The sequence below is a fragment of the Paramisgurnus dabryanus genome, chromosome 13 (assembly GCF_030506205.2).
Source record: "Paramisgurnus dabryanus chromosome 13, PD_genome_1.1, whole genome shotgun sequence".
NCBI lineage: Eukaryota > Metazoa > Chordata > Actinopteri > Cypriniformes > Cobitidae > Paramisgurnus > Paramisgurnus dabryanus.
This window is the reverse complement of record NC_133349.1, coordinates 21,545,800-21,613,206: the sequence shown is the minus strand read 5'-3', so window position 1 is coordinate 21,613,206 and position 67,407 is coordinate 21,545,800. Positions and strand designations below refer to the sequence as shown.

General features: G+C 37.0%; 5 protein-coding genes and 2 long non-coding RNA genes across 9 annotated transcripts in view; 2 read left to right on the top strand and 5 right to left on the bottom strand.

Annotated features, from left to right (window-relative positions):
• The window catches only part of rusc1 (RUN and SH3 domain containing 1), a 17,862-nt gene extending 17,529 nt beyond the window's left edge, over positions 1-333 (bottom strand). For all 3 annotated transcript variants that reach the window (XM_065261242.1, XM_065261243.1, XM_065261244.1), the window contains exon 1: positions 198-333. The gene's annotated coding sequence lies outside the window, so the exon portion shown is untranslated. The remainder of the gene's footprint in view (positions 1-197) is intronic.
• Positions 334-1,021: 688 nt separating this feature from the next.
• On the bottom strand, positions 1,022-5,335 carry fdps (farnesyl diphosphate synthase (farnesyl pyrophosphate synthetase, dimethylallyltranstransferase, geranyltranstransferase)). The gene is made up of 10 exons (XM_065261241.2): positions 5,197-5,335; positions 4,521-4,676; positions 3,879-4,019; positions 3,659-3,739; positions 2,887-3,009; positions 2,622-2,710; positions 2,321-2,393; positions 2,161-2,238; positions 1,807-1,941; positions 1,022-1,706 (listed from the first exon to the last, which is right to left on the bottom strand). The coding sequence occupies exons 2-10, from the start codon at positions 4,629-4,631 to the stop codon at positions 1,506-1,508; spliced, it is 1,032 nt and encodes a 343-aa protein (XP_065117313.1). The 5' UTR covers positions 4,632-4,676; positions 5,197-5,335; the 3' UTR covers positions 1,022-1,505.
• A 2,198-nt stretch (positions 5,336-7,533) lies between these two features.
• Positions 7,534-24,211, bottom strand: LOC135743193 (uncharacterized). Its single transcript, XM_065260775.2, has 2 exons — positions 24,085-24,211; positions 7,534-10,307 (listed from the first exon to the last, which is right to left on the bottom strand). Exon 2 carries the CDS (start codon positions 10,291-10,293, stop codon positions 8,212-8,214), a length of 2,082 nt encoding a protein of 693 aa, XP_065116847.1. The 5' UTR covers positions 10,294-10,307; positions 24,085-24,211; the 3' UTR covers positions 7,534-8,211.
• On the top strand, positions 15,070-16,585 carry LOC135743200 (uncharacterized). Its single transcript, XR_010530497.2, has 3 exons — positions 15,070-15,556; positions 15,983-16,040; positions 16,438-16,585. It is a non-coding gene; the product is annotated as an uncharacterized lncRNA (long non-coding RNA).
• Positions 24,212-38,345: 14,134 nt separating the features above from the next.
• LOC135743581 (uncharacterized) lies at positions 38,346-39,980 on the top strand. Its single transcript, XM_065261364.2, has 3 exons — positions 38,346-38,368; positions 38,512-38,996; positions 39,094-39,980. The coding sequence occupies exons 1-3, from the start codon at positions 38,346-38,348 to the stop codon at positions 39,576-39,578; spliced, it is 993 nt and encodes a 330-aa protein (XP_065117436.1). The 3' UTR covers positions 39,579-39,980.
• Positions 39,981-42,585: 2,605 nt separating this feature from the next.
• On the bottom strand, positions 42,586-53,487 carry LOC135728032 (cell adhesion molecule CEACAM20-like). The gene is made up of 9 exons (XM_073811712.1): positions 53,442-53,487; positions 50,492-50,821; positions 48,202-48,477; positions 47,191-47,457; positions 43,811-43,904; positions 43,580-43,617; positions 43,369-43,473; positions 43,224-43,269; positions 42,586-43,139 (listed from the first exon to the last, which is right to left on the bottom strand). The coding sequence occupies exons 1-9, from the start codon at positions 53,485-53,487 to the stop codon at positions 43,115-43,117; spliced, it is 1,227 nt and encodes a 408-aa protein (XP_073667813.1). The 3' UTR covers positions 42,586-43,114.
• On the bottom strand, positions 44,622-46,862 carry LOC135778344 (uncharacterized). Its single transcript, XR_012334788.1, has 3 exons — positions 46,100-46,862; positions 45,656-45,704; positions 44,622-44,794 (listed from the first exon to the last, which is right to left on the bottom strand). It is a non-coding gene; the product is annotated as an uncharacterized lncRNA (long non-coding RNA).
• Positions 53,488-67,407: the final 13,920 nt, after the last annotated feature.

The following is a 67,407-nucleotide window of genomic DNA, read 5'->3' as shown; positions in this document are numbered from 1 at the left end:
ATACATTAATAAAATAGCACTGCCGTGTTACCTCTTCACAGACTTTGAGGGACTGTATAAATAAGAGCTGGACACTATAATCATTTCATCGTAACGTATCGTTTTGTTATTAACATTCGATAACGTTACTGTGATTGATAAAATAACCGATACACCAGCAAATCCGACAATAACACAAAACTAACAGAAAAAATTACCTCATTTTCGAATGCAGAGAAGGGTTGTTTTCTTCTGGCTCTTGATCTTTATTTCAGCTCATAAACCATAGCTCCGATATTATTTCACACCGTAATTCTCTTTCCACTGTCTATCGCTCCGTCATCTAGCCCTCCCCTCTCTTATCCCATCTATGTGACCCCACCCCTCAACAGCATCTTTCGAGGCGTGTTCGACGGCATGCGGCGCTGCGCAGCTTGTGACATCAAAGTACCGCGAGAACGACTCGAAAGCGAATCAAAACACGGTACTTCGATGTCATGCGCCGATCGGTCTGCGCAGCGCCGCGTGAACTGTGGCCGTGTTTGAGGGGAGAATCTGTAAACTTTGCAAATGTTCAATCCAAAGCAAACATACCTAGCCAACATGCCTTCATTTTTTACATTTTTATCTTTACTGAAAGTTAACACGATTTTATAGATTTGCTATTCACCAACATGCATGATATACAGACATATACACTGCAGATAAATTTGGCTTTGATATAAAAAAGAATGTTATCTGCCGTGTAATATTTTAACAGCAACATTATTTAATAATTCACTTGAACGCATAAAACCTACCTTATCAAATTTCTTATTTGTATCTTCTAATCAGGTATAGTAGTGCGGCCTTTGCATATTAGGATCATATTAGAACAACACAAATGACAAATGTTTCCTAGATTAAGGGACCAAGTGACACATCTTACCACACTTTTCCCTATGGCTTCCCAAATGTCTCTGTAGATCAGGGAGTCTTCTTAAAACCTATTATCTTACACAAAACATTGATTTAAATAGCTCTGAATGCATAGATATTTGAAAATGTTTGAGCAAGTTTTTTATTTATTAAAAGCACATTGCTGCCTTTCTATATTCCAACATTGACCGTTACAGTAATGACGAAGAAAGAGATCACTGGACCAGACAGACAAGTTGTAAAATTGTTATACCCCCAAAAAATACAGACTTGTGGCTCTGGTAAAGTCTTAAAATGTAAAAAACGTATATTAAGGTTTAAGAAAACCAACATAGCAGACTCAGAATAGTTGAGTAACATGCAAACCAATCATATCACACAGCTGACACTGCATGCACATGTTCACCTGGAATACAGGTTACAATATACTGAATGTTTTAAGAGTCCCTAAACCATGTGAACAGTTTTAAAGTGCAGATAAAATCTACAAATTTAGATAACAACTAAAATACCCCACATAGCATTTCACTCGATTTTGTGTGCCAAAAACTCAAAAATACTAATCTCAGTATCCATTTTCAAGTCCTTTCAGTTTACAGATCCATAAATCATTTGTTCCTCCTATATATTTTCTTTGCAAAATTAAGAAAAACAGCATGAGGCAAATTCTTGGCGTGAAGCTGGATGAGTTTTTGAAGGCGTTGATAACTCTCCTCCTCATGTTGATGGTATCGGATGGGCATTTCCAAGGTATCATACAAAGCCTTGACCCTTTCAACACTTTCAGCATCGGTACGCCCATAACAAGCCTGAGAGATAAGGTTATTAAGATTACTTTAATAGTGAACTGACACGGATTGCAAGGCTAAGATATGCAAGGAGGAGTGGGAGTTTATCACACTTTCTCACCTGTAGTTCTGCCCTCTGTTCAGCGGTCATGATGCCCAGCGCGCTTACCACCAGCCAGCTGCATTTGTTGTCCTGGATATCTGTGCCAATCTTTCCAGTCACTGCGGGATCACCATAGCAATCAAGGTAGTCATCCTGTTAATGTGTGAGATAAGGGTGAAAACAACCTTTTTTGCAAAATGGCTGCACACTCACTTTTTTGTGAGTGTGCAGCCATATCTTTCATATACGTTTTGAGTAATCCGATTAATGACATCAAGCTTCAAAACCTTTACTATATAACAACCAGGAAATGTGAAATACTATATATCTGAAGATGCAAAGCATTTAAAATATTTCACTTTGAACTCATACCTGTATCTGAAAGAACTCTCCCATCTCAAGCAAAATTGTTTTAGCATTATTGTGTTCAGTCTCATTCTCAATTCCTGCCTGTATTCAATTAAATAAATACCACAGAATTATTTAGAGAAACATACACAAACACACATATGCCAAACACATCCAAACTCACCATGTACATGGCTGCAGCCACAGGGAGATAAAAAGAGTAGAATGCGGTCTTATATCTCACAATGGCTTTGTACCTGAGGCAAAAACGCTGTAAATTAGTCAACGACAATAAACCAGCAAATAATAAAATTTTGTTCAATAATTTTTTTTTTAGGTCAATGTTAAAGTCTAGTGTTGGGGTCTTCAGCTCCAACCATTGCACCAGCCTGTAATTTTACATTACTGGACACCCCTGCTCTAAAACCCCTTTTCTTTCCTTTGTCCAGTTCTATTCACATAAATGAACACCGTCATCCTCTCACCTCTCCATGGTGAAGCGGTCAAGGTCCACTTTGTGTGGTGGTGCAGTCATTAGATCTAGTGCTTGACCCAACTCTGTCTGAAAAGATACCTTGAAAGAAGAAGTTTTAAGATTAAAACAATGCCTCTAATAGGCAATATCCAATATACAGGGGAGACTAATCATATTTTATTATGGATATGGTATGGTTGTAGTGTGCAATGATTAGTTGTGTATAAATGTGCACATGCTACAGCATTGTAATTAATTAAATGTGGGTGGTTTACCTCAGTAAAAAGCTCCAGCAGGTGAATGTAGTAGGGTTGTTTTCTACAATGTCTGCGAAGAAGGCGATAGATGGCCCCCTCCAAAAGAAATGCATCATTGATGGCATCCAGACCAATACCATCCTGATTGAAACAGATCAGAAGTAAGCAAAGAAAGGATAAACTTCACACAAAAGATATACACTAATAAATACATCATCCATAACATAAATCCATAATACAAAAATGTGGCAGTACTGAAGTTTCTGTTAAATGTAGCATTCTCTGTCCATCTTAGTATGTGAATTAGACAGATTAACTTATAAGGGGACCTGTGTACACATTTAAATGCCAACTTTGGGCACGTGTCAGCACGGGTCTGTTTATCAATCGTTAAAAGATGCAGCAGTTGGATATTGTGATATTTTTCCTATCACTCCTCCACTGTGATTGGACGGCAGAGAAAAAAGTGACATTGATGAGCTGAGCGTTTTACCCAAAGTTAAACATTCTGGGGCGAAAAAAAAAAATGGCAAGCACCGACGCTCAACGCAGACAAAACCCACCAGCTGCTGGTGTTTTTGAACAGTGTGGTGCTTAAAACATACACCGGTGTACACCCCCCCTAAGATTAGACACTTCTCAGCTATTTAAAAAATAAGATGCTACATTATAGAGAAGCATTGTATCTTTAAAATGATGAGATGCAGTCAGTTTGAACATATTTTTACACTCTTTCTAATTCAACTTTCAGCACCATCAACATTTTCACTAAAAAACACAAGTCAATCACCTTCTTATACCAACAGGGTTGACCCCTTCGTGTCACAGATGCATCCATGATGTCATCAGCAATTAAGAAGAATGCCTGAAGCTGAGGAGACACAAAAAGAAGAAAGGAAAGAATTTAAACCTTCGACTTTTTAATGCTACAGTATTACACTCCAGTCTTCATACTGTTTACACAACTGTATAGCAACTAAAAGACAAATCAATGTTGTGTCTTTACACACCAGTTCAATGCACCATCCAACCAAGAGTGCACGGTGAACTTCATCAGGTGACAGCTCAGATGGCGAGACCAGTTCCCGTAAAGAGCCAATTACAGACAAGCCTCGGTTTCTCTTGCCTCCAGGAGCATTGTATCGAAGCACCTAAAAAAAAATAAACACAAGGCTAAACACTTAACAACAACAGCAGCAACAAAAACTAACGAACTAACTTAATTTCTTAAACCAAAAGGATAAAGGATAAAGAGTAGATTTTCCTAAAAATGGTAAAATAAATCAAGACTGAATCAGCTTGTGTCTCTTCTCCAAAATAATCTGTTATTTCAACATTTAATATTAATGTGCTATTCAGACATTTGGTGGCTAAAATTACAATTAGTGATTTTCTATTATTTTAAATAATGCTGCTGCAGTCGTCATTTAATTTTCAGTCATAATCTATGCTTCTCTACTGAAAATTCTTCTCTACTTAAAAACTTTACTTTTATATACTGTACGTGCCGTAATGTCTCTTTTTTTTTTAAATACTGTATATAATTTTTGTATTATTTCTAATTTTATAAAACTTGTTTTTGTGTAATGTTGTTGTTGCGGGAATGCAACAATAAAGTTGACTTTGACTTTGAAAAGTGAAGTTTACTGCACCTCTCTGAGTCTGTGTAGGGCATCAGATAGAACTGGATCTGTGAAATCTTGCTCTGTTAGTTCAGACACCAGATTGTGAAACTCCTTGTCAAAGAGCTGAGCATCACCCATTTTTTTCCCCTGCTGTTGGACACTTTTACTGCCCCTGCTGTCTCCCTGAAGTGAAAAAGAACAGAAAATGACAGAGATGTGTGTGTAATCATAAATTAAGGAGGCTATATTACAGTACCCTAAACTGACCCACTGGTTTTATGTAAACATGACCTTTGTGTTTTTGCCTGACCAGATTACAGTATTACATTATTTTATAAAAAGTCCAAGTGATGGGTCATAACTAACATAGCTATTGTAACCTTAAATATAATCTAAATCTATAAACTATAATATAACAATAATCGAATAGTACCGTAGTTCACTTGCTATTTACAGTGACAGCCTTAAACAGTGGAAAATAATTTGTCAGATTAACAGTTAATAAATTCACTATGTGCAGTCTTTAAACAGAAAACTGCTAACTTACACATTTTAGTGACGCGATACACTTTCAAAAAACATTGTTATTGTGGTTGTATGAAGTTTGCTAGCTTAGCTTAGAAAGAAACGTAGTGTAAACCATTATTTTAATAATACTTTATATGTTCTTGTACATTTTACCAAGACGTTTATTTTGACTTACCGTTACCAGCGGGTCCTTGCCTTGCACTACCTTCCGTGACACATATCTGGGTGCTTTTATTTCACCTGTCGTATGCTAAAGTCAAGACGGCCCATAACACAGAAGGCGTATCTCATATTGTAGTTTTTCAGTTCATTTGTGGCTGTTGCAAGTATAACAATCAAACTACAACTACCATAATTCCTTGCGCATGATCTGTTTCGACGTTTATGGAAGGGCTCATATGACATCTCGGGCGTCCATTGGTTAAAGCCATCGAACGAGGATGGGCTCCAGAGATATAAACCAATGAGATGAGAATTTGCCGAGCCGAGGGTGGAGTCAATATCATTGGACCTATCAGACTTTACAAAGGAGTGAGCTTAAACACATGACACTTTGCTGTTATTTTTCCTACACTTGCAAGGTTACATTGCTTTTTATGTAATACATGTTGTACTAAAATGTTTTTCTGCTGTCCTGTTCACATGATTATATGTGCGTATTTATATTTAGCTTGTGACAACATGCCCCACTACTGTATATTCTGTTTTGCAAATTCTGTTAACATCACTACACTTGTCCAACGTTTTTTCTGTATGTAATGCTTAAGTGTATTCCATGGTGTCACAGCAAATTCTTAATGCAGATACATTTCTGTTCTTGCTATTATTGCAAAAAAACTTTTATAATTTTCTCTTATTTTCAATGTAAGCTGGAAAAGGGCATGTTCAGTTCAATATGAAACCTGTTATCTATCATATTATCTGACGAAATGTCACATACCCTGAGAAAACTTTATACTGTTTTAATAGATTACAGGTTTAATAAAAATGTGCAAGAATGATGTTTATTCTATTCTGTATATGCTACACACTTAATTATTAATTTGTGAACCAAACCAATTCCAGAATTATGTAAAGAGAATGTAAAAAAATTCATTTGCTTTTGACAATAAATATTGCAGTTAATAAATTGCATACATTTTTAACAAATGCAACAGTTTGTCCCCTTAAAAACAACAAAATCTTGCATCAGCCAGACATATTCTTGACACAGACAACCGTTTACTTAAAAGATAAGTTTACCTTCAATATTTAGTTGAATTTGCACAAATTTATGCCTGTATGTTTAATTGTTTACACAACATCTTAGCATTAATATATGGATAATATTCACAAATATGTTTCTAATTTAAGAGGCTTTAAATGAGGTGTTTGAAACCAACATACAACACAATATTGGTAAAAACTCCTTTAAATAAGTGGGTTTTTATTCAAAACCTTATAATTAGCAATATAAAAATTTATAAAATAAAAAAAATACTTTTTGTATCATGGGACTTGTTGTTTTTCTCTAGGGGGAGGTCTAAAGGAAATTTCTTCAGGTACTTAAAGGGATAGTTCACCCAAAAATGTAAATTCTCCCTCTCACTTTGTATACAAAACTGTAGAAATTTCTTTATTCTGATAAACACAAAGTAAGATATTTTGAGGAATGTTTTACCAAATCGGTCATGAGCCCCATTCACTCCCATATAGGACAAGAGAATACTATGGAAGTGAATGGGACTCATGAACGGTTTGGTTACAAACATTCCTCAACATATCTTCCTTCGTGTTCATCAGAACAAAGAAATGTATACAGGTTTGTAACAACATGTAAGTGAGTGAATGATGACATCATTTTGGATGAACTATCCTATAATGTTTTGTGGTTATAATTGTAAATATGTTTAGATTACTTGAGTTAATGTTTCTCAGGGAGGTATAGACCCTTTTACAGCCCACGTGATCAAATAGCCTGCCCGCGCATTTCGGCAATAGAAGTGGTGTTATTCCCCATTGGTTACGTGGTAGCAACTCAGAAAGTTTATTAAAAGGGTTTCCCAGCATCAAAATGTCTGGTTGATGCGTTTGGTTGCACTAATATAATATACTAATATACATATGTATCTGGGACCTTTATTTTTGGCCATCTGCTAACGTCTTCTATCCACTCCACTTTAGTACACAGATCTGGTAGCTGTGTCGAAAAAGTTGATAAGTCAACTTTTTAAAATAACTTTCTCTGTCTGTGTTGCTTCACTGCTAATTCTTACCATTCTTCCGTTGCCTAAATGCGCGCGCATACGCTGCCACGTCATCATTGTGTACAAACAGTAAGGGTCTATATTAAGTAATTAAGTATTAAGTAAGTTATATATAAGTAAGTAAGTATTCTGAAAACTTAATGGCTAATTTAAGAAAACATATTCATATTTTCTCACACTACTCTCTCTTTGGTTCCCAACTGAGCAAAACTAGGTTGCCATTGTTGCTCAATAAGCAGAAATGGGAAAGCAAAACTTAGAAGTAATCAGTTACAGCATTCTGCATTTATTGTTTTTAACAGGTTTCACAGAAATTAGTGAACAACCAAACATAAAACCTGCAAAACTCCAGCTTTACCATGGTTTCAAGTATCCATCAAGTATCCTTTCCATTACGTGACATTAAAGTCACAAATAAGTAAGCATGCATATGTATATATTTTAAACAATTCATGTGGTTATACTGTATGTGATATGTATGTCACATGAAGTATCCTTTCCATTAGGTGACAATGGAGTCAGAAATTGACAAGCATGCGGTAAGATATTTTATACGGTTCATGTACTGTATGTGATTTGTCACATCGTGTTTTTTTCCATTAAGTGACAAGAGTCAGAAATAAGCAAGCGTGCATATGGTATATTATTTTAAACATTTCATAATGTTATATGTGATATGTGTCACTATATATTCAAAATATACAAGACATTATGACATATTGTTTTGCTATTCAGTGACATGTGTTACTTGAGGTGTTTGAGAAAACTACTGTGTCCCACATTGTTTATATCCTCAGACAGACATTTACTTAAAAGCTTGATAATATTACCAGCCCAGATTAATACAGTATGTTGCTGGTAAGCAAGCCTAAGTTTGAACTACAATATATTGTCTGATGCACCGAGCGATTATTTATACTCATAGATTACTTCAGCATATGCCATTAGTAGTATGATGCTTCTTCTTTCTCAGTGAATCCAGCATGAACAGCTTCTTGAATTCTCTTGGTTTCCTCTGGAGTAGCAGCGGGAAGAATGGCCAGCAACTCTTGATCAATCTGTTGTTGTCTTGCAATGCTTTTCCTTTCAAATTCCTCTTTATTCTGCAAAACAAGACTTATGATGCATTTTTGTGCTGAATCACAGGACTCCTGCAACATCTGTCGTTCATGCTCAAATTCTGGCTTACTCTTATCCATGGCCATTAACTTGCCCAGTGAACTCACACGGTCCATCAGGTACTTGTTAGACACATCTGTGTATGTTCCAGAGATCATATTGACAAGACTTGCAATGTTACAGGCTTGGGAGGCTTGAGTGTAGAGCAAATCTTTTGAAAAGAGCTTTGCATTGTAGGAGAGGGCTTGGGTTTTCTCAGATGTTGTGACAAAGTTTGTTAAAGTTTTGCTTAGGCTAGTTTTGACAATGTTTGAAACCATCTGAAAAAAGTGAACCATCTTCTCCCATTGTTCCTTCACTCTCCCCATGGCATCCATACCTTTGACCAGCATCTCTGTGGTGGTTTTGAAGTCAATCTCCTTCAGTTCACAATTTCTCATAGTGACCAGAATATCAGTTAGCTCCTTTTGGTTCTTTTCTAGGTTCTCCAAACACTTATCATAGGTCTCCCTTGTCTTGTCCAGCTGAGCTCGGCTCTGCTCTATGGTGAATCTTGCATTCTCTGTTGCTCTCTGTGAAGAACTTGCGCTCTCTGGTCCGTTTTCAGTTTTAAACATAATTGGAGGTTTTGGAGAGATGGCTAGAGATTTTGTGGTGTCTTTGCTTTTGGTGTCAAAAACACGGGCTGAGTTAATTAATTCCAAGACCTCCTCTACTATCTTCATGTTTACGTCTTTGTAACATTTGCCTTTTGGTGCATATTTTGCTAGTTGATTGCATATGTTAAGGCCCTTCAGGCATAACATCTGGGCTTCTGACTTTGCTTTGCAGTCATTCATTTTCCCCAAATCACCGTTGATTCTTTCAATCTGATATGCAAAGAAATCAGACTTTGTAGTTTTCTCCTTCTGATCATACAGTTTTGTCCAGTCAATATCATCATCCTTATTATTCACATTCATGAGTTCTTTGATACTCTCTGCACATATTAAAATTTCAGCAGACTTACTATATGAGGTTATTTCATCAACCACATCTCCTACAGGTTCCTCACTTCTAAGGTTGCTTGCAGTATCAGCAATCTTTGTTACTGCACCACATGCACTTCTCACTGGGTGAGATATAATAGATGTCACTCCAATAAGAAGGCCTGATAAACTATGTGTTAACCCACCAACCATATCCATAGCCATCATATTCCATCCAGTAGGAAGAGAAGCTATAGCTTTATGGTAATTCTCTTGAGCGCTCTCCAGTTCTTTCTCCAAGGCGTTTACTGCCTTCTTCGTCCTTTCCTCGGCTTCTTCTGCTGACTGCTTTCTCAGTTTGCTCTCCTCTATTTTTTTCTTGATTGCTTCCATCTCCTCCCCATAAAAGTGCTCTGCGTTTACACATGCTTCTAGTAGCTCTTGGATAATTTCGATGACATGCATGAAACGCTCTTTAGTATTGGTAGACAATGTGAGACATTCATCTGCAATGTGTCGGATATTGTTCAGTTGATCAGGAAGATGTGCTTGAACGACCTCATCATTACCTTGAAATAGAATCTTCACAGCTGTCTTCATGTAATCTGGAACTTGGGCAGTATGGAGACGAATTTGGTCCATGCTTGTATGAGCTTCATTGAATGCCCACCATCCAGAGTTACACACTTGCATAAGGCAAGCTCGAAAGGATTCTGGGTATCTGATGTGTTTGTAACCACCTGCGGGGGGATTTTTATTGATAGAGAAATCTGTTGCAGAAGAGATGAATACCAGTTCTCCCAGGATTGCTATGGATAGCGGTGCTGGAGTCAAATACTCTTCCCAGTTGGCATATGGCTGCATTATAAGTTTGGTTTGGTTCCTCATGTCCTCAGCAGAACTTAGTGTTTGAATAGCCTTTGAAACTGTGGAATCCATGACTTTTTCTGTTCCTGTTCAAAACAAACAGGATATTGTGATACATGAGTGCAACAGATTGACAAAACTTGTTAAGGGACCCAACTTTTCCCATTGCTTAAGAGAGCCAAGTTAGCCAGTCTAACTTGAAATTGTTTTACAAATTGCAACTTTAATGGACATGGAAAGCTGCAAGTAGAAGAAAGGGATGTGGGAGAGCCAAACAACTGTCATCTGTTTGTGGACACCAACTAATTATCAGATGTTATGTTTATTGCAGGCAAAGTTTAAGCCTTTACCTTAAAGGGATACTCCAAAGGATATTTTCCAGCTCCTCTAGAGATAAACAATTGAGTTTTACCGTTTTGGAATCCATTCAGCCGATCTCCGGGTCTGCTTATTTAGCATAGATAATTCATAGAATCTGATTAGACCAAAGCATTGCACTAAAAATAACCAAAAAGTGTCAATATTTTTCCTATTTTAAACTCTTCTGTAGTTACATCGAGTACTTAGACCGACAGAAAATTAAAAGTTGGAATTTTCTAGGCCGCTAGGGCTAGGAACTATACTTTTATTCTGGCGTAATTATCAAGGACTTTGCTGCTGTATAATGGGTGTAGCGGGCACAATGATATTACAGTGTCCTTAAAAAGTCGGCAAATTTACAGGTCATTTTAACTTACTATTATTTATTTTGACAAGATATGAGTTGTTATAACTACAGATGAGTTGTTATAACTTATAAAATGTAGTTGAAAAAAGTCAACTTCATTTTATAAGTTGTAGCAACTCATCTCTTGTCAAGATAAATAATAGTTAGTTGACATGACTTGAAATCTGTCAGCGGACAAAAGACAACGGAGACAGATGTTAGTAAAACTGAACAGAGTTTATTGTAAATTGAGATGAATGGTAAAAGGTGATGGTGATGGCGAGGGAGTCCAGGGGAGAGCCACAGACACACAGAGGGGAGATATTCCAACGACGAGGATGATGATGATGATGATGAACAGGGAACTCTGAAAGATACAGAAGAGTAGTGAGTCAGGTATCAGTAGCGTAATACTAGGTTAGCGGTTGACAAGACCGGACGGTGTCTGTAGCTGAATCCCAAACCGCCTACTTCCATACTATATAGTATGTAAAAAGCGCTACTTTGCGTACTATAAAGTATGGAAGTAGGCGGTTTGGGATTCAGCCTGTGTGTTTGTGGCTGGTATAAGTAGTGCAGGCTTGATGAGGGGTAACAGGTGCAGCAAATCAAAACTCAGGTGACTGTGATCGGTGAAATTGAGGGGTGTGAGTGGAAGGTCCTGGCAAATCCGTGACAAAATCTGAGTTAAATTCAACCAAAAAAATAATAATAATATTAAGGCAGCAAAGATTTTTACACTGCATGAGCAAGGTTGAAGACCTCTAGGGTGTCCCCCGTATGAACCCCTGAGGTGAAGTCAAGTCAAAAATACCTTAAGAAGATTATATAATTTAAATCTTAACGACTTGAAGAAGATCATTAAATCTTTATGGAAAAGTATGAAATTGGGAGGGTTTTTAAAGAATCTGCATTTGTGTATGAAGTAATTGGCCAACAGCACAACATTTTTCACCATGAATTCATGATCGTAATCCAAAGAAAAAGACTAATATTTTAGAGTTTTAAAGTTAAAGTCAGGTATTACATATTTCAAACTTAACCAAATATAAAAGTCATTCAAGAATTTCTTTGAAAATTTGCATAAATAAAATAAATGTTCCAAAGACTCTGTCTGCTTCACAAAAAGTGCACTCATTACACTCCATATTAAATCTGTGTCGGAGGAACTCATTACAAGGATAAATATCATTAATAATTTTAAATTGAACCTCTTTTACCTTTGGAAAAAGTGGAAAAGTGAGAAATATGGAAGTAAATCTGTGCCGTTGGGTTTTGAATTCTAATTCTTAGCACTGAATTTTTTTACATCAAATTTTTAACACTGAATTTTATTTTGCATCTAAATCAGACTTTGAATTTTAAAAGCCATCGAATTTCTAGCACAGTTTTTGTGCTTATGACATTTTTTTCAATGTTTTAAAAAATTCAGTGTAAAAAATAATTCAATGTCCAAAAAAAATTCAGTGAAAAAAAATTCAATGTGTTTTAAAAGATTCAGTGTAAAAACATTCAATGTTTCAAAAGATTTTGTGTAAAAAATTCAATGTCTCAAAAAATTCAGTGCAAAATAATTCAACGTCTCAAAAAATTCAGTGTAAAAATATTCAGAGTCAACATCCGGGGAAGCAAGGAGAAGCAATCGATCCCTGTATCAAATCATTCAACATCCAGCCAATCATTTACGCTCCATTGGTCACGTGACACCGAAACGGGAAGTCGGTGAAGTTCAGGCAAAGGGTTTATTTGCATTACATACGAACACATTTTTCATATCTGGCAGATCGTATCATCAGTATATCAGGACACAGTCCGTTTACATTTATCAACATCAAAGTGACTACTGTATCTGGATGTGTGATCGATCCCGTGCGGGGAGACGCGCTGGATGAATAGCTGTCAATCACAATGGCTACAATTGGCTTTATATGATTTAGGGTTGTCGCGATAACTGCACTCCCGTATTGTACAGTTCTACTGAGAAGCAAACAGCAGAGAATAAATAGCAACCCTAATAACCGTGATTCACCTTTTAAGCCTTATATTTTAAGCTTTAAAGGTTTTATCTTTGCAGCGTCCGCACCGCGGACTTTACCTGAACTCGACTTTCACCCACATGCTTTTTACCAACAAAATTAATGTGAAACATGAGGATGACAATCCCGACTCCACTGTTTTAGTCTGCCTTAATAACGTGCTTTAGGCTCTGTCTGAACTTATACGTTTTTGTTCTGTAGCCTACTTTGTTCACTCACATATTTCTATATCAACCATAAACTGTTGTTACCTATGTCTCCTGATAAGTTTAATATGATTTATATAAAAGAGCCAACAATTTCCTAAATTTCCTGTTCATGTCTCTCTCTAGTCTAGTGTGTAAGAAGTGAAGTAATGTAATTTACAAACACATTTAGGTATAAGAAACTTACTTTGCATAAAACCAACACTGAGCAAATGTATTTGGTCAATGTTATTATGGTTTGTACGTGTTTAACCTAAAACGTGTTAAATGAGATAGAAACTGCTGACTGAGCAGCGCAACATTCACGCAATGACCCTTGATATGTCGCCATGGAAACTCAAACATTAAAACGATCCATTAAATTCTGCTACTAAATATTAAATCTCTACATGAATAGTTGGAACGTATTAAACATATGCCTGAATAACTTAAAAATACGAGCAGAAGTGTTAAAATGCGCTCCATTACCTAACCTCCTTTATTTTTGACAGCTGTCAGGGAGAAGATTAATGATAGTTAGCGGTGTTTTGTGTGACTTTGACCTGTAAATGCAGATTCCATGGCTGGATTGAGTGAGATCCGTCCTCGGCTGCGTTTGTGATCGGAATGTTATCCGTTCTTGCGCCACACATCAAGATGGATAAATAAAACACAACGAAAATTCTTCTGTGTATTTTGTTTAATGATTTGCCTAAAGCGCCATCACATTTAAAGTCCTGTGTTCTTAGTTTCTTAATTATATGTATGAGATTTTTAATGTTTGAATTAAAAGAAATTCCAAAACATTTTCCCGCAATCTTTTTAATACTTTAGGGTCAGTAAAATGTTTTATGATTTGTTGTTAAAAATCTGTTCAATGATTGGTTAAAGCCTACGCGACTGCTGCTCACGAAAAGATAAAGGGCGTATTCCAATAGCATATTATCCCTATGCCATATTCCCTTCGAAGATCAGAACACTTAATGTATAAACTCTAGAGAAAGTTGCACAATTGTCTCATGGTGTGGTCAATTCAAATAGACTTGGCGAATAGAGCAATGAAAAACGCACATCAGTTTCTCTTTATTTGGATCGACTGTGTGACATCCCCTTCCTGAAGTGCCCTTCAAGGGCGCTAAAACGCCATTTGGAATTCACCCCGCTTTCAGCATGAACTTGACTGCCGCGTCCCATCTTAAAGGCCGATAAAACAGCTGGAGTACTAATAAAAACATCAGTAAATTAATAGGTTTCAGCAATTCTTCTGAAGAAATGTTACCATATCTTTCTCTGGAAGATCGTTCAAGTGTAATTGCGGATTCACGCGCTTCTAATCTAATTTTCCAAATTGTTCTTTTAAGTCATAATACGGAGACTTACGTTCTTACATAGATGTGTTGTATTTTTATTATTAGGGAAATACAGGTAAGGATTTTTTCACCTTCCGAACTAAACAAACCGCATATTTGGAAATAGCCTATATTTGGTAAAGACGTTCATCTGTAGATTACTTTTGCTTTTAAAGTCAGATTATTAAATATTTCCATTTCTTGAATTAAAATAGTTTTTTAAAATGTTTCTTTATTATTATTATGAACGAAAAACTTAAAACCAATAAAATAGTACAACGACAAACTCGCTAAAACAGCTTGTTTATTAATAAAACAAATTCGATAGATGGTATGCGTTCTAACACAAATAAATGAAAGACATAATTTTCCATTACTACGACTGCTTAGTGTTTGTTTATTATTATTTTATTATAACAGAACAACAATAAATTACTAAAATGACTCACTTATATAAAGGAGAAGGTTTAACAAAAACGAATAAATGGAAAATATTTTACCTGCCTTAATACATAAATACATCTAAAGATCCTTAGATTTATTTAAAGAGCACCAATTATGCTAATAAATTGGCACGTTAGCACGTTATTGCAATATCCCATAGTACATACATGTTATTAAAACTTGAACTAATGCATTGTGAGTCTTATAAATTGCTTACATACCTCACCGATTTCCCACTGTCTGGAAAACGCTCGGTTTAGTTCCTGTCTCCGCCTCCCAAAATGTCTAGTGTAATCGGATTGGTCAGATGACTACTCAACTGTTATTGGTCAGCTGGGTTCGGCGTGTGTTTGAAAGGTTACGCCCCTGACTACGCGTGGATTTTCCGGTTCTGACTGAGAGTCACAGGCAACGTAAACAAGCGCTATATTTCTCTATAAACGATGGTGTCTGTACTGCCTTACCACTTCGAGCTCGATCCAGAGAGTTCAGAAGGCCGTTACGATATAAACGATCTCCGTCAATGAATGCGATTGGATTTAACTTTTTTAGGTGTCCTTAGCTCTGCCAGAATGCTAAACGAAGACGAAAATGTGTTGCAAAGACATCCAAAAGGTAATTATAATGTACTACATAACTATATGGAAACACCAAATGTAGCACATAGAAAGTATTTGTTGAAATGATTATAAAACGATTTCACTTGGTAATTTCTACATTATTTTACTCTAGTAAAATTTATTATAAAAGACTGCTTACATACTGTATTACTGTGCAAACTATATGGAAACACCAAATGTAGCACATATAAAGTATTTGTTGAAATGATTATAAAACGATTTCACTTGGTAATTTCTACATTATTTTACTATAGTAAACTTAATTATAAAATACTGCTTACATACTATTTTACTGTGCAAACTATATGGAAACACCAAATGTAGCACAAAGAAAGTATTAATTGAAATGAATGTTAGTTCTACATTATTTTACTATGGTAAACTTTATTATGAAAGACTGTGCTATGTTTTTACTTACTAGGTTTTAAGGAGAATGCAACAGGTTCCAGGGCCTCTTACCTGCGTGATTCATCATCCAGGTTTTGCACAAATTGTCTAAATCCCTACACACAGAACATTTATTGTACCGACTATAAGCCTTTGAGGCGCAGGACTAGATTAAGTTTTATTACATTTTTAAACCAATAACACTAAAGTATTATTATAGTAACAAAGTACCCAAAAGAACAAAAGATGTAACTTTAAAGAAAATATAGTAGTCAGTCAAAAGTTTATTTATTACAAATATATATTTAAATGTTAAACAATATACAAATAAACATACTTTAGTAACCATATTGTGCTATTCTTTCAAAAATTGTTCAATTCACTTCTTACAGCTATCTATTGAGATAAATGGCATATCAAAGCTTTGTCAGCTGGTGCTATCTAAGATGACACTTTAGGGTTATCATCCTGTCGTGTGTTGTTCTCCAGATATGCTTGGAGCTTCCTGATTGGAATGTTGGCTTCCGACGACCCCTGCACTGAAGATGGCATGCAATCACGTCCTCCTTTGAAGGTTTCTCAAACTGTGATGCCAGGTCCATTGGAATGGGGGTTTCCTTCAGCTTATCTTCAAATACCTCATCAAACACAAGCCTGATCACATCCTCCACATAACTGTAGAAATATTGCAGTCAATAAATCTTTTGTTTTGATCATTTATTTCCCTGCTTCATACATTAAGTTTTTAATTATGAATGTATTTGAAATAAAACATTACTGCTTACGGTATGTCATTTGTGTGTTTTGGGAACATAGCCTTGTACTTTCCCTCTCCTGCTTTTGTTACGGCTTGGTGACATTGTAATGGATGGCTGCAAGGTACAACCTGTAAAAATATAAGCAAGCATAAATTTATTGTAAAAGTAAATACTACTTTATTTAACACAGTTACTAAAATACTTAAATACCTGCATAGCATTCCAATAAATGAGAAAATCAAATTTTTTTGCTGCAAATCTGAAATCTCAGGCTACGGACGGCAAAGGCATCCACTGATGATGGTGATGGAAACATTGTGAAATGATGCTACTGCCTGCGTTCCTATTATTATGCAGAGAAAAAAAACTTTGTCATCATCAGTTATACATTTAAGACTGGTAGTGGTTTCACTAGGTAAATACATAATATGTGTTAAACACCTTTGCTCCTCATATGCCAGTCTGACTCCTTGTACTGTGTGTAATGATGTTGCATGTTTGCATACCGTGTAGAAGGATGTGTCCAGCTGCGAATCTAAGATATAGACAAATAAAACAAACATGTATTCAGTCAAAAAGACATATGATAACAATAGAGTACCATGACTATAAATCGTTAGACTATTCATTAAAACGTTAATGTATTACATATTACATGGCCCAACATTAGCAACACACATTATGTGTTTACTTCGTTTCAAAATCTAAGAAAGCTTCAAGTAAATACAACAGTAAAATACATATAACTTTAAACAAATCATCTGTACTTAGAGTTTCTTGAGTTTGATCATGAGAACAAATTTTACCGGTAACAGTTAAGCTGGTAACTTAGCAAGTTTGTAAACATGTCTTAACCAACATCGATACAAAAACGATAGTCTGCATAATTCAACATACACGTGTGTAAATATGGTACGTTGTTTATGAAATACAGTATTACAACACAACACAATTAGCTTGCAAGCTTAGCTCTACACGCACATTATGTTAATCTCCGGTTACCGGTTACGTAATGTACAGTAAAAGGCAAATAATAAACGTGAATACTTACAGCCTGTGATCCAGAAGTGCACAGTAATCCAACTTTCAGGAGGAGACGTCGCGCAAATCCAGCTTCGGTTCATGAGAAGCAGTTATTGTGAAAACTCCGTGAACAACTTCTGACTGGATTTTTCCGGAACCGTATTAAACATGATGTCCTCTGTGGAAGTCCATAAAGTGCTATTTTGCCCTTGCATCTAAAGAGACAGCGTCTACTCGAGAGATTTAATCGCTTAAACGATGAAACAAGAGTTTGCAAACAGAGTAAAAGCAGGGACTCCCAACCTCCGCCATTTTAGCTCTCTTCTGACTCGGCGCTCCCCACCCTCGTCTTTGAGGGCGTACCCAAGCAAAGCAGAGAGGGCTGAACTATGATAATGTTGGTCTTATCTACATCACTAATCCCAGTAAGTAAACTGTTGCCTACAATCCGAGTGTTTTTTGTAGTCCTCGAACGTTAGAGACGATAACTCGCGTCATCGTTTTCTTTGAGGTATGTACTTTTTGAATATCGTTAGCATTTACTAATACACACTTACACACAAAATGATGTTTAAAAACGTGTATCCCATAATAGGTGCTCTTTAAAATAAGCAAACCAATCATTTGTTTAATCAATATAAAACTACAACAATATAACCCATGGACAAACTCGCAAAAGTTAGATAAAGAAATTCAATTTAAATCCTGTCTATTCTATTCATATTTGTGGAGCAATATAAGCATGAAAGTATCTTGAAATAAATCGATATACAAAAGCATTTTAACACTGCTTGTATTTTTAAGTTATTCAGGCATATGTTTAATATGTTTAATATGTTCCAATCTCTACATTATTATTAATGTAGAGATTTAATATTTAGTAGCAGAATTTAATGGATCGTTTTAATGTTTGAGTTTCCATGGCGACATATCAAGGGTCATTATGTGAATGTTGCGCTGGTCAGTCAGCAGTTTCTATCTCATTTAACACGTTTTAGGTTAAACACGTACAAACCATAATAACATTGACCAAATACATTTGCTCAGTGTTGGTTTTATGCAAAGTAAGTTTAATTATACCTAAATGTGTTTGTAAATTACATTACTTCACTTCTTACACACTAGACTAGAGGGAGACATGAACAGGAAATTTAGGAAATTGTTAGCTCTTTTATTTAAATCATATTAAACTTATCAGGAAACAAAGGTAACAACAGTTTATTGTTGATATAGAAATATGTGAGTGAACAAAGTAGGCTACAGAACAAAAACGTATAAGTTCAGACAGAGCCTAAAGCACGTTATTAAGGCAGACTAAAACAGTGAAGTCGGGATTGTCATCCTCATGTTTCACATTAATTTTGTTGGTAAAAAGCATGTGGGTGAAAGTCGAGTTCAGGTAAAGTCCGCGGTGCGGACGCTGCAAATATTAATAAGCAAAGATAAAACCTTTAAAGCTTAAAATATAAAGCTAAAAAGGTGAATCACGGTTATTAGGGTTGCTATTTATTCTCTGCTGTTTGCTTCTCAGTAGAACTGTACAATACGGGAGTGCAGTTACCGCGACAACCCTAAATCATATGGTTAAAGCCAGTTGTAACCATTTGTGATTGACAGCTATTCATCCAGCGCGTCTCCCCGCACGGGATCGATCACACATCCAGATACAGTAGTCACTTTGATGTTGATAAATGTAAACGGACTGTGTCCTGATATACTGATGATACGATCTGCCAGATATGAAAAATGTGTTCGTATGTAATGCAAATAAACCCTTTGCCTGAACTTCACCCACTTCCCGTTTCGGTGTCACGTGACCAATGGAGCGTAAATGATTGGCTGGATGTTGAATGATTTGATACAGGGATCGATTGCTTCTCCTTGCTTCCCCGGATGTTGACTCTGAATATTTTTACACTGAATTTTTTTAGACGTTGAATTATTTTGCACTGAATTTTTTGAGACATTGAATTTTTTACACAAAATCTTTTGAAACATTGAATGTTTTTACAATGAATCTTTTAAAACACATTGAATTTTTTTTCATTGAATTTTTTTAGACATTGAATTTTTTTACACTGAATTTTTTTTAAACATTGAAAAAAATGTCATAGGCAAAAAAACAGTGCTAGATATTCGATGACTTTTAAAATTCAAAGTCTGATTTAGATGCAAAATAAAATTCAGTGTTAAAAATTTGATGTAAAAAAATTCAGTGCTAAGAATTAGAATTTAAAACCCAACGGCACAGATTTACTTCCATAGTGAAATCTTAATTTTTTCCACTTTGTCTTTCGAGAAATCAAATCGAGTCTCTTTTAAACTTTACAAGGAAAGGCTCCATATTTACCAATGTTCTTAAAACTTCAATCTTACAGCCCTCCTCTGTAAAATTAACAATTTCACAAAAATTGTCATAACTATGGAAATTTCCTTCTCCATCCATTATGTGTACAATGGACCACAACTTTAGCCATCCAGTCCTGAAAGAACACTGATTTCCTATTAATAAGAATACACTTATTATTCCACAAAGAACAACTATGTGGGGAAAAATTGTGTTTGTATATATAAATATGAAAAGACGATAATTTACACTTTAGTTTTGATGGCTCAAAATCACATCCCAAAAGAAAAAAAAGTTTTTTGAAGAAAAACTAGGCCAAACAGAATGTTTATTCCTAAGGAAAGCTTGGAGCCATCTTGGTGCCATTCATAACATCGAAATCAATAAATTTCAAACCTCCTTCACAAACTGGCTTCACTACATCTGATTTTCTTATGTAATGGTGTTTGTTTTCCAAAGAAATTTATACTGAATTTGGTTTATATCCTTAATCCACCTGTCAGAGATACAGTGCACAGCATAAATGAGTACACCCCCTTTCTACATTTGTTAGTAAATAAATATGAGACCAATTTGCTGTATTTTTACACACCAGTTTTATTAACCATTTATATTTTTTAACATAAGAGTTGAAAGTCACTTACCATCTTAAGGGTACGAAAAATAACACATTTTAAATCAAATGAGGTGATGCAAAAATTAGTACTTTTTTTAAAAAACAGCACTAATTCTTCTAGACATTGAATAAACAAGTTGAGAAAATACAGTTACATCTTTTATTCTCCATTCTAGAACAATGACCTCTTTCAGATCCTAGATCCTGGATAGAGAATGAAGTTCTGCTTGTCTTTTCAGAACTCCCCATACCTCAACCTGGGTTTGAGGTTCTGTATCACTTTTACCCTTTGCTTCTTCTAAAATAAATTAAAATAAATAAATTTTGCACTGTACATCTGTCATGGTGTCACAGGAAACACCCCAGCTTAACTTTCTAATGATTTACCCAACTGTGCTGAACTTGCATGATGATTTTTTCAACATCTCTTATCACAAAACGCTCTTGACGAGGTAAACGAGTAAACGTCTTGGACATCGCAGAGAGCTTCCCACAAGTCCATCCTTTTTTAATTTTTGGATCCCTTTCGTAACCGCATTGAAACTTAATAGTAATGTCTAACTAATTATCTTGAAACCTTGACCATTTTGTGCAAAGAAATGATTTTATTTCTCACGTCTTGAGACATTTCTTTACCATGTGGTGCTATTCTGTCACCATTACATGAGAGTGGATTGTCTCTTTTAAATACCACTCTCAATTATCAATTTCCTGTGGCCCCCTGTGTGATGATTAATTATATACATCATTTAGTGAATTTCTTTTAATTACACTTTATTTAGTTATTTTTTGAATCCTAAAGATGGTCAGTGACTTTCACTCTTTTGTTAATAAAAATAAATGTTTAATAAAACTATTTTGTAAAAAAGAAAAAAATTGATCTCAAATTTACTAACAAATGAGTAAAAATCTTAATTTTCAAAGGGGGTGTACTCATTTATGCTGTGCACTGTATTTAAGGATAAATCAGTCTAGAGAGTATTTCAGTTTAATAAGTTCTGCCAAAAATGGAAATATCCCTTGGTAACCACAAATTTAACATATTTAGACTTTTTGTTATATTGTCAGCCAAATTCATTTTTTTCTCTATTTTTTGTGTCTTTAGTAATAACAATACATAAATATTTTACCTAATTTTTTAATGGAATATTAAATAATGGAGATTCAGTCCGATTATGCACTGCCATCAACTCGCACTTTAATTTAACTTCAAACCAGAAGCTTTGGAAAAATGTGACACTAAATTAATAGATGGGATCTGCTCTGCATCCTTAAGAAACAGAGTAGTATTGTCTGTTAGTTGACTTATAGCTGACTCATCAAAACATTTAGCGGCTTAATATCTTTACTATTTTTCATAATTGTCAAAAGTTCAGCTATTAAAATAAACAAATACGGACTTGTCGGGTCTCCTTGTCTAAATACCTCTGTTTATGGTAAAACGCTTAGAGGTCCCACCTGGAAGCGATACTTAACTATTAATGTCTTTATTCAACATCTCTATCAATTTAACAAATTTGTAACCAAATCCAAAAAACTAAAGTGCATGTAAAATGAATGTATGTTCTACAGTGTCGAATGCGTAATAGAAATCAAGAAAAAAATAAACCCATCATCCTTAATCAAATGTGCATAATCAATTAAATCCAAAATAAGTCTAATATTGTTGTGTATTAACCTTCCTTTAATAAAGCCAAATTGTACTTATAATTTGACTCAACCTAAATTGTAGCCTGGTTGCAATAGCAGATGTAAGAATTTTATAATCAACATTAAATCCCGATTTATAGTCGTGCGTTCTACGGCTATAGCCCGATTTTCCGTAGCCTGTGCATAGCTTTGCGTAGCCTGACGTGCACCTCGCAAATTTTTAACAGCGTGTCATTTCAACCATAGATATGTATATAAAGGCTAGATGGCTCGTCCGCGCTGATGGCCAATTGAGTGGAACGTCCGCATTTTGGCGGCCATCTTAGGACAGGGCGCTCGCTCACTCGTAGCATTGAGTTTTAATGATGCAGGTACTTTTAAATGACCATAACTTGCTTAATTTTTTACCGATTTTCAAACGGATTGGTTTGTTATAAACGTCAAAGATGTACCTATGACACTGAACACGTATTCTAAAAATAAATAAAAAATTCATGAAACATGTTAAAGCATCCAGAATTATAGCCACGTTAATAACGTTTGTAAAAAACCAAACCGTTTTTAAATCCGTCAAGAATTCAGCAAGTTACGAGCATTTTAGTTGGCGTATGTCACTCACCTTCCGTCCACAGCAGCAGGGAGCAGCACTATGGCAGCACTGACCTAAGATGGCCGCCAAGTGACGACACAGCTGACTCCGCCTTGAGCCATCTAGCCTTTATATACATATCTATGATTTCAACGCGGACCGCAAGCGCTGTGATTGGTCCAACAGAACCCCAGCCCTCAGGTAAAAAAACTGCGTTATAGGTATTTCCGTTTGCGACGGTGAAAACAAAGAATGGCCAAGTTGAGGAGTGATTTAACTCAAACTGCAACAAAAGTCGCTGTTTATTTACTTCCATCATTGCTGGTCTTCTTAAATCATACACAACAAGTTGCTGTTTCTTCTTCGTTTGTGGGTTAACTTGCCAAGCTTCTTCTTATTTGACGGTCGCTCTGCTGCAGCGCGCGTAGCCGCGCAGTGGTCTGCATGTGTGTTTGCACGTCGACGCGAACGACGACGCAAAAGTATGAAAACCGTTGTGGAATGTCATCGCGGCTACGCCGTAGGACCTCCGCACAACTATAAGGAGCCCTAGTAGGGTAATCATTCTCAGAATATCAATTTATCTTTTGTCTTTGCCTGACTATGAAATAAGAATGTTAACCCCTAAAGAGTTAGAATCAAAAAATTTCTTTAAAGCTGGAAAAAGATCTAGAAATGTGTTTTTTCTTCTAAAAATTAAGTGTTGGGGTGTTAACACATTGAGACAAATAAAAAGCTTCTTTTTACTTCAGGACTTCTGAATTACATCCTTCTTGATTTAGTGTTTTATTTTGCCATTTGATTCATTTTTGGTTTTTTTTATTTTCACTACAATATCCAATTAAAGGTTACAAAGGTCTGACGACATTCTTCTGCAAGCATTTTGAAATGTCCAGCATTTTAGGGCAAATGGATTGGACCATATTTTCTAGTTCTCTCATTTGGGTCTTTTTATATAATTATTTGGTAACACTTTACAATAAGACTGTATTTGTTAACTTTAGTTAATGCAGTAGTTAACATAAATTTACAATAAATGCTACAATATAAGTGAAACAAACATTCATCAAACATCATTTACCATAAAAATTTAAAGCTATACATGTTTAATTTACTGTTGTATAACATCATAATACAAATGAAATTGTCTTACCTTGTCTTATATTCAGGAGGCTGTTGGTTAAGAAACAGGTTCAGGTATCTTACTACTGATGAAACACTGACTGCCGTTTGGACTAGAAATCCGCTGTATATCCAATGACCATTCGACTGTCTTTCTGTAAGGGTGGGTGATGATGATGCATTAAGCTTGGTGGTCATACTGTGCAATCAAAAGCAAGTATTTTTTTTTTTGAGGGGATTTTCGAGCTTAAATATTCAGTTTATACCAAAATGTCAAATGCTTACAAAAAAATACAATTTATTCATCCTTGTGTCATTCACATTCCATAAGACTTTACATATAAAAGCTCTTTCTGTATTTTTCTTAAAATTAAATAAAACAAAAATTTAAATAATAAACTACTAATTATATGATATAATATGTATTTATTAATTTATAAACAAAATGTATTTATAAACTACTAATAATATAATAATATTATGTAATCGTTTATTTATACTGATTTTTGTGTAATTGCACAAGAGTTTGAATTTTCCTAACATGGATTGCTGCATATTTAATCATATGATCAAAAATTATTACTGATTTACTATTTGTTTACTTCATTTATTTATTTTATTGTTGCTGTCTCTGGTAGTTATCTGTTGTATTTACTATATAACTGCAGGAGCCTTATTTGATGTATCCCTGTGGTTAAGCTCTGGGTAGCAGCATAATGAAATGATGTGCACTTGGGATAGAATGTATGTTGTTTTTAGGAACAGAGTTATTTTGTACAAAGCATGGTATTTACTATAGAGATTAACCATGGTGCTTTGGTTTTAAAAATCTTTGCTGCCTTAATTTTTTAAGTTTAATCAACTCAGATTACAAGTCATTTCAACTTTCTAATATTTATCTTGACAAAAGATGAGTTGCTACACCTTATTTAAACTATATTTTATAATTTTTTATCAACTCATCTTTTTAAAATAAATAGTATAACGTTTTAACTAAAACTAGTAACTAGTTTGATTAAACCAAAAAATTAAAGGCAGCAAAGAATTTTTTTAGAGTGTGTTGTGGCTAATTTCCTAAAGTGCAAGTGGAAAGATTTAAAGCTCTTACTACTAAATTTCTGTTTGACATTAGCTGATTCACGTCCAGCGTATTAAGCTAAAATACATTGACTTTCTGTTACAAATTACTGGAATGAAAAGTTGCTTTTTGGGAACTGGCCATAGGCATTATGTGTGAGTCATGGAAAGTGGATGAAAGTAGTAAGGCCAGGTTTTTCCCTGCCGATGACAGAATTTGAAGTCATTTAAGACCATGCACTGTGCGCACAGACCATTTTCCCCACCGTTATAGCGAAAGTGAATTAAATTAAATCAATGTAGCCGATTACCCTAATGAAAACCGCCAATTGCCTAATAATGAAAAACGACATTGCATTAAAACTTGCTTGGTTAATTGACCTCCTATTAGTCTAAATAGACTACTTCAAACCAGGAAATGTTGCTCCTAGCCTATGTAATAGTTAAATGACGGTGAATTATGAACTCGCCAAAACGGAAAAGAAAGCCCAACTGGACGCAGGATCAGTAACTGCTGTTGGCCCAGTTGGTGCTGGAAAAAGAAACATAATTAAAGGGAAATTCGGCACTGGAATATCAAGCAAAGCTAAGTGTGAGACATGAGAGGATGTTTGCAGATAAATGCAGCATTCCCGCTGGTGTCACGAACCCCGGACGACTGCGAGAGGCTGTGGTATGCACAATCACAGTCTAGGGTTGAGATTACAGCCTTTAAAGCAGACATATCATGCTTTTAGATCTGTCCTTTTTACATATAAATCAATTATTTGTGGTCTATATAAAGCGAAACTGCAATGCTTGGGTTTGAATTCCTCATTATTATTGCCCCACAGGCCCCCTTTCTACCCCTTTTCTGATGTGCATCTGAGAGCAACTCATTTTGGTGCTGTCTTTTTAAATGCACGTCATACCCTACCCCCTCTCCAGGTTGCAGAGGTGACACTCGGTTAAACTCCACCCCGTTCGGCCATTTTTGTAGTTTTATAGCAGAGATATGGTTATCTAGCGGCACAGAAACGTTTGATTTACTCGTTATTCACAAAATGTCAACAACGGAAGACTTGTCCATCCAGCCTTATATGTTCGCGCCAGAGTCGGAAATGGAGCGAGATGAAGATGAAGACGACGAACCTGCAGGACAACGTCTTCATATGGAGGTATCGCAATGGTGTGTTAATGCCCGCTGTCTTATTTCCGAATATTAACAATTATATAGTTGACTATCATTCTTAGTTAATTGTAAGTTGTTGTAATATGCTATAACTTAATCCCGGGTTGATGACCACATGCGACATCTGCAGGCTACAGCCTTCGGATTGAGAAACAGCACTGCTAAACCATGACATCCGTGTACTTTACTGTTTTTAAAGTTATTTACAGCTTACCGAAGTGCTCTGCTCGTTGTCTCCAAAGATAGAAGTAATTGCCCCCTCAATCAGACGAAGTCTATCGGCAAATCCTACTTTATACTGGTGGAGGTTGATGAAATAGTTATCCTTGAAGTGCTTTGCACACTAAAAAATGACATTTCTGTGAAAAAATAAAACTCAACCAGGCACAGGTTCAACAACCGAACATTTTGATTTACTCTCTCGTAACTTCTGCATCCTTGAGCTTGGACTACAATATCGCAACCAAAAATAGCGGATTGCTCGTAGTGTTGGGCTGGGAGTCGATGTCCTTATTTGGCAGTTCCGCTGCAAATACTGTGACGTAATTGTTCAAAAAACGTAATAGATAATAGAACAATCAGAACAGGTTGGAAAATATGACCAAAACAGAATATAAAGATATCAACAAAGCACCTGAAGAGACTAATTTAAACTTTTATGTACTTCTAAACACTACAAATATACAACAAAATGTATTTAAGAGCTAAGAAAGTGGATTTAGCATGATATGTCTCCTTTAAACGGGCAAGCATGGCAACAGGTTGGCCTATAATATTAAATATCATTCATGTAATTCCAAAAACCCCTAATCTCTAACAAATTCCTTCACAAAAATGCATTTCAGCTTTTTGCTAATTCTTTTATTTTTTAAGAAAAATACCAATATTTAAGAGTTTAAAAGCAGAGAAACAAATATAGATAGTATGAAACGTGTTTTTTTTGTCCCGTTTTGTTTGTTTGTTTGAAAGCAGAGAGTCTGTACTTTCATTTGATATATTTTTTATGTTTATATATTTTTAGAAGAACATTTTTCCTGGAAGGCATTTTGTGAAACTTTTTGAAAATCACAAACAATGCTGGGAGAATACTTTTCAATACTTTTAATACACATATTTATTATTGTATGACACCTCATTTAATGAAAAAAATAAAGTTTTTCATGAAATCCTCAGACTCTCTCTCTCTCTCTCTCTCTCTCTCTCTCTCTCTCTCTCTCTCTCTCTCTCTCTCTCTCTCTCTCTCTCTCTCTCTCTCTCTCTCTCTCTCTTTCTCTCTACCTCTGTCTGTCTCTAATACTCATTCAAGATCTGCAGGGAGGCTCATCTGAAAGCTACTCTCATCAGTTCCTTTGGTAATTGTCCTGCTGTAACTACAAGGTAAGTTGATTTCCTTTATTTTACACATTAAGTGTATAGCCTAGGTGCTGAATTTTGATATTACATTATATTTGTTATAAATCAACGTTAATATACAAACTGGATTCCATGACTACAAGATACATTGTTGAAAACGCATTAATACAGCAAAAGAATTCATATGCTACTTAATACAGATTCTACCAATAACATGTTAGGAAGAAAACCGATACCAACATAATATAGACGGTATTTGTTAATTAACAAAAGTCACCTATTGTTAAATGAAAAAAAAAACTTATTTAATTACTAGGTTTAAACTGTTTAAATTGAGAAAAATATAAAAAAATTATATAAAATCATTAGCTAAATTAGTTATACCTTCTCTTCTAATTTGCCCAAATCTTGTTTCGGCCTGATGCTCAACCAACCTACAGTTCACCAAATGATGACCACTGCAAGGTGATGGAAATCTGTGGTAATCACAGTGTACTTCTCAAGATCAATATGAAAATAGCAGACCCTACTATTATCTTACTCCTATCTGACCATGTTCAACATCTTTGACACAAAAAAAAAAACCAAAAAACATTTGATGGAGTATGCACAATGATCCAGCAAACAAAATAAATATTTGTGGCTAGCTTCTACAAACATTGACACAATCCTAGACTATTGTTTTTACAGTTAGTAAATTAACATCCGATTCATTCTTATTCTATGCCATCTTTCTGTTTGTGCTAATGTACAAATTTATACATCTGAATGTAATGTCATATATTTACCCTGTAAACAATATGTCAAAATTCAGTATTTATTATCATTTGCATGTTTTGATGTGGCATATGATTTTAATGAATTCATATTATTGATATCTATATAAAATAATTTTATTGTTAATTTAATTAATATTGAAGCAGTTATTAAACATTCATATCTCTTCATATATATTTGAGTAGTGATTTGTTATATTTGCATAATAATCAATATATTTATTTTATGCATATTTTTAACTTAAGAATGTGATTTTAATACACATATTTATTATTGTATGACACCTCATGTAATGAAAAAAAAAAGTTTTTCTTGAACTCCTCAGACTCTCTCTCTCTCTCTTTCTCTCTCTCTCTAGCTCTGTCTGTCTACAGGGAGGCTCATCTGAAAGCTACTCTTATCAGTTCCTTTGGTCATTGTCCTGCTATAACTACAAGGTAAGTTGATTTCCTCTATTTTACACATTACGTGTACAGCCTAGGCGCTGAATTTTGATTTGACATTATATTTGTTCTAAATCAACGTTAATATACAAACTGGATTCCATGACTACAAGATACATTGTTGAAAACGCATTAATGCCAATTAACTTGGCATTCAGGTATTTGCATCTGCAGACGCCATCCCGCGGGTATTTAATGCGGAGCAGGTGCATTAACAAATCAGCTTTATTTGCTTCGAAAGCCGGCAGATATCTGCTCCAGCTCCCTGCTCCATCATCAGTGGAGGTTCCGATGGAGACGAGCGGTCCGTGTTCTACGGTGTCCTCACCCTCTGTCCAACCTCCAACTGAGACGTTGTCCACTGTAATATCCAGATCTGCTCCCTCCTTTGGGTAGGGTTGCGGAGCCTGTGTTCAACCCCGGGATGGCAGTCATGCTCGCTCAAACGGCGGTCGGCTTGGAGTGGACTGAACCTCCCCCACCCGAACCGTCCTGCCTTGAAGACTGGTACTTCGGGGGGTGCTAGATCAAGGAGTTTGCCCAGCAATTATTCGTGGCCCAGAAGCAGACTGAGGCCATTGCCCATATCATGCCACGTGCTCCATATGAGACTGCTTAAGCGTTGGCTTCATGACGAGTCCCAAGGAGAGCATGGCTTAGCGGGCTTCACCGTGTTGTCATTACACCTGCCTGACGTGGCACTTTCACTCTGTGGATGGGCCGCTCGTTTCTCCGGGCCGGTGTGCATCTTAGACAGGTCTCCAAGCATGCAATAGTACACATAGTACACAGCCACATACAATGGGCTTGTAGCTTCGGAGGTCTGGTCGACACCCCAGCTGCATTGAGAAATAAACCGAGAAATGTAGGCTGTATTTCTTGCGCTTGTCCGTTTCAGCAACGAGTTACGGAGCAAACGTATTAGTTCACACAGACGACATTGCGACTGTTGCGTATATTAATTGCTAAGGTGGTTTACACTCTCATCACCTCTCGCATCTCACCCGTCAACTCCTCCTTTTGAATCAGAAGAACCTGAGGTCTCTTCATGCCATTCACATCCTGGGCTCACTCAACACAGTGGCAGAAGCGCTCTCTAGAGCTGCACATCTCGGCGAGGGGCGACTCCATCCCCTGTCGGTATAGCTGATTTGGAAACGTTACGGCAAAGCAAAAGTAGATCTGTTTGCTTCTCCAGAGACGACTCATTCACTAGCCGACGATTCACTCGGGGTGGATGCACTGGGACACAGCTGGCCGCGGGGTCCGCTCAAATATGCATTGAGCCTTATCGCACAGATGCTGTGCAAAATCAGGGAGGACGAGGAGAGCATGCTCTTAGTTGCACCACATTTGACCAGCAAGAGTTATGCACCTGCTCCTCATTAAACACCCGCGGCGCCAGCAGATGCAAATACCTGCATGACAAGTTCATTGGCATTTGTTAGTTTCCCGAAGTAGATTGGTCTCTGCGAAGCGGTTCCCAATTCATCGGTCATGACATGACATCTCTGAGACAACAGAGACGTTCCGTCATGATTTTTTTTGCTCTCTTTCAATTTTTCAAACTGCTCCTAGAGCTTTTGTCCAATTTGGAATCACAGTCACGACCTGATGGTCACAGGACCACCTAGTGGTCTTGAGATGGAAAAAATTTTGTTTATATCTTTTGCAAATATAGGTCTAAAATTATGAGAGTGGTCTTAATGTATTCCTTGACGAATGTTAAGTCTATAGTCTAGTTAGTATTTAATCTGTCTTTGTAAGATCCTGTTGATGTTGTTTGCCCCCTTGTGGGCTTTTGTTTTCTTCTCACAAATAAAGTGTTAAGGGTTTTCATATTGCCGTCTGCGCTTGGGTTCATTCCAATCTAATCCCTGACAGTCTTGTTGTTTTACTTTTGACCCCAAAAAGTAACAATTTGCTACTTATGCTCAAAGTAAAATTGTACTGAAGTCATTTTACACTTGTTCAAAATTCCACATGCGATTGATTAAACACACTTGTGAGTTATTGACCCCACAAAAATATATCTAAAACAATCTTTTAAAATTAAAGGTTTTTTGGAAAGTTGGAGAACAACAGTCTTCAGATGCTATGTTATTTACAGCAATAACCTGACATTAGTTAGTTCTCAAACTGATTATTTAGACGTTATTACTGTACTTTCCAATCTCTGAGATATCAGTAAGTGTGATGTTAAACCAGTATGGATAGAACAATGGATGTGTGACAAACTTAATACACTTGTAAGGAGGACGCAGACAAAGCGGGATCCATTTGCGGATGTTTATTAAACACAAGCCAATCTAGTAGACAAATCCAAATCCTGAGACAAAAGGGGTAAACACAGGCAGGCAGGCAGGCAGGCAGATCAGCATTAAGAGGCAGTCCAATCCAAACGAACAAGTTACAGGGGTAATCTAAAGACAATAAACAGGCAAACAGGCAATGGTCAATAACAGGCAAACAATACACTCAACAGATAAATGCTCGGTATGCAGGGTTAGCTGGCAGTACTTCGTGTCTATACTATGGCAGGGTAAGATTAAATAAGGAGCAAACAGGAAATGATGAGAGAAGCAGAGGGTGGCGCCAGGTCAGAACTCCAGTAAGGGGTCCCTCTGGTGGCGTGGCGGTATGGATGTTACAGATTCCCCTTCTAGGAGTGCCTCCTGGCGCTCTGCGGGGTCATCCCCATGGTCGTGGTGCAGGTCATTCGGGTCTGGCTCGGTGGAAATCTTCGATGAGATTGGGATTGCAAAATGTTGTCCGAGGCTACCCAGGACCTTTCTTCTGGGTCATAGCCCTCACAATCGACCAAGTATTGGAGTTGACCCCCGCGTCGCCTCGAGTCTAGCAACTTCCTGGCGGCTTATGCTGGCTCCGCGGCAACGTCCAGTGAAGGAGTCAATAACCCCAACGCCGAAGGCTCGGCGTTGGGGTCGAACTCCAGATGATGAGGTTTCAGCAATAAAACATGTAAAGAAGGAGAAATTCTATAATCAATGGGGAGTTCCAGTTGGTAAGTAACATCATTTATTTGTCTGATCATTTTGAAAGGTCCTACGTACCTCGGACTTAATTACTTGGATGATAACCGAAGCTTTAGATCCCTTGTGGAGAGCCAGACCATTTGTCCAGGTTGATAGGGAGGATGGAGACGTCAGCAGCGATTAGCCTGGAGTTCTTGATTCCTAATGGCTCTCTGAAGTCTAACGTGGGCCTTTCCCAAACTTCCCCACTCTTCCTCATCCACTCGTCGACAGAAGGGACAGGTGAGGGATCTCCAGACCATGGAAACATGGGTGGCTGAAAGCCGAGTACACACTGGAAGGGGGTGAGATTAGTAAAGGAATGTCTAAGTGAGTTTTAAGCATATTCTGCCCAGGGGATAAATTCAGACCATCTGTGTTGTTCACGAGTGCAGTATGATCTCAGATAACGGACGATTTCTTGATTCAGATGCTCCACCTGTCCATTAGATTGAGGGTGATAACCAGAAGTTAGACTAACATCAATATCAAGTTTTTTGCAAAAAGCTTTTCAAACCTGGGAGGTGAACTGAGTTAACAACACACTTACTAAAATAAATGTAAGAGTTGTCCAAACTGAAAACAACTTGCACTGACATATCTTAAAATACATCAGGGCCCTTTGTTTTGCCTCAAAATGCACACAAGTAATGTTTTTAGTAAGGCATGTTTGTTAAAACTAGTTATATTTCTTAATTAAACAAAGGCCTAGTCCTGGTTTAAGATAATCCCTTTCCAGGAAACCACCCCATTATGATACTCTTGGTAACAATCAGGGATACGAGCAGGTTTACTATATGGACTGTCGACATTTGTGGATAGGCAGGGTTTGTGCAGGGGGTGTTTTATGCAGTTAGCCAAGCAATGAGATGACCATTGTAGAATCTCACCAGTTCTCCAGGCTATCTTGGGATCCTGTGCAGTAAGCCAGGGGTGACCCAGGATGATGTCGTGGTGAGGTAACAACATAAAGAGTGATAGTTTCATGAAGTGAACCAATTTGGAGTGAGAGTGGAACAGTACGATGGGTGATACCATTACCAATGGGAAGATTATTAATGGCTGTGATGCAAAGAGGTGGTTTGCATGGTATTGTGGGGATATGGTATTTCTGAACTGCTTCTTCGTGAATCAGATTGAGAGCGGAACCCGAATCGATCAATGCTGTAAATTACATTGTGATATCATCATGAGTGATACAAACTTCCTGAGTAAACACATCGTGGTATGGTAACATGGTATTGTGATGACCAGGTTAGTGTGGCATGGAGTTTAAGCTGGGCAGGACATGTTGCAATGTCCAGGGTTTCCACAATAGAAACAGAGATTGTAATTACATCGGCGTTAGCGTTCCTCCATGGAGATCAGTGCGAAACCCAGCTGCATAGGTTCTATGGTGGTTGAGGAAGTGAACGGTGGATTCATGGTTTTATGGGTGGGAGTCGCCGCACTCGATGAAACTTTGACTTTGGATTTAGCGAGGGCATTTCTGAATATATATAAAATATATATCCAGTTGCCGAACAAAACCCCTCACATGTTCTGCGGTGCCGTTAAACTTATCAGGTTCAGATAAACTCACTTGTTTATTCGATGTGGAAGGCAAAGTTTGGATAAAGAGGGTGAGATGTTCATTCACCGACTGAAGTCGAGAGAGCTGTTTCTGATAACCTTGAAGGAGGCTGCTTTGATGGTTATAAGCAGCCTGAAGACTGGCGACATCCACTGGATTGATGGTAGGCAAGGTATTCTGTAAGGAGGACGCAGACAAAGCGGGATCCATTTGCGGATTTTTATTAAACAGAAGCCAATCTAGTAGACAAATCCAAATCGTGAGACAAAAGGGGTAAACACAGGCAGGCAGTTCAGCATTAAGAGGCAGTCCAATCCAAACAAACAAACAAACAAACAAAGTCACAGGGGTAATCCAAAAACAATTAACAGGCAATGTCAGCTCGCAAGGGTGTCTCTCTGTCATAACTCATCATCTCCTGTAAGGTCACAATTTCGACGCTCTCTCATGTTGCACAGGTTTATTGACGTTGTCCTCCATTTTCTTTGCAAAACACTAGATGCGGCGATTGAAAGCGTGAAACTATAGGTGCGTAAAATTGCTGGGTATTTTCTGTCTAGCTTTCGCACACCTACTGCACTTTCGGAATTCTTTATTTTCTTTTCCTGCTTGTTTGTGAATTTTGTTACATCTATATTTTTAATTGTTTAATTCTTTTAAAATTAATAGTGTACATATTTGGTTAAAATCGATTACCTATTTTCGTTTTCGAAACTTTTTTTGGTTGGTCCGATCGATTGTGCAATTTTTCGAACGAAAAGTGACAGCCCTAGTCAGTACTTCGTGTCTATACGGCAGGGTAAAAAATAAACAAAGAGTATAGAAGTACAAGAGAGGAAACTCAATAGAACGTTCCATTGCAACACCAGCGCCCAGCAGCAGCCCCACAAATCCGCCATTTTGGAATGAAAGCGAAACGGGAGTCAACTAGAAGTAATGGCAATATCAGCTACTTTGTACATTTAAAAGATCAAATTCAAACTGAATGATGATAACACAGAATAACATACAATCAGACCAGTGATCATTAATCCCTTTTTACAGCTTGTTTTCAGATATTTAGACAAGTCTTCCACTTTTATAGCACTGAGACAGCACTGGTAAAAGTTCTTAATGATATTTTAATGGCGACAGACCGGGGTGATTCTGTGATTTTGATTTTGCTGGATTTATCCTCTGCCTTTGATACTGTGGACCATGAAACACTTGTCTACCGGTTAGAACACTATGTGGGGTTAGGAGGCAAAGTCCTCAGCTGGTTTAAATCCTTCATTACCAATCGTAGCTTTTCGGTGAAAATAGGAAACTTTAATTCTTCTCCTGGCCATTTAACTTGTGGGGTCCCTCAGGGCTCGATTTTATCTCCTATGCTATTCTCCTTATATTTAAATCCTCTTGGCTCTATCCTTAGGAAATATGATGTAGACTTTCACTGTTATGCAGATGATCTGCAAATTTACCTGCCTGTAACTAAGAAAAACACATGCACTTTAAATACCCTGAATTCTTGTCTAAATGAGGTAAAGTCCTGGCTATCTACAAACTTCCTCTTCTTGAATTCTGATAAAACTGAAATCATTGTCTTTGGCCCATCTAATGCTAAAACACACAACTTTTCTGATCTTCAGCCTTTTTATCCCACCACAGTTCCCCATGTAAAGAATCTTGGGGTTATATTTGACACAAACCTATTCTTCGATAAACAGATCAGCTCTGTTGTTAGTTCTAGTTTTTTCCATCTCCGCTCACTTTCTAAAATTAAACCATTCTTGTCTGAGCATTCCTTGGAGACTGCTATCCATGCCTTCGTGACATCGCGGCTGGATTATTGTAACTCTCTCTATTATGGCATTGCAAAGTCCCAAATTTCCCGACTTCAACTAGTACAAAACGCAGCGGCTAAATTTCTGAAAGGTTACAAGAAATATGATCATGTTACACCCCTTCTTAGATCATTGCACTGGCTACCTATTGAGTTTCGCATTGAGTTCAAAATTTTACTACTGGTGTATAAATCTCTGAATAATCACGCCCCCCCATATTTATCTACTCTATTCTCTCGTTACAGCTCTAATAGGAGCCTTCGTTCTAATGATCAGTTCCTCCTGCAGGTTCCAAAATCTCGCTTAAAGACAAGAGGTAACCGTGCCATAGCTGTAGCCGGTCCTACCCTTTGGAATAAGTTACCCCTTGCAATAAAAACGGCTTCTACCATATCAGAATTCAAAAAGAGGCTGAAAACTTTTCTTTTTAATTGTGCTTTTACTTGACACTGAAGGGTTTATTTTGATTTTATTTTTTATGTTTTTATTATTGTATTATGTAACTAGCCATGGCAATCCTGCCTGTTAATTTGTGTTGTCGCGTGTTTTAAGTTCTATGCCTTACTAGTATGTTTTTACTGTATGCCTGACTATGTACAGCACTTTGGTAGGTTCCAACCTTTTTTAAAGCGCTTAACAAATAAAATGAACTTGAACTTGAACTTTTATATAGGCTAATTTTACATACATACATACCGACATAAACTCATCCACACATAATTTTTTGGCTCCATATACATACACATATACACACATATACATCTGAATTGCTCGAAATGGATTAAGTAAAAAAAAACACAGCCACTGTCCCAAAGTGGCAATTATACTGTAAGATAACAGACAGAACAATGCATCATGTTCTATAAGATTATAATGTTTGTAGCGGGATCAAGGGGATTAATATGTACAAAATATATTTCATACCTAGTGGAGTTGGTAACTAATAATAATAGTAAATGTGTAAAGTAGCATAAAATAGAATTACATAATAAAGCAAGAAAAAAATACCTCAAATGTGTATCTATAGACATCGCTAAGACACGTGACAATCTGGGCAGCAACGTCATCAGAACGCAAAGAATTATGGGTCTGTTTGGCCAGTTTACATGGACTGGCATAGCAGGCTAGTGAAAAACAGAATATAATCCTACAAAATGCAGCAGGCTAAAGAAAACATTGTTCACACCATACCGCCTAAAACTCAATCCTAATACAAAGACGAGATATGTGAGTGAGAGAGAGGGTAGCAAGAAGATTCTCGGTTCGAACCCCGGCTAGGGCAGGTGGCCTTTCTGTGTGGAGTTTCTGCATGTTATCCCTGTGTCAGCGTGGGTTTACTCCGGTTTCCTCCCACAGGCCAAAAACACGCAAGTTAGGCAAATTGGAGATACCAAATTGTCCCTCCCCCAACTTTTGTATGAATCAACTTGTCTAAATAAAACTTGTGTATGGATTACCTAGTTCTCGCCATGAATATAGCCGTACATGCTGGAATGGCGTTAAGAAATAAAGGAAGAAGAAGAAGAGAGAGAGAGAGGCGTGGGCGCGATCGAACAGGAAACATGAAAACATACTCTGTCATTTTGGTTATACAGGACATCATTAAAACTGCAAAGTGTTTACACATATTTGTACACTCAACACAACATTGTGCTTTTGTCAAACTGTAAACTTGTCAAACTGTAACTTAACCAAAAACTCTCTCAAATGTGTTTTAATTGGTAATATTATAGAAATATACTTTTATAATTAAGATGAGAATAAAGTTAGTGTTAATTGAAATGTTAAGGGAAACAAATATATTGATATGAAATATACCAAATTAATTTCAATTTCGTTCAGATAGAATTACCAAACATATCTCAGTCTTTTTATTAATTTAATTATTAAATAAGTATACACAATTGTCGTCAGTGCACTACAAATAATCTGGTTCTATGCCTTTATTAATAAAAATTATTTTATCTTGGGTCTCCTTACTGCTGCTATCCATGCCATTCGTCGCCTTTTTGTCACCTCTGAAACATGGCTTGTACTAATATTTTTCCATGTTTGAAAACGATAAAAGGATTTTCCGTTCTAAAGCTTTATGGCACTTATCATGAGAACGACTATTCCAGTTTATAACATAGCAAGTAGACGGCATTTTGAACACTGCGTCCTTTCCTCCCTGCAAAGAAGTCTGGCGCCTGTACGTTTGTGCCGGGGATTCCCAAAATGCTTTGCGGTCACCACTGGGAATACGTCATGATGACGACACAATAGCAATGTCTATTTAATGATTGGATTCCACAACTGATAACAACAACAAATCAACATATACATACAAGACAATACAGCGTTTCGTGTAGGTGTAGCAAGTGAACAAAATTTTAATTTAAGAAACTTACTATTGCGCTTCTGATTTGGCTGAGAATGAATTGAGAATGAATTGGCTGTGAGAATTTTCATTCCAAAATGGCGGCCGCGCTACTGAAGCGCCACCTAGTGACTGTTGCCAAAAACGAATGAGAGTTTCCCCTCTTGTACTTCTATACTCTTTGGAATAAATAAGGAGCAAACAGGAAATGATGAGAGAAGCAGAGGGTGGCGCCAGGTCAGAACTCCGGTGAGGGCTCCCTCTGGTGGCGCGGCGTTATGGATGTTACAAAACTGAAAAAAATCTGTGGTTGCACGTGATTTAATTACATTTTCTTAAAATGATTTTTCTTAAAAAATTGTTGGATTTATTTAATTTAATTATGTACACCAGTTCAACATGATTGAATCAAGTTTTCTTAACCCTGGAGAACCTAAGAAGATACTGGCAGCTATTAACAGCGAACAAATTTGATCCCGTGTGTTCTCCAAGGTTAAAATGAAATTTATTTTAATTAATGTTAATTTTATTTTAAGAAAACCTAATTTAATTATGTGCAACCGATGTCCAGAAGTTTTTTCAGTGTACTTTGACTATTTGTTTGGAGGTTTTTAAGCAATTTATGCCATTTCATGACCCATAATTAACCCTCTCTTCATTTGTGTCTTTTTACAGATTAAAATGAGCCAGATTTGCCTACCCGAGTAAGTTTTTAAATAGCATTCTTACACAAATTAAAAAGTGCTTAATGATACATTATTAAAATGGTATTGTAAATTAAATATTACAATGTAAATACACTCAAAAGTGTTCATATCTGTTATTTTCCCCTCCATACCATGTGCAGTGTTAAGGATTTGCAGTCTATGAAGGCAGTCAGTGATCTTCTGCAAGAGGGTATTGGGTCTATTTGTAATATCAGGACATCCCTCTTTAATGCCCAGGTAGATTACAACACTGGCAAGTGTTTAAATTATGAAAAAATCAGGAAACACATTGAACATGCTGACCAGTGTCTGAAGGAGTCAGAGAAGATGAGTAAAGAAAAACTGCAAAGTTTGGATGAGTCCATGGAGCACCTTGTAAAAGAGAAGGAACGTGTTGACCAAATAAAGAAAGAGAAAAACATAGCCAAAAATAAACTCCATGCAGACAAGACAAGTGCAGAAGAAATGCTGAAAATTTCTAAGAAAGCTTTGGAGCAGGAAGAAAAAAAACTAGTCTCAGAAGAAGAAACATTAGAGAAAGAGAAAGCAAGTTTGAACTCAAGTGCAGTGTTAACAGGTGTAGGGGCAGGACTGCTTTTAATACCAGGACCTGGATGGATTGCTGGTAAGAAATCTACCACCTCTACGCATTTTAATGTATCATTATTTTAAAAACACTACTGAACGTGTAAAAATATGACCTAATTTTAATTTTCCTTTAGGTAAAATAATGATATGTGAAGGATTATGTAGAAGGAATTATGCCAAAAAAAGCATCAGGGCTGGTGAGGAGGAGATAACAAAGGCTGAATCTCAGTTGAGAGAATATACCAGTAAGGTGTCTGATTATCAGTCCAGAATCTCTGAATTACAGAATAAGATTGAGAAAACAAATGAAGATCTGAATAAGATTCAAGAGGAGATCGAATGGCTCAAGCAGCATCTAGAAGTAATAGCTGAAATTCAAAAAAATGTTAGGCAAGCTGTGTTCCTTTTAAGTGTTCTAAGTGGAAGAGTGACTGTATTGGAAAAACAAACTGAACGTTTCATCGTCTGGGAACCTGTGATGAAGGTGATGGAAGATGTGATGGAGGCAGCATTCAAAATAGCAAAGAATCACGTCCTCTATCAGGGTCTTTCAGGTGTAAAAAACCCTGTTAACCCAATGGTGGAGTTCAAGGGCGCTTCCTGGCGCCATTCTGTTTAAACACTAAATGATTTTATCTGACTATTTAATATTGCACTCGTTCAATCGGTTGCCAGAGTCGCACAGAGTCCTTGTAGCGGCTGTTCTTTTTATGCTGGCCCACGATCACAAACTTGACTGTATAACCAGAGTTAATTTAACAATGCAATGCTTGCTATCATTGAAAGGTACCAAACAATGTAGCCTGAAACAATCGCCTGTATAACAACTTAGTAAAAGCAGAGACAATAAGCAGTTTAAATTTTATATAACCTTGTACTGCATGACCATTTCTATTGCTGTATCACTGTTTTTTAACACTATAGTGATGTTTGCTTTACCTTAGTATGTCTTATAATTCACATTTATTGAAATTATTATTTGATGTGTGTTTCGACCCATGTCTTGTGTAGTCTCTAAATATCTGCTTTTTATTTTCTAATCAATAATATGCATCATGTTATTATAACTGATATCAAACTCATTTAATATTAATCCAAATTATTATTGAAACAAAATCTCTGCATTAAACAAAGTGTTGTCTTGATGCTCAATCAACAGCTTTTCTTTAGTTTCTTAAGTTTGATAATTATTGTTTATGATTTATAACAAGTTGTGTTGTATTGGTTTATGTCTCAAACAATGTCATGTTTTGCATTAAAAATTACATAATTGAGTAAATGACACTTAATGGCAGTTGTCCTAAATGTGCATAAAATCTTCTTCATGTTCATGACACGTAAAGTGTTACCAAGGTTTTTTCTAGTTTTTTATTTCCTACAGGGCAGGGGAAAGCAAGAGCTAAAATAAAACGAAAGTTTCTAAGCAGTTGCACACATCTAAATGCTTTTTGGCATTCAGAAATAGACCCAGATAGATTTCAGCCTAATAGGGAAACTTGCACTGAATCACCAGTTTCACATGTATTTTGTGTATTTTCAAAATACAAAATACTGTATTTGTATTTAAATAAATTTTTTGACACAGTATTTTGTATTTGTTTTTAAATAGATTTTTCGACACAGTATTTTGTATTTGTATTTGAAATACATTTCCATGTATTTATTCCCATCTCTGTCCCCAGCTCATCTTCATACAGTTCACAGTTCGACACCAGCCGTGCACCCAGCCAAGCTCACAGCTCGCTGTGGGCCCTCTCCCCCTCTTGGGACAGTTTTTCTGGCACTATTGGCTGTTTCTCAATTCCAAGAATCCAAAGAACAGACTTGTGGTCTTGTGGAGATTGGTCATGCGAGGTGACCTCGGAAGAACGAACTCAGAAGGTCGCGAGAACAAAGAACGCACTTGTGAGAATTGAGATGTGTGCAATCTTCTTGTTGTTCACCTGACCTCCCGAGATTTCAGCGTGCAAGTCTGCACTCGATGCATCCTCGATATCAAGAAAACATCCGGGTATTTTTATGCGTCCTCTGTACTTGTGTTTTGAGAATTGGAATTGAACTTCGACTGTTAATGATGATGTAGAATGAGAAAACACAAGGATGCAAGATCGCTGAAGAACGCATATTGAGAAACAGCCTACTCACTCGGACAAACTTCAACCATCTCCACAGATTAATCCGATCAACGGAATAATGCTAGGAACGAACCATGCAACGGAACAACTTCAAGGACTCTGTCACGTGACCATGAACCCATTGGAACTCTCTACCTCATACTCTTACGCACACACACACGTCTCAAAAGCCAACGCAAGTATCGTTAATTCATTCGCTGTGCTATGTTATTACTCCTTATTAATTAAAGGTGCAGTGTGTAAATTTTAGCGGCATCTAGTGGTGAGGTTGTGAATTGCAACCAATGGCTCAGTCCACTGCTCACCCTTCACTTTTGAAACACATAGAGAAGCTACTGTAGCCACCTCCGACAAACATGTCATCATCGGGGAGACAACTTAGTAGTAAACGTTTGTCCATTAAGGGCTTCTGTAGAAACATGGCGGCCCAAAATAGCGACTTTCATGTAAGGGTATGTAGATAAAAACGTCTCATTCTAAGGTAATAAACGCATAACGGTTCATTATAAAAGGTCTTTATTCACCCCTGATAATATAGTCTTATATATTATTTTGCATTTCTGTCAAAAGATCCTTCTAAAAATTACACACTGCACCTTAAAGCCGAGGCCAGTGCTGGTTAAGGGGGGCTGAACGCAGATAAGATTGGAATTATTTCCATTGTAAATGGCAATAAGTCCCTTGGTTAGCAAAAAAATCAAACCGAAATTAAATCTGATATTCTGAATTAATTTAAACACATGTATGCACATACATTTTTTATTTAAAGCTCCTGTTCTTTCTGTGTTTTTGAAGCTTTGATTGTGTTTACAGTGCGCAATATAAAATGTGTTCATGTTTCACGTGTAAAAAAACACGGTATTTTTCACACAATTTACTTATCTGTATAGCGCTGTCTTCACTGTCCTCAAAACGGGCTGATGTCTTCCTTGTTCTATGAAGTCCCTCCTTCAGAAATACGTAATGAGTTCTGATTGTGTAGTTTGTTTAGTGTGTTGTTATTCGGCAGCAGCTTAGCTTAGCTGTTTTAGCCAAAGCTGGCGTCTGACATATTCCTGTGGGCAGAGTTTAATCAAAAAAATATTCTACTGACATCATTTAAGCAGGATGTATAGGGCTGTAGTCCAAACTGGCCATTGGCTGTAGGCTTTGAAAAGCGAATTCTGTTAAAGAAAATATACTAGTCAACATTTGAAGTGGATCAAAATTGTTCATCAAAGTTGTCCTAAGACAAGAACGTGTATTGGGTATTGGTTTTAAGACAACTTTTAGGAAAGGTTTTGATCTACTTCAAATGTTGACTAATATATATTGCCAGGCAGTGATCTTTGGGCTTTATCAGTTTACAGGTATTATTTATTGTATTATAGCAACATTATACACTAACTAGGGTTTAAAAATAGGATCAGAAAGAACGTAACCTTTAAACTACAGCTTAAGTGAGACATTAAAACATAAAAATCTCTGTTTAATTCTCAACAATAGTGACAATCAAGAAATATTTATAGTAGATAAACAGAACTCTCAACATCACAAAACCACTTAACAGAATCTATAACAGCAATAATAAATACAAATAAAGAAAATGTAGTACATCAGTTTATCTGCATAATTTATTAATGCTACAATGCATGCTGGGAGTCATGGATGAATTGCAAAAACTAATAAAACACACAAAAACTATACACTGGACTCTCATCAGTAGTAGTTAGAGATCATCTGATCAGTAGTGACACTACTAACTTAACTACATTTTTCTGTAGCTTGTCAGTCCAGTTACTTTTAAAAGCTGTAACAGTATGTAATATACTTATTCCAGCAAGTAAAGGTGTAGTCCGACCAATGTTACATCCTGGATGCATCCCAGTTCAAAAGCTGCGTCCACTTATACCATTTTCATGCACTTGTAATTTGTAAATGCATTTGTGTCCCTCTGTGCTGCATTAAAAGTCAATGACGCAGTCTTCAGATGCAGCTTCTGTGCCACCTCTGCAGTGCAAGGATTGATTTGACTCTTCATTTATTCAGGTATAGTTGTTGAGTCACTAAACAGTAAAAAGTAAAAATATATCAACATTGAAGTGCATTGTAGTATTCATTTAAAAACAAAATCCTTTTTTTTAACTTACTGGTTTAGGTGGTACAGCTGGTCTTTATTTACATTACGTTGTTCATCTGGTAATGAGAAGATTTAACAAACCATTAAATGAGGTTATAAATCACTATAAGAAGCAGATACACACCTTTTTGTTGTCATTTTGTTATTTCACTTACCAAACTCCCCATAATCTGAGTTTTGATATATTGTTTCCATAGGAGTCTCCTCCACTTTGGGTTTTTCGGGAATCTGTCTGTCCTGATTCTTCATATTATCCTCATCTGTACCGATCAAAATAACCATAATATTTTTATATCACTGTCAAACATGTTTTACTCTGGATGCTGATTGTTTATCATGTTAGCAGCATCTGAAGTTCAGACTTACTTTGTTTTTGTGCATTTCTTCTAAAGCCTTTGAATTTTCTGAAACATACATAAGTAATTGTTTTCTTCTTTCATTTTCTTATATTTATAGCTTTCAAATAATTGAATACTGACACATTTACATGTCCCAGTTATAAGGTTACATTTAGTTTTTATCACCATTTATTCTACAAATACAGTATATTGCAGTGCCTTAGGCAATATATGACAACATGCTTATTTAATAACTCACCCAAAATAAAAATAAATACTAACTGCCAACAGCACTACTATTATAACTCCCAATACGATGGCTGCTATATCTCCAGGAGTCAGCCCAGAGGTACCTACAGTACACAGACACATAATATTCAGGAGTCCAAATTATTTGGAAAACTAAAGCACACTTACTAGTATCCCTGGTGAAAAAATAGTATGCTAAATATATTTAATTTTGATATACTTAAGTATACTTGCAGTCACACTAATGACCAGTATACTTAAAGTGTGCTATTGATTAGTTTATTTAAAGAGTGCTATTTTGGAACAACTAATTTTGTACTTAATATATTTTAGTTGTATATTAATTGTAACAAAGTACAACTTTAAGTGTATTTAGTGTACTTTTGTGTGCTAAAGTGGAACAACTTTAAGTGTATTTAGTACAATTTAAGTACATGACTGTTTTTGTGCTAAATTCATGCTTGATAAGTGGATTTAGAGTGTGTTTTAGTTATGTTAGGAGTACATTGCAAATGTATTATGAGTGTCTTGCAAACATACAATCAGTATACCTTAAATAGACTGTTTGCGTACATTCTATATATTTTTGGCCAATCCAAAACTCTAAAAACTGCACTGGTGAAAAATGAATATGCCAAGTACATTACATTTTGTATACTTTTACATACCTGCAGCTAGATTAGTAATGAGTATACTTCAAGTGCGTTAATAATTAGTTAACTGAAAGAGTGCTATTTTGTGAATAGATTACTTTAGCTGGTAACATAACCAAAATATTTTTTTCCAAATAAATAAAAGCTGATTAAAACAGTCAAAAACAATTCATTTTAAATATATTTAAAATATAGTTTTATTCACACCATTCAAAGTGTACAGTATTTGCCTAAAAATTGAACAATTACTCATTGAAGAATGTCAAGATGAGTGAGTTTACAACGTCTTTCTCTCCCAAATCAACTTTAGTCTGGCAGGTTTTGGTTCAGCCTAAGGAAATCTGAAAAAGAGAGACAATAAGCTCAATTAAAAAGTGTTTAATATTAAAACATTACATTAATTTAAGAATAACTGTATTAAATCTATAGTTTACTGGCAGAGATTGTATAGCAGATATATTTTTACCTAAACTAGAGCTTGACTTAAATGTCATCATATATATTAAGGGGCGGTTTTCCCAGACAGGAATTAGACTAGTCCTAGACTAAAATAAATGTAAGAGCTGTCCAAACTGAAAACAACTTGCTCTGACATATCTTAAAATACATCAGTGCCCTTTGTTTTACATCGTAAAGCACATAAGTAATGTTTTTAGTAAGGCATGTTTGTTAAAACTATCCTAATTAAACTAAGGTCTAGTCCTGGATAAATCTAATCCCTGTCTGGGAAACCACCCCTAAGAGTTTTCATTATAATGACTTGCCTATATGGGCTGCAAAATCCTCCTTACATAAAATACTTCAGCTCCTAAAGAAAGATTTTATTGTATTAAATTTAAATGTAAAACTTGTCAGAAAGAAAATGCAACAAGCAGACAATTGGGTGGTTTCCTGGAAAGGGATTAGCTTAAAACAGGACTAGGCCTTAGTTTAATAAAGAAATATAACTAGTTTCAAAAAACATGCCTTAATAAAAACATTACCTGTGTGCATTTTGAGGCAAAACAAAGGACACTGGTGTATTTTAAGATATGTCAGTGCAAGTTGTTTTCAGTTTGGACAGCTCTTACATTTATTTTAGTCTAGGAGTAGTCTAATCACTGTCCGGGAAACCGCCTCAATATGTATAACGTTATCTAAACTGAAGCTTGATTTACTACTACGAATGAATTATTATATCTTAAGAGTTTAAAATGACTTACCATTAGCTGCAAAGTCCTCCCTACAAATGTCTTTGAAAAACTTTAGCTTCTAAGGAAAGAATGCAGCATCATTAATACTAAATACAGTTAGGTAAAAGCCTTACAACCTCGAAACAGTCAATAAATGGTTAACTTTCACGCTACATTTAAAAAACAGATTTTCTGACACTACCTTTTTCATTAACATACACACCAATACATATATTTAACAAAACAATCGGGTGTACTAATTCGATATAACAGCCTAACAGTGCTATCTTTCAAACCTTTAACATTAGCTATAAGCTAAGCTAAGCTAAGCTACACAGCAGCTTATCACTAATAGCGAGTTAGACACCGCGTTATTGACAACTTTTCGCATTCGAAATATGATAGTCTACTGATAAACTTCAGAATGGTCAAACGATAATCAAATATAATTCATTTTAAGATATTTTAACGTACCTTGGGACTGAATCCGTCCGTCTTGAACGACTGGTAAAAATCAAAATACGTGCGTCGTGACGTCATCACACACGTCAGATGCATTATTCAAATCTCAGAATTCACTTTTCTCTGAAATGCATTTACGAAAACGGTTTAAGTTAATTAATGTGTACAGCTAAAAGCGGTATGCAATTGACTCAAAAACTACAAAAAAACAAACACTCATATTCCCCTTACGAAAAGGAATGTTTTTTTTGTGGTAAAAGTTTAGTATTTATTTTTTTTTTTGGTATATTGATTATTATTAGCAAAACCATGGTTATTTTGTGGTAAAACACAGTTAATTGATTTATCCAATGCTTGACTATAGTGAAGTTAAAGTGTACCTTATTATGTTAATAGTATATTACAAATGTATACATCTACAATATAAAATGTAACTGAACATTCTGCTCTCTCGTAATTTTAAGCCCACGTTATTTCTCCATAAAATAATATACATTTGTACACCCCATATACATATCAAAATGTACTTAAAATATACTGTTTCTAAAGAATACTAAATAATGTATTTTAGAAATATACTGTCAGTGCATTATTATAATGATAACTTTAAGCATACCGATAAAGTATACCTAAAATACATTTTAAAATAAGTTTAAATTTAGTATACTTTAAAAATTGCACAAAACTTTAACTTTAAGTATATTTTTCTAAAGTATACTTTTAGAAAATATACTAAAGTATAATTATTTTGAAGTATGTTAAAAGTTTAATTGTAAAAAATACTCGCAAATATGTTGTAAGCATACTTTAAATATGTTTAAAGAAAGTACATTCCTTTGTAAGTATATTTGTAATGTACTATTGCAAAGTTAAATATACTTGAAATACAATAAAGTATATTTGTTTTTCACCAGGGATCATTTCCCTTAAAAATGTGTGTTTAATGAAACTTAATGAAACTGTGTGTGTGTGTGTGTGTGTGTGTGTGTGTGTGTGTGTGTGTGTGTGTGTGCGTGTGTGTATTCATTGTCTGTTGTTTCAGTTTGAGACAATATGTTTCACTGTTCAAGTTTTAAATAAGATACTGGTAAAAGTTGAGTTACCTCTTACTGTGAGGATGTGTTTTTTAGATCTTATTTTTCCAGTGATGTTGTTTGAGGCTGCGCAGGTGTAGATACCGTTGTGGTTCAATCTACCATTCATTTGCATGTATAAAGCTGAATTCCCAGCATTCTCAACGTTCTCACCATTCTTATAATTTACTGTCCATGTGAGAGGAGCTGGAGGTGCAGACGACACTAAGCAGTACAGAAGGATGTCTGAGCCTTCATCCAATATCTCTGCACCAAGTATGTCCACATCAGGCCCATCTATTACACAAAATAATACCATCAATGATAAATCACACATTATTACATTAATTTTGTATTACATTACATCTAAAATGTACCCATTAAATGCCCAGATTATATAACTTTTAATATGTCTCTAATATGCTAAATTCTTAATGTTTTTTTGTTTTTGTATTATGAGCATTTGTGTTTGTAATGGAATTCAACAAATAAATAGGTCCTACACTGTCAGAAAAAAAGTACAAAACTGTACCTTTTTTGTCGCTGGGGTGGTACCCCAAGGTACCATCTTGTACCTTTACAGTTATATAAACATAATACAATGTTGTACCTTTTGGGATACATTACTGTTCCTTAAGGATCTATTTTGTACCCTTAAAGGTACAGTTAACTGTTTTACCCCTAAAATTTAACTGGTACAAAATTGTTCCTTAAGGTACACAACAGGTCCTTAAAGTATAATATTGTACCCCATAAGGTACAACATTTCAATGTGTTTTATACCCATAAAGGTACAAAAAGGTACCTTTTACACCCCAGCGACAGAAAAAGGAACAACTTTGTACCTTTTTTTTCTGACAGTGTATGCAAACTTTTGGTGTTAACATGTACCTTTGATGTACTAATATGTAGGTACAAATGTGTACTTTTTGAAAGGTTACTGCCCCAGTGACAGCTTTTATAACTTTATCTGAGTGTGAAGGACAACATTATACAAAATATCTTATAGACCAACTTTAACATAACATATTGAATACTCACAGAATACAGTAATGCTGTAATTAGCCTGATCATGTATGATAGGATTGCTGAGGTTGCAAATGTATTCCCCACTGTCTGATCTGCTCACTGGATTGATTAACACTGATCTGTTATCAGCTGAGAAGATGATGCGGTCGCTTTCAGATAGACGTTGTCCATCCTTCAACCACTCAGTAGTAGTGATGCTACCTTTTCCATCACAGTTGAAGTTAGCTGAGGTTTCATCCTCAATAAGAGTGATGCTTGGACCCGTGATCGATACATTAGTCACTGGATCTAAAAAAATAAGAAACATGAAGTGGATTTTGAGATTAATGCTTATTATAAGTTGAAACTAATAGCAACAGCTTCTAATAATATACTCAAAGTGTAAAATATTTATTTCGATGCTTCTGAGTTTTTTAAGCCCATTGTTAACCGGTTGCTAGAGTATTCTGGGTGTTGCTATGATGTTCATCTTAGGGTTTAAAAAATAACAGCACTCAACAAGCTGAACAACTTAAGGTAACACATACCTGTATGTCTAAACAAATTCCATTTTATAGCAACAATACTTTTAAGTATACTTAAAATTAATACTTGAAAGAATAGTTCACCCAAAAATACAATTCTGTAATTGTTTATTCATCGTGATGTCACCTGTATAACTTTCTTCTGTGGAGCACAGAAGAAAATATTCTGCTGTCTCAGCAGTTTTGTCTCAAGTGTCCATACATGGATTTCTCGGCAACATCATCACTGCTTGTGCACGCAACCGAGAGGCAGAAAGAAGAGACGTGCCTTGTGTTGTAGGCTAGTAGCGGGCAAGGAGTTGTTTAAGCCAGTGCTGGGTGCTGATGTTTAACATACCAGTAGATACGGCTATTACCTTACTAGCCTAACATGATAATTCATACATGTATCACAGTAACACTGAAAAATGACAGACAGAAAGAAAAGATCCTAACTAGAACTAAAATCTAGTTTTATTTATGTGTAACATTAAAGAAAGCTCCAATAATTTTGTTGCAGTAGCAGAACAGCTCACCAATCTGGCTTTCTGCCTCCCGGATGCGCGCGCACCCTGTAATGTTTGTAAACAGGCAACCCATGTATACAACATAAGTTAATGGGGGCCCGGGCCAATGTTTATTTGGTTACCAGTGTTATTCACAATATCTTTTCTTTAAGTTATTAGCTTTGGAATGTCATGAGGGTGAATAAATGATGAACATCTCATTCATTAAAGGGGTAAACTATTTCTTTGTTGAATGATATGTTGAACAATATGCATTTACATGCAGTACCTATACAGACAGAAAGACAGATTTTGATTATTATTTCAGAGTAGTTACCAGGGATATTTACTTCCTGCAGGCTATCCAAGATAAGGGGACAACACTGTCCCTAAAGCAGAACAGTTAAAAACATTTTGTACTGTAGTCAAAACCGTGGTCATTCATAAATGGTCATAAGTCAATTTGGTCATATGTCTTTAAAAAAAAGCAGACACAGGCAACACAAAAGTACATGTCTACAGCTCCTGATGATATATCAATGTCTAATTTAGTGACTCGATTGCTCTGTACAATAGTGGCCAAAAGTATTGACAATGAGTGCGTTTACATGGCGATAATAAACTGATAACACGTGGGGTCATGTAAACACGTAAAACGCTTTTCTTTTATCAGGGAAAGCCCATAAACGGTGTAAGCAAAAACCAATCATCACAGGTGCTCATTACCCATTATCAATTAAACACAGCAGCTAATCAAGGTGTTTAGGGTTAGGGCAGCAATTTAGAGTTTTCGGATGCAGCCGATAACAGACAGGTGTGTAGGAGCAGGGTGATTATTACTCCAAAATGAAAGTATAGGTCCTAGCCATCGGCCTAGAAAATAGCAACTTTTAATTTCCTTTCATTCTTAGTACACGATGTAACTACAAGGAGTCAAGTTTTAAATAGGAAAAATATTGAAACTCAATATGCGATGCTAATGGTCTAATCAGTGGATTGTGCTAAGCTATGCTAAAAGTGATACCGCCAGACCGGAGATCGGCTGAATGGATTCCAAAAAAGATAAAAATCAGTTGTTTAACTCTAGGGGAGATGGAAAATCTATTTTAAAAAAAAAAGGGTCCCTTTAAGTACAAAAAAAATCACATTTTGTGATAGGACAGACTTTAAATAGATTTTCTACGCAGGCTTACTGTGAATGACAGACTTCCTGGTGTAAAATTATGGCTCGGTTTAATTCAATGGATTACACGTTTATTTTAAACAATGGTTCAGTGGAGAAATATTACTCACCAAACACCTCCAATACAGTCCTTCCATACAGCGATTGTGACCCATCAACTGGAAACACAGTCAAAGTATACCCTCCAGAGTCAGTCAGCTTTAACTTTTGTAATGTCAGATCCCCAGTGGTTTTGTTCAAAGTCACTCTGCCTCTATATTCTGAACCCACATTTTCAATGTTTGGAGGGATCCATGTTATGACGTTCAAGTTCTCAAAGCTCCATCTGAGCTGAGCAAAATCCGGCAGAGGAGGAATAAAGATGGTGTAGAACTGCACCTCGTCCCCTGTGCCTCTATATACAGGCCCTGGGTCCAAGATATTTTCAGCCCAGCTATATCCTGAGAAGATAACAGTGAGAAGAGTGTTTTTTTAAAGACATTCATATTCCTTGTTTATTACTTTCTTTTTTTGGTTATGGTTCTGGTCACAGTACCTTTTAAAATATGTGTGATTATGACACATATGCATCATGACAAGGAAGAAGCCTAATTTATAGTCTATTTAAGTGTTTCTTTCACCAACATTTTCATCATGGACTCAACCCAACATAACATTTTTAAATTACCTCCTTAAAAATATTGCATATGTCTTTGTTTAATGTCTGAGATTAATGTTTCTTTTGTTTTTCTTTTATATTTACACAACGATTTCCTGGACAGGGTTTATCCTAGTCCCAGACTTAAATGAATGTGTCAGCTTCCTTAATTTAAAAACTTCTTTCATATGGTATATCTTAATATATACTGTATCAGTACCATTGGTTTTCTCAAGATGCACACTATTATTGTTTTTGTAAGGTAGGCCTATATGTTTATACTACTTTAATGTCCTAATATAACTAAGATCTATTTGGTAAAACCGCCCCATACAGTAAGTACGATAAGGGCCTTAATAAAAGCTATTGACTTGCAGAGGTGGACAAAGTACACAACTTCCTACTTGAATGACAAAGTACAGTATACTACTGATCAAATATTACTCCATTACAAGTAACGTTTTTATTACTTAACTAAAAGTAAATAAGTACTTGTTATTAAAAGTACTTAAATATCAAAACAAGTATAACATAAATGTCAACACATTTTTTGTTGCATTGTTGTAGTAGTACCTTATGGCTCTGCAGCAACCAAGTAAATAAATCATGACCGGTTATCTATGGAACTTTTAGAATGTTACAAATCCTATAAAAAATAAATAACGATAGTCACAAAAATAGCTATGATTATCTTACTTTTTCTATTTAACAGTACTACAACCCCCCACCATTCCGTGTTAACAAACATCATTACAAATACATTGGTGATCTGCAAAGATGTGGCAAATAGGTGACCAAATACACACAAAAATAATTTGCCTGACATACTCTTTATTATGGCTATGGATGTACGCCCATTTTGCAATGACTGGGGGCAGTTGATCAGTGTTCAAAAAAATGATGGTAAATCGCTAAACTTCACGACACATGACCTATAAGAGGAATTAGGCTACTGATAGAGTGTCTGTCTTCTGTAAAAACTAAGCAGGTTTCAGAAAATAAAAAAATCCTCTAACTAACTACTTTTTCTTTAGTGACCTTGATAGAAATGTAACGTTAGTAGAGCAGGGGCGTCATGCACCATTTTTTAAGGGGGCACAGTGAGCACAGCTCACAGAAATTTGTGCATACACAGACATCAAACGAAATATTATAGAGCTTTCAGTCTTTTCCATGGCACTAACATTTCTAACAATCTGAACACCCCTGTTTTCATGCAAAAACCTCCAAAATAAAAGTGTTGACTAACTTTCATATCAAATACTATTCAATCGGAACAATTACATATTGGTATCATATTTACATCTAAAACGGCATGTCATTTTAAATCCATAAAGTATATAAACAACAAAAATGACATAAGCTATAGCCACGTGATCTACAAAAATTTGTAGATAAAATGTTTAGAGGAACGGATTATTGCATCAAATTTTACCTCATATGTGAACATGTGTCATTCCGCGCCCCCGTGAACTCTGGCGAACTTCAGCGTTGAACCAAGTTGAATCTAGAAATCTTTACTAATAAAATGTAGAGACTGTCACATTTTAAACCAAACATATTCTACACAAAGGATGTTAACTGCACATTACCGTACTGGGGTTTGGAAATGTTGTGAGCATTTCTTACACGTTTTAATTCCTCAGATAGCAAAATGCAACAGCAAAGAGCCTGTGAGCATGCTCAGACGCTGATGACGTCTGCGACTGCGCTGTCTGCAGCGCCTACCACCAGAATAAAGTAATGTAATGCGATCAAAACAGCGAAAATCTTCGAAAAGTTGACAAGGATGCAGCGCAGAATTGATAATATTGTGCATATTAAACAGATTAAAAGTCAAATAACAGATTAATGGACGCTTTGATTTTGAGGTTGCATGCAAAATCCATTTGGCTGAAAAAAACCAAGGGGTGCCCCCTCAGTTTGAATGGGCATGACGCCTCTGTTATAGAGTATTTGCCTTTCAAATGTAGAAAAGTTAAAGTAATAAGTTTCCTGAAAAAAATAACACTCAAGTAAAGTACAGATACTCAACACGTGTACTTAGAGTACTCAATAAAATTGACTTAGTGCAGCTCTGTTGACCAGACATAATTCAATGAGGGATCAAGTGCGTTAGAGAATCTTAATGTTAGTCATCATATTCAAGGGACATGCTAGATTAATTTCTTTAATTATTTCATTAAACTGATACACAACATAAAAAGCCTTTAGCTAGTATAGCCTACAAGAAGAGAAGTCCATCTGTGTGTGCTAAAAGTCAAAGTCTAAAACTATTGCATGCATTATAAGTTTTCATAACAAATTTAAATTTGTAACGCTACAGTAAGTTTGTATTTGTTAACATTAGTAAATGCATTAGGTAACATAACAACTAAAAGTATCGTTTTTAAGCATTTATTAATCCAAAATCGATTAAATACCTATTAGCAGGATGATGGTAACGCTGGTCAACACAGGTCTGTTCATGGTGACACCGCTCTTCTGATTTACTCGAGGCTGACTTGTTTCACTCTCTTATCTCAAAGTCCTGAAGAGACATTGTATAAATGCAGTTGTTTATAGTGTTAACACCCATAGGTAGGTAGTGCCCTTTGATTTATGGATCTATACAATATATCATTTTATGATACTGACAGGTTTACTATAACAGTTACTGTATACAATTACAGTTCCTGCATAATTCCCATGCTGGTTGGGTGCTGGTTTAGCTGGTGGTCACACAACATATGCTGGTCTTGCTGGTATGACCAGCATGGGATGCTAGTGCTGGTATGCTGATGACCACCAGCATGACTAACCCTCTGTTGGCTGTAGTTGACCTGATGTTGGTTAACCTGTGCCTGTAAAAAGTTAATTTGTCTGGGATGATATCACGGTTCTGATTCTCCCTACGGCGTGTCTCCTCTTGTTGCTGCGTTTTTTATTCTTGCGCTGCTGTGTCACACCGCTGTACTGTAGCAACACCATTATCTTCACCGCTGTATACTGGACTGTACATGGTCAGGTTCTGCTGTGGGCCTAAAGTTTAAGCTCGACTTTTAACGTAACCATAACAGAGCTGTGGTTTGCTCTCTGGAGTGTGAGAAACGAGCAGCTCTCCATTAGTTCTGATTTAAGTGCATCGAGTGTTTATTTATTTTTTATTTTTTTGTCTTAGTGAACAATCACCTGCTTCTATGAGCCTGTCTTTGGGTCATATGAACAATAATGCAGCATGCAGCTAGTTCCTGAGAACATTGTATAGGCTACAAAAACTATGCGCTAACAGTAGCAAAAAACGTTTAGTAGTGTACAATGCTTATCATTCACGACTCTTCTGTTGCTCTCCGCCAATTTGAAAAGGTCAAAGGTTATCTCATCTCAGCAACTCGTGCATCAAAATATTGTACGAGTTGCACAGTTGAAAATACCACATGAGGGTGGGTTCATGTGCATTTTCCACTTCGGCTTTGCTATTTACCATAATTACCATGGCACGTTAAGGCAGCATAATGCAGCGTTCTAGAGCTCATCCAAACCAGTGGGACGTGGGACTTATCCTACCTCCAACCTCCAACTTAGAAAAGTGCACTGGAATGCATGTCGAAGTGGGACCTCCTACCGGTGAACTCGGGGGAGTTCGACCTACCCCGACTTCGCAAAATTAGGTTGGAGCCCATGGAGTCTCGCATCGTGAGGGGTAAAGCTTCAACGAATAGGCTATAAACTGTACTTCTCTGCTTGTTGGGTTGTTTTAGACACGGTAATATGAACACAACTTTTTTGTCTTTTAATAACTTTTGTTTTTTATATTATGGCATGAAATTGTCATTATTATCTATTAGCATGAAGCTTAGCACAGCAGTCGTCCATGTTTTCTGTTTATCTTCCACTTCAATTGCCTGGAACGCTTTGAAATAGGAGCTAGTACACTTCAGAAAGGATAAGTCCCACATCCCACTGGTTTGGATTGGCTCTTCAGTAGTGGGGTAGTCGAAGTTTTTATGCAAAATCTTTGCTTTTGTCACAAGGCTGTTGCCCTCGTCTTGCCACATTTGGTTATATACAAGCTAAAGTTAGAATGGTAAAACTTGTATTTTGCGTATTTATGTATGCTTTATTAATAACAAATGCAAAAGACAAATAGAAAATGAATATCAATGACAACAAGAATAACTTAAGATAAAAGTAAATGTCACGGAGTGACTTAAGGTGGCGGAACCAAAAATGGCGAAGAATAGTTCCGCCCAGACGACGGTCCATGAAACACCAGTCACTTCCGGTAACTCCGGGCAACCCAAATTTGGGTTTTATTGAGAACAGGTGTGTAGACGAGTGTGGCGATTTGTGATTGGGCAATTTGTTGAAGAGGAAGCACATAAATGAGGCATCTGGAGAAGAATAGGAGGTGGAGTTGGCACCGTGAGTTCGCGCTGGGCGCCCGCTGGGTTCCCTAAGGAAAGGGGCAGGTGAGGGGAAGCCCGCACACTGAAAACGACGCTGAAACTGGAAACTGCAAACGAGTGTTTGGAGGACGAGGCCAATGGCCAAAGCGACGTAGCCTTCAAGGAAGTGTGAAGTCAATTGGAGTTGAAGTTTATTCCGGTCAATGTTGTGGGTGAGACGGAGCGGTTGAGGTGTTTGTAGAGACATATTCATTGTGTATATTGTGGACTGGGCGAAGTGAAACCGAGGATTGGGCTTTAATACAGAGTTGAGTATTAAAGTACCTTTGTTGAAGTGTTGTGTGATCTATGCTACTTATTTTGAAGAGATCGTGAACATTGAAGGGTCACCGGAAGTACAGTGAAATGAGACAGGAACGAAGGAGTGTTGTATTGTCGGCCTCGTATACATCAGACATCTGGAAGACAGAGGAGAGGATTAAGTAGCAACGGAACTGTGAGTACACTGAATTGTCGTCGTGTCAGTACTGACCTTGCAAGTGTTGTATCTCAGTGTGCTTCTTGTGAGTGTGATCAGTGTGCAAGCGGCCCCACCCGTGGAAAGGATTGGTGGGCGAGCCGAAACCAGCGAAGGAGAGGAGGAAGTGTGTTACAACGTCGTGGTCGTGACGTCTTTATTCGGTCATCCGCTGCATCAGCTACTTCGCTTACTTAGGACGAATTCCCGTTCAACGTGGTGTGCTGACCCTAATTCACTGTGAGTGTGTAGTGCAGTGGGTGAGTCTTTTCCTTGACGTGTGTACACCTGAAAATTGCAGTGTTGTGCTGTGTCAGAGAACGTGAAATAGAGTTGGTGGACGACCACTTTTTCTATATACGCCCGCTTGTGACTCCTGATCCCTTTTCCTCACCTGGTGGTGGCAAGCCACTGTATGAAATGCCCAAAGCTGAGAGCTAGTGTACCGCCCTGTATACTCACCTGTACGCCCAAAGCTAAGAGCTAGTGTACCTCCCTGTATATTCACCTGCACGCCCCAGGGCTAAGAGCCCAGTGTACTTCCTGTATACTCACCTGTACGCCCAAAGCTAAGAGCTAGTGTACCTCCCTGTATACTCACCTGCACGCCCTATTGCTAAGAGCCCAGTGTACTTCCTGTATACTTCACTGTACACCCAAAGCCAAGAGCCCAGAGTACCTTAATGCCCCCCCCACCGCTATGAGAGCCCAAGGGACAAAGGCCAGAGGACTGAAACCCTTTTTGTAAGTATTTAAATCCCCCTAAGGGTTTTTAGTATTTAATAAAACTTGTTACATTTTATTCTCTTTGTCTGTCCGGTCATTGGGGTGTTTTGGGACCTCCTCGGGGTGGAAATAGGAGGAGCGTGACCCGCGACAGGGGCGGTCCGCTTCTCACCTCTGACATAAACCACACACACAACAAACTAAATACATTAAAATAAATAAACTGTTTATTTATTCCCGTGCCGGAAACTGATGAGCAGCCTGGGTGCTTAACTTCCACGTCCATGTGGAAGTTAAGCGTGCATAGAGTCCATTGAATAGAGTGAAAGTAGCATTAAAGGGGCAGTAAATTTGTCGAGCCTCCTTTGTTTTATTGTTTTATACTTTTTTCTGAGGTCTACTTATGATGTTCGCGTGGTTTTTACATTCAAAAACATCAAAAGCAATAAGTAATAGGCTATTTTGTAACATGGATTAGTGGCTCTCTGGAGAAATGGTTTGTTTGAATTTTTTTTATTTAAAACTCATTTTGGTTACATTTGGCAATCTTTAAAGACATGTTTACTGATTGCTGAGACTACAAATGTGGTCGTTGTATTTGGGTTTGCGGAGGTGTTTCACTTCTACTCTGACGACATATTTCAACACATTCCTGACTTGACTATTTTCTTGGCTTGGTGCCAAAAACTGTTATATTTCAGTAGCATGGAAGTATTCAGTTTTGAAACTTTCAGGATGTTTAAGTATGATGACCTCTTATATAACAAAAATATCAAGTTAAAATTGATTGTTTGATTCACCGCTCCTTTAAACCTTTATGTTATCTGTCAGGAATTTCTTAAACCATATGTGAGCTTTGTAGATTTCACTTGAAGGAATAAGGGTTGGCAAGTTCGCAAATAAATTCTATCATGGTACATTACAAATGAAAACAAATTGGTGAGTTATTGGACTGGCTGGGGTGCACATTTGCTTTAAATAAGATGAAATCACTGTGTAAAAGTACACGACACACTGTGTAAATATTGGTAGGCATAAGTACTTTAATAATTTTTAATGCTGCTCCATTAACAGGACGAGGCAGTAAAATACTGTAGGTTACCTTCTGCGGCCACTTCATATCGTCTACCCACATAACGACTGATGGGACATTATGAGACTACACTCAAAAAAATAATTCATTGGATTAACTCAATTAAATTGTTGGCATGATTTCCATCCAATATGAATGTGTACCCCTAAATCATAAAAAACTGCTTTACACAATTAAAATATATTGAGTTCGTCCAACTCAATTTAAAGTAGATGCCAGTACTCCATTAAGTGTAGTTGCCTCAACTCAATTTAGTGTAGTCTGAATAAATCAATTTAGTGTAGTTTGAATTACTCAATTTATTGTAGTTTCATTAAAACAATGTAGTGCAGTCTGAATAACTCAATTCAGCTATTTTATATAAACGTTTTATATCATACAAATTAGCATGAGCACATGTTAGCATGCTAATAATAATAACATATGATATGTTGGATGAGCATGTGAGAAGAGACTGATCTCCAAACAGGCATTAACACAGTTAGTGCTCATTGAGAGTAAAACGTCACATCCACAACTTAACCACAAGCGCCACTCTTCTGCACGATGGTAACCAAACAATTTGAAAAAAATATAACACAAACACTTCTAAATCAATAAGATAAACGAACATTAAACACTATTAAATCTTTCTTTTTACTTAAAAATGCATAAAATAACACTTAATTAAAAAAATTACTCTCCAAAAGCAGTTGCATGCAAAGCATGCTGGGAAATACAGATCGGCCCAGTTAGTAAAAGCAACAAAAATCATTCATGTTGTCCCAACATAAAATGATTAAGTGGACTGAACATGATAAAATTAGGTTGAGATAAAAAAAACGGTATTCTTTTCCAGAACACAAACTCAAACTAATTGTGTTAACGCAATTAAAAAGAAATTAATAAATTATAGTACATATTCATTTTGTGTTAGAATAATTTAATATATATATATATACTTATTGCTCTTAATGTGGTATTTTAAATTAATTGAACACAATTTTAATGTGTCATTTCTAAGAAGGGCTTGAATAATTTTTTTGAGTGTATCCAGGCGTTGTATGTAAGTTCTTCGTGCTCCCAACTTAAAACATATTCAGCATTAGCGTTATTTGTAGTGCTGGGCATAGATTAAAGATGGAATACGTAAAATTCGCCACTAGATGGCGCCAAAATGGCAATATCAACAAATGACCTTGATTAATGAAACTCTGAAGCAGCGTGGAATTATGGGATTTGTAGTCTTTGACTCAACCGCTAATGGCCATTAATCAGACGCGAACGAGAAATCACGTTGACGGATAAGGTAATTAAGTCTTATAAATGTTGCGTTTGATGACATCGTTTTATTTCAATATAAAATGTTATATTTGATGTTTAAAACGAAATTGTTAGTCATAGATGTTACAGTATGAGTCCTAATGCGTGTTTTAACACAGCACAGAATTAAGTGAACAAACTTACAATCTAAAATTATTTTTCACATAATTTTATGACAGTACAAATCTTATTGTGAGGTTATGATGTAAAATTATGATAGACTGGACAGTACCAAACTCTACTCTATTAGTAAGTGTCTTATTGCTGTACAATACTTGATGCGCATTATATCATTTTCGGGAAGAGGCACTGATTACAATCTACACACTAATCTTGTGATCAATATAATAGCATATGATTAAAACAACTCACCCGTCGCGTTAAACACAAGCAAGATCAGCATCTCTGTCTAGTAAAATGTTGTCGTGAAGCTCTCTCCATCCAGATAATGCAACACCCATATTAATCCTCATTCTTTTTCTCGTCTTGTTCCAAACTCTTCTTGGGTCGTTTGGTTGGCCCGTACACTTACGGGAGCTGTCTTTGCTGACACAACCAGCGGCAGACGGTAAAGAGTAATCTTAGTCCATAAACAAGTGTGCAGCCCGAGAGGCGCTAACTCATACTTCCACATTTGTACACGACACTTATGTGCTTTTTACGTCAGTAAAGGCGGTGACAAAGGGTCACATGGATATTAACATCATTGACAGGAGACTGCACTGCCCCGTGTCAATGTTTTGAATGGCAATTTTCTCACGATTTACAAGTAGTTGAAAACATTACAGATATTGATAGTAATCAGTTGGACAAAATATATAACACTGGCCTAGTGGTTTTTGGATATTTTACTGCAAATATCTTACAAATTGCACCTTTAATCTAGATTAATCTCATACAAAATAAAAGTAATTTTTTGCATAATATATGAGTTTTCTGCTTTGTGTAAATATTATGTATATTTAAGCACAAACACATACATATATATATAATTTTTATAAAATTATAACATTTTAATTTTGCTAAACTACAAACAATCTTCTAACCATCAAACTAGCTACCGGATGTGCTGTGCCATGTTAGTGGAAGTCGGTTGACAAAATGCGGAAGAGCGAAGAATTAAAAATGGGCGGGGCGGAATAAGTTGAATAGAGATATCTTAAATTAATACTTTGACTAGGCGGAATTCCTTTATAGATATCTGAATTGTGAATTTAGATGACCTGTTGCTAATCTCCGCCTTTTATGTTTTACTGGATCTCAAGCGCCCCCAAATTAGCTGTTAACGTTAATGCAAGGCTGAGATTGAACTAGAAAATGTTTATTATTGTTGATGCACAATATGTTGGCATATGTAACATTACCTTAACTTTTTAAAATATTTTTCAAAATTTTTAAGCATGCTCAGCACATTTCTGTGACAATTAACAGCATGACTTTCTAAAATACTGAATAATAATAAACTGGATAATGATAAGTGAGAAAAAGCTCAAACTAATTTCTCATTAGATACTATATAGTTTTTTAACCTGATTAGTAAAACCTAAAATTATGCCATAATATTATTTCATGTCGGTGTAAACACATCTGAGTTATATATGCTCATATATATTTATATTCTCTGAGATTTATATTAAGGAAACACCACAAACATTTGAGAGTAAAAGGGCAAATAAACTTTATAAGTCACACATTTCACTGTCAGACAACTGTTGTTAGGTTTATTTGCGCCCATGACCTTGATTAGCAAAATGTGCAGCAAACATACATACCTTCAAACAATTAACATGTGTTCATATCATAAGACCAAATCAAATCATGTTTATAGTCACATCTTTGAACCAGGTATACAACGAGTGAAAATCGTTTTTAATAACTGTAGCAGTAAAGCAGTTGAGTGTGACAAAATTTAAAACAATAAATATACCAAACAGAAAATAGTAAATACCATATACACAGTATTACACTACAGATAGAGTATAGACAAGAGACAGGATTACAATATACACAGTAACACGAAATACAGATTATTGTATATAATACAACATAGTTGGATGAAGCATTAGTGTAGTGGTGAAGCTGAGTTCAGTTCCTGGGCTCTCCCTGAATCTGCTAGTGATCGGGCAATGGCGATTTACAGTACAGAAGAATGTGAATGTCTTTTTTTTACAGATTTCTTTTCTTGCTCTCTCTAGTCTTTTGGAACTAAAGAGAAAGGGAACCCGTCTTCATCCATTTTTCACCTATGTAAGGCATGATGTTAAAAAAACGATCCCACATCATGATTGGCAACAAGGCAGCATAATTTTTTATTACTAAGGTCATTGGCAGCTGAAATTCTCCCAGCAAAGGGCTGTTGGTTGTTTGCCCACCACCCAATCACAGGCCAGCTGAATCTTTTGTATCACCACTGAGTCATTTCTACAATTAAAAAAATCCAATAAGCTGCTTGATAATAATAATCATTCACTGTAAAAATTCCAACTTCAAAATTGTTATTTCAACAAAGAAGTAAATTGAACAAAGATTTTTTTGTTGAAGGGGTTTAATTTATTATTATGTGTTTACTGAATTAAATAAGCATAATCATCTGGCTAACAAATATTATTTTGTTGACTGGACTTAAATATGTAAGTTTTTGTCCAACTCCTTTACCCAACTTGCCAAACTGAGTAATCTATTCAAACAATAAAAAAACAATAGTCTGAATGGTCCCAGCATGCATTGCGACATGTTCACTTCTTTGGTTATTATTTATTAAAAAAGATGACTGTTTTAAGGTTTGCTGGCTTTATTTATGTTGTTATGTTGTTAATTATATGTTGTATTTAGAGTAGAGCCCTGCTTGCCCGTCGGGGCCCGACAGGCTAAGCCCATTTGGGCCGGGCTCGGGACGGTTTTTTTTACAGACCGGGCTCGGGCTTATTTTAGCGTCTCTCCTCATTGTGTGTGTGTGTTTGCGTGTGTAGCAGAGACAGCGCGCATCTGAGGCTATGTTTACATTAATGCGTTTGTCCTTTAAAACGTTACTTTTGCTAAGTTTACGCCTTTCATTTACACACCACCGCTTTCATCCCTCATAAACGGATTTGTTCGCAAAAGCTGCAGACCCTGTTTTAGTTTGAGAACTCAGACGTTGCGCTGCAGTGTAAATAAACGTAGATGGAGTCTTATGTAAACGAACAGCTCATGTTAATGTGACAGCGCATCATTTTTAAAGTAAAAATTATTTTTATTCAGGTAAATGGAGGTTTGCAACGGAGGTTTTGCCAAAAATAGTAAACATCTACCAACCAGCTATTATAAACGCTATATCAGATTGTTTTATGTATCCTTATAGATAATGTCTGTTTTATATTTATGTTTGAGTATTGTTGGGTTTGAATATTGTTGTAATGTTGTTTATGTTTTGTTTAAATTTAGTTAGCTTAATACGAAAGATAGACCGTAATTTTAAACGCCATATAGGGCGTTGTAAAGGTCAATTTGAAGGTAGAATTGTAATGGGTCAGACATTATTTCCGAGTTTAATTTAAGTTTTTCTTGCTACTTATAATACATTTCGTTTCATATAATTTGTCTCTTAATTTTAATCGATGTTTTGTTGATAAGTTCTGTGACTATAAATTAATAAAAACAAAAAATCAACGTCATATTAATATTTAATGCTCGTTTAGCCGATTGCACTTTTTGCCATTTCTGTGTTGCTAGCGGAGGAGGTGCAGGGACCTCGCACTCTTTTAAAAATTAACGTCATACAAATTTTTATTTATTAATTGCACACTGAAAGCGACAGGTAAGGGAAGGGAAGTTATTTACTGCTTTCTGAAGAATACAGTCAGTTCATACAAAAATTTTCAAATGGACTATAAGATCATAAATATGAACTGTGAACAATGAGCTATTATAACTCCCTACATTAAAGCAATAAGCATTTCTGTAGGCTAAAGCTATACTTCACCTCTTATTATGTTTGAGAACGCGCATCCGAGAGAGAGAGAGCGCGCATCAAAGAGCGCGCGCGTCAGAGAGAGAGAGAGCTTAAAAGTAATTGATACTGGTCTCGGGTCAGGTTCGGGCTGAAAAAATTGCAGGCATTGTCGGGTCAGGGCCGGGTTAGGGCTGGAGTTTTAAGCCCGTGCAGGGCTCTAATTTAAAGTAATTTTCAAAGAACTTTTCAGTTACGGATGTAACCCTCGTTCCCTGAAGGAAGGGAACAGAGACGTCACGTCGTGACCGACGAATTGGGAACTTGCATCAAGAGACCAATCAGCTTCGCTTGTATGAAAAAGAGACAATGAATTTTGGCATGCAGTATTTGCATAATGCTGGCTCCACCCCGCTAGGTGGGTATAAATGCCAGCAACAGACTGCATTCAGTAGTTTTTCCCTGAGAAGCCATCTAAGGCCGGCCGACTCAGCAACGGTACAGCTGCCGTGGCGATGGGACGTGACGTCTCTGTTCCCTTCCTTCAGGGAACGAGGGTTACATCCGTAACCGAGACGTTCCCTTTCAGTCGGTCACTATGATGTCACGTCGTGACTGACTAATTGGGAATCCCTACCAAAACGCCACGGAAGGCTGTGTGCATGAACCTTTCACTCCTTTACGAAAGTGAAACCTGGGTCTATGCAGAGGAGGCCGGTCACTGCTGTTCCAACCAACTCAGTAACCACTAGGCACCACTGGGAGCATTCCCGCTGTTGGTAGCAGAGAACACTGTGAAAGCCACATCCCATAAAGGTTTCTTAGACGGCATATTACGATATGGAATAACCGCATAGGGCTTTCTGCATATCAAAAAATCTCTGGGGTGGCTATCTAATGAGACTACACCTATACAGAGACTGCAGACTTAAAGTCTGCTGAAGGAAAAATGTGGGATTGAATTAGCTCCACAGACATTACACACATGGGATCCCCTGTCTAGGGGTCGCTCATATGGATGCCAAAAAGCTCAACACAAGTTTTCAAGAATTCATCTGTTGCAAAGCTGACATCAAATGCTCCACCACGTCTGATTATCATGGGCGGTACCAAACTCTACCAAAACATCTTTTGGGATTTATGGCACCGATATAACGCCATAGTGGCAAGGCAAGCTGACACAAGAACCTGGAGCTCCCAGTGTCTCTACCTACTAGAGGTGAGTACACAGGAGGAAACTGGTTCGACACAAACACTATAAAACCTAGTGAACGTATTAGGTGTCGCCCAGCCTGCAGCCCTACAAATGTCTGTCAGCGAGGCGCCGCGTGCCAGCGCCCAGGAAGATGCTACGCTCCGAGTGGCATGCGCCCGGAACCTGAGCAGGCACTGGAGGTCTTGCGATTGATACGCAAGGGAAACGGTGTCCACTATCCAGTGTGACAGCCTCTGCTTGGAGACAGCTTTCCCTTCTGCTGTCCTCCGTAACAGACGAAGAGCTGGTCTGAGGTTCTAAAGCTTCACATTCGGTCCACGTACAGTCGCAAAGCGCGGACGGGACACAGCAAAGCTTAGGCTGGGTCTGCCTTCTCTGGGGGCAGTGCTTGCAGGCTCACCACCTGATCTCTGAAAGGAGTGGTGGGAACTTTGGGCACATAGCCAAGCCTGGGTCTCAGTGTAACACTGGAGTCAGCAGGCCTGAACTGTAGGCACGACTCGTCGACCGAGAACATGTTCAGGTCCCCTACCCTCTTTATCGAAGCCAATGCGAGTAGGCAAAGTCAAAGATTTCATAGAAAGAGACTTGACATGCACTGACTGCAAGGGCTCGAAGGGTGCGTCCTGGAGAGACTTCAGCACCAAGGACAGATCTCAAGAGGGTATGGAGGGGGGACGGGTTGGATTTAACCTCCTCACCCCCCTAAGAAACCTGATGGCCTGCTATAGGGGCATGGTAGGCGGAAATTGCCGCAGCATAGACCTTAATGGTGGAGGGGGACAGCCTCCTCTCCAACCGGTCCTGTAAAAAAGAAAGCATGACACCGATCGGGCAATCCTGGGGGTTCTCTCGCTGAGAGGAACACCACTTGACTAACAGGTTCCACTTCAGTGCGTGAGCCTGTCTAGTAGACAGTGCATGCGCCGAAGCAATAGTGTTCGCTACCTGCATGGGTAAACCACTCAAAACCTCCGCGTCCCGTCCAAAGACCACACGTGGAGATTCCACAGGTCCGGGCGCAGGTGCCATATTGTGCCGCGTCTCTGAGAAAGAAGATCCTTCCTCAGGGGAATTCGCCAGGGAGGGGCTGTCGCGAGAAGCACCAGCTCTGGGAACCACGTCCTCGTGTGCCAATATGGGGCCACAAGGACGACCCGCTCCTCGTCTTCCCTGACTTTGCACAATGGTTGTGCAAGAAGGCTCACTGGGGGAAACGCGTACTTGCGAAGACCCCGAGGCCAGCTTTGTGCCAATGCATCTGTGCCGAGGGTACCCTCGGTCAGGGAATGAAACAGCTGGCAGTGGGAGGTTTCTGGAGACGCAAACAGGTCTACCTGTGCTGCCCCCGAACCGTCTCCAAATCAGCTGAAACACGCAAGGGTGAAGTCGCCACTCGCCGGGGCTCACAGCTCGTGATAGCTTGTCAACCGCACGAGCACCCGGGATATGAATGGCACGAAGGGACCTCAGATGCTTCTGACTCCACAATCGGAGATGGCGGGCGAGCTGTGACATGCGACGGGAGCATACACCACCCTGACGGTTGATGTAGACAACGGTCGCTGTATTGTCTTTACGGACTAAAACATCTTTGCCCTGTTACTCGCCCTTGAGGCGGTCCAGAGCAAGATACACCATCCACAGCTCGAGGCAGTTGATGTGCCAGTGTAGTTGGGGCCCCGTCCAAATGCCTGAAACTGCACGCCCGTTTGGGGTGGTGCCCCAGCCCATGGCTGAGGCATCCTTGAAGACCACAGCATGCCTGTAGACCGGCTCCAAGGGCACACCTGCCCGGAGAAAGGAAGGGTCTGACTACGGACGAAGGGAGCATGCATGGAGCGAGCATGGCAGCCATCTCCGGATCCAACTCGGTTTGCGATACGAGCCCCGACGGTGGCAACGGGTCCGAGCCAACATCTGAGAGTGACTGCCCACCCTCAGATGCTGCAACCGACATAGGGAATGATGTTTGTTCATTGTTACCATGATTGAGAACTGTGTGCTCAGTGTCCAGGAGACCTTTCTGTGTGGTTAGCAGAATTGGAAATACTAAATTCCCCTTTACCAACTTGTGTATGGATAACTTTATGGATAGATGCTGGAATGGTGTTCGTACAGTTGTAATCTTAGTTGAGAGGACTGAAGTCACTACTTGAGTAAACTTAGAAATTTGCTTATTGCCTAATAAGTTTAAGTTGGCATTACTCAGTTAATTGAGTTAGCTGAACTACATCACCTTTTTATTAGTTTGATAAACATATTGATAAAAAATATTTATTTTGTGACATCTTGTGATGTTAACGCAATTTTTAAGTTGGGTGGACTTTGGTCCTTGTTAGTTGAGTTTACTCAAAAATGTGTGTGCGATAAGTTGCCGTTAAATTTTAAGTTTACTCAACTTTTTATTACAGTGTTTATAAACAGGAAAGGTAAATAGATGAACAAACGACAGTAGAGCAACATTAAACCTTAAAGGAATAGTTCGCTTTAAAATGAAAATTCTGTCATCATTTTCTCATCCTCATGTTGTTGTAAATCTGTATGAATTTCTTTTTTCTGATGAACACAAAAGAAGATATTTTGAGATATGATGGTAAACACACAGCATATAGTGTCCATTGAGTTCCATAGTAGGACAACATATTTTGGAAGTATTGTGATAAATTATGAAGAAAATATTTGGATAAATGATGGAAAGCACACAGTTTACAGTACCAATTAAATTCCATCATTTTTTTTTATTCCTATGGAAGTCAATAGACACTTTGCTTTGTGTTTACCATAATTCCTCAAAATATCTTCTTTTGTGTTCATCAGAAAAAAGAAATTCATACAGGTTTAAAACAACATGAGGATGCGTAAATGATAACAGAATTTTTGGGTGAACTAGCCCTTTAATTATCTTGTACATACCTGTACATGGATTTTCAAAAACTTGGGGGGGCCTCTATTGATGTCTGGCTCTGGCTCTCTGGAAATAAACATAGCAGAGACTAACATTATTGTATATCGTAGCTTGTTAGAGGAAACCTGAAAAAGATGCCTGAATCCTACTCCATTTTTTCTGTTTATGAAATAAATTAGCCTACAACTGTCATTTGATGTGTAGACTGGAAAATCACTTACATCTTAAAGTATAAGTCCTTTGTAAGTCTCTTTTAAACATAAGATGACATGATTAAAAGAAAACAGTTTGAATATACTTTACTGTATTTT

Excerpts from the sequence above, each read along its gene's own strand:
- fdps (XM_065261241.2), bottom strand. The coding sequence starts at position 4,631 with ATGGGTGATGCTCAGCTCTTTGACAAGGAGTTTCACAATCTGGTGTCT. Across the intron at positions 2,711-2,886 it reads TGCTGGAGCTTTTTACTGAG|GTATCTTTTCAGACAGAGTT; the intron begins GTAAACCACCCA and ends TCTTCTTTCAAG. Across the intron at positions 1,942-2,160 it reads GAGAGTTCTTTCAGATACAG|GATGACTACCTTGATTGCTA; the intron begins GTATGAGTTCAA and ends ACACATTAACAG.
- LOC135743193 (XM_065260775.2), bottom strand. The coding sequence starts at position 10,293 with ATGGATTCCACAGTTTCAAAGGCTATTCAAACACTAAGTTCTGCTGAG.
- LOC135743581 (XM_065261364.2), top strand. The coding sequence starts at position 38,346 with ATGAGCCAGATTTGCCTACCCGA. Across the intron at positions 38,369-38,511 it reads AGCCAGATTTGCCTACCCGA|TGTTAAGGATTTGCAGTCTA; the intron begins GTAAGTTTTTAA and ends TACCATGTGCAG. Across the intron at positions 38,997-39,093 it reads AGGACCTGGATGGATTGCTG|GTAAAATAATGATATGTGAA; the intron begins GTAAGAAATCTA and ends ATTTTCCTTTAG.
- LOC135728032 (XM_073811712.1), bottom strand. The coding sequence starts at position 53,487 with ATGAACAGACCTGTGTTGACCAGCGTTACCATCATCCTGCTAATAG. Across the intron at positions 43,270-43,368 it reads CTCAGATTATGGGGAGTTTG|ATGAACAACGTAATGTAAAT; the intron begins GTAAGTGAAATA and ends TCTCATTACCAG. Across the intron at positions 43,140-43,223 it reads CAGCTGTACCACCTAAACCA|TGACTCAACAACTATACCTG; the intron begins GTAAGTTAAAAA and ends TTTACTGTTTAG.